The sequence below is a fragment of the Lygodium microphyllum genome, chromosome 1 (genome assembly GCF_053477565.2).
Source record: "Lygodium microphyllum isolate KBCC chromosome 1, Lygodium_microphyllum_v1.1.10, whole genome shotgun sequence".
NCBI lineage: Eukaryota > Viridiplantae > Streptophyta > Polypodiopsida > Schizaeales > Lygodiaceae > Lygodium > Lygodium microphyllum.
Window position 1 is genome coordinate 30,224,679 of NC_141135.1, and position 72,089 is coordinate 30,296,767.

Below are 72,089 nucleotides of genomic sequence, written 5' to 3' on the forward strand. Positions count from 1 at the left end.
TTGCTTTTGTAAAGAAAGATAGGAAAGCTTTCTAAAAATGAACCACATAAAGAAAATAGCAAATCATTTCATAAAAGCGTATATTAAAATTTGACACTTTAATCTTATTTAATCTAATAAATTAATCACATTAGTTTGATGAGTTTCTAATTGAGAAGATATGGGTGAAAAGTATTGATCCCAAAGTTTTTCGAAATATAAATTTTTGCTTATTGCTATAAAATAAGGGTTTAAGGTTACCTTATGATTGAACTATCTCACAAAATATTCAGAATTTATAAAACTTGGCTCTAATAAGAATGATAGATCTTTTAATCTCTAAGACTTATGTTTTTACATCATCCTCAAATTTTGAATGGATAGAAAGTCACAATGCTTGGAAAATAGCTCCATAGGAGGATTTAGAAATGAAGTATAGGAGATACTGGAGTTTGGGTAATCCGTATGATCATTCAATGTTCAATAATGTAGCTTTTGTTTGTAATAGTTTATCTTGTAGATCTTGATTATGCTACATTACTTGCCTTCCTATAAGACACCAAACAATTGAAAGTAAAGCATAGCCAAGCTCTGATACTACTATTGCAAAGCAAATTATGTGGTGAATCAAGCATCTCAAATGTAAAATATAAGAAACTTAATTAAATATAAAAGAATCTGAATATATTAACAAATTCACAAAGAACAACATAAAAATACACGATAGAGCCCAACCTCTTCAATGACAAAAACCATGGTTTACTATTCTCTATTATGAAATATTGATTTACATAGTTATTTATATTCAAACCATATATCTTATTGCAAAGAAAATACTACTATTAATCAACCTACAAAGTTTTGTATATTAAGAAGTTTCCTCTACTTTGCTATACTTGATGCAAAAAATTTATATGCCAAATAATGTCGTTTTGACATCACCATTATGTCCGAAACGTACCAAAGCCTCTTAAAGAAGCTTAAACTTACAAATCATGAATAAAATAATAATCTAAATAATACAAAATATTATGTGAATACATATCATTATACATTATGCTTACTATATAGATTTATCTAAAGATTGTTTACATAATAATATGCTTGCGATATCACAAAGTACATTAGTATCCTTCCATCTATCTACTAGGTATATTGCAATCAATGTCACATGTGTTGTGCACTCATGCAACAAGTCACATATCATGTAGTAAATACACAAAATCCACAATAAATAAAATAAAAATCATCTCACTTTCATAGTCAGGTTTGACAAAATACAATGGATATCACAATTCCATAGCATTTACTTGGGGTTAAAAGGCAACTATTCCCAATTGATAAAACAAAGAAAGCTGCAAGGGTGGGCAACCACATGCTAGTGCTGTCTCATGTGGCGAAACTACACTTTCCTATGAAAATAGGGCTCCATGGGGTTTACAGAAAATATTGCCCCTTGCGACAAATTTTGTGCTTGTGGGATATTAATGTAATTGTGGATGGTAGATAGTTATTAGATAAGAATATCATGGGAATTTACTTTTTTATGATGCTAAGATAAAATAAAAAGATATTAAACTAAATAATAGTCATGCAATATAGATGAGATATAAATAGATTAAATAAATAATAGTTACTTAATACACATATATAAACCTAAATTTATTTTGGTTACTGAAGTAAAATTTGACTTATGGGCATCTCAAGATTGAAATACCTTCAAAAATCATTAATAAGTAGAATATTGCATCAAATAAAACTTTATATTTTTCAATGATCTAAAAATGTATCCAACTAGGTAAGATCTTAAAAGAAGGAACAATTGACCAAACTAATACTTTAAAATAACAAGAGAGTATATTTTAAGATAAAATTATAAAATTCAGTTAAGAGGTTGATTTTGACAAATATTAATTTGAAAATTATGCATATTTTGTCAAAATCATCTCTCATACAAGCTATAATACTTTGTATAAGCTAGAATTTTACTTTTTGCAGTACAGCTAAATTATAAATAAATCAAAGATTATCCTAAGGAGAAACTAGGTGACTATAGAGGTTTGAGCTAGAAAATTTAGTTAAGTCTAGGTCAGTTTGGAGGTCCATTTTACAGGTGATTAACTTTTTAAGTATTTTAAGAAGGTAAAGGTGAAAAAGATTGACCCCAAAGTTTGCCACAGAACATAAATTTTTGCTTGATGTTATGAAATATTGGTTCAAGGTTACCTTAGAATTGAATTATCTCACGAAATATCGAGAATTTGTAGAACTAGGCTATAATAACAATTATAGATATTTTAATCTCTAAAACTTATGTTTTTACATTACCCTCAAATTTTGAATGGATAGAAAGTCATAATACCTAGAAAATAGCTCCAGAAAAGAATTTGTGAATGAAGTATAGTCAGGATGATGGCTTTGAGATATTGGAGTTTGGGTAATACATATGATCATTTGAAGTTTAATAATGTAGCTTCGTGACCATAGCTTTTGTTTGTGATAGTTTGCCTTGTAGGTCTTGATTGTGAAACAATAGTTGCCTTCGCATAAGGCACCAAACGATCAAGAATTGGAGCGTAGCCAAGCTCGGATACTACTATTGCTAAGCGAATTACCATGTGGCAAATCTAGCATCTCAAATGTTAGATACAAGAAACTTAATTATATATAAAACAATTTGAATACATTAACAAATTCACAAAGAAGAACCGAAAACACACGATAGGGCCCAATCTCCCCCATGACAAAAACCATGGTTTGATATCCTCTATTATGAAATATTCATTTACATAGCTATTTACATTCAAACCATATATCTAATTGCAAAGACAATACTACTATCAATCAAACTACAAAGTTTTGTACATTAAGAAGTTTCATTTACTTTACTATAGTTGTTGTAGAACTTTTTGTGTACCGAATAATGTCGTTTTGACATTATCGTTATGTCTGAAACATATTAAAGCCTTCAAAATGACCCTAAAAGCTCTCAATTCTAACTCCGAATGAGGAAAAACAATAAAACTAAGTTTTCAGCCTATTTTCATGTTTTGTACACAATTATGCTACTTTTTTAAATAAAGCTAGGAAAGCTTTCTAAAAATGACCCACATAAAGAAAATAGTAATGGCTTCCATAAAGAAAGTTTATTATAATAAAAGCATATCTTAAATATAGTACTCTAATATTATTTATATCAAAATGATTAAATCAAATAGTTTGAAAACACTAAAGACTAATGATTTAGTTCAAATTACTATTAAAGAAGCTTAAACTTACAAATCAAGAATAAACTAATAATTTAAATAATACACAATATCATATGAACACATATCATTATAAATTATGCTTACTATATAGATTTATCTAAAGATTATTTACATAATAATCTACTCATTGCATCACAAAGCACACCCAAAGCATATTAGCACCCTCTCATCTATCTACATGGCATAATGTGATCAATGGCACACATGTTTGCTCTTGCAACAAGTCACAGATCATGGAGCAAATAGACACAATCCATAATAAATAAAATAAAAATGATCTCACTTTCATAATAAGGTCAGACAAAATACAATGGATATCATGATTTCACAACATTTACTTGGGGTTAAAAAACAACTATCTCCAATTGATAAAACAAAGAAAGTTGCAAGAGTGGCTAACCACATGCTAGTGCTGCCTCATGCGATGGATCTACCCTTTCCTATGAAAATAAGGCTCCATGGATTTTATTTGGTCAATTGTTCCTTGTTTTAAGACCATACTTAGTTGGATACACTTTTTAGATATTTGGAAAATCTAAAGCTTTATTTGATGCATAATATTCTACTTATGATTTTTAAAGGAATTTCAATCTTGAGATGCCCATAAGTGGAGAAACTATGTGACTATACAAGGTTGAGTTGGAAAATTTAGCTAATTTTGGGTTAGTTTGGAGGTCTACTTCAGAGGTGATCAACTTTTTAAGTATTCAGATTCAATTTAAAATAATCATTAGAGAGTTGTAGATAACAAAAATTTGTATAAATAATCTCCTTTTGATGACTTGCTAATTTAGAAGGTAAGGGTGAAAAAAATGAGCCCAAAGTTTGCAAAAACATAACTTTTTGCGTATTGCTGTGAAATACGAGTTCAAGGTTACCTTATGATTGCATTATCTCACGAAATATTCAAAATTAGTATTGCTATGAAATACAAGTTCAAGGTTACCTTAGGATTGAATTATCTCATGAAATATTCAAAATTAGTAAAACTTACCGCTAATAAGAATTACAGATATTTTTAATCTATAAAACTTTTGCTTTTATATCACCCTCAAATTCTGAATAGATAGAAAGTTAGAGTGCTTGGAAAATGGCAACATTGAGATTTTGGAGTTTGGGCACTCCATATGATAATTTTGGAATTCAATAACGTAGCTTTGTGACCATAACTTTAATTTGTAATAGACTACCTTGTAGATTTTGAGTATGCTATAGTACTTGCCTTGGCAAAAAATACCAAATGATTGAAAGTTAGAGCACAACCAAGCTCTAATACCACTATTGCGAGGCAAACCACATGGCGAATCTAGCATCTTAAATGTTAGATATAAGCAATTTAATTAAGCATAGAAGAATTTGAATAAGTTAACCCTTCTTAGATCACCCAAACTTATGCATTATTGAACACCATCGCTTGGGCATTCTCAATGCTTATTCCCAATCCTCTATTTGTGGCAAAAGCCTTGCAATGCATCCATAAGTCTCTACAAGCCCTTAGGAGAATCTATGGTCATTACCACACACGTTATCTGCACTCAACAAGATGGGCAACATATCCTAGCCAAGCTCACATTGGATCTCGCTAACACATTTTTTGAGAGCTCATCAATGCAAACGCCAAATAAAGTAGGTGAAAGCGGGCAACCTTGAGATCATGCACATCATATTAAAAAACCTTCTTACAACTCAAACCATCATTGTCACTAACTCATCCCACAAAGCATAAGTCCTAGATAATGTCGAATGCTAATATCTTATAGTCACTACATGAGATTGGCTTGGGGTGTCATGTAAAATGCTTGCACAAATCCACATAGCTACATTGTGTCTATTTCATATGTTGACCTATATGCAAAAAAAAGGATAATGTTGGTTCCGAACGTCTTTTAAAGGGATCTAATTGCCACTAAAGGAGGGAGGGCACGTCTTTTTATTGGGCATTTTACTTTGCTATTCTATCACACAAGAGGCAATAAAGTAGTTAGTGCAATGTAACCTTTTAACCACTTCTTGAGAGGGAGGAAGGTAGTATGCTAATCATCCTGATATGGTAGAGGCAATAAAATAATAAGCGTAAGGAATACCTTTCATCACCTCTTGTACGTAAGCCATTGTAGCACAAAACACTTAGGGCAAGGTATCTTTTTAATCACCTATTGTATGCTAGTCATCCTAGCATGAGAGAGGCAACAAAATAGGCAAGTGCAAGGTATGCTTTTAAACACACACACACACACACACACATGAGTAGGGAGAAAAAAGAGGGAGAGAGAGAACTAGGAGAGAATAAAAAATAAATTAAAATAAAAGGCAAAGAGAGAGAGAGAGAGAGAGAGAGAGAGAGAGAGAGAGAGAGAGGAAAAAGAGGAGAGAAAAAGATGGATTGTTGAGTGAAGTTGCCATGCCGCTTCGAGGCAGCAAAGTTGTCGCAAAGCGGCCTAGCATTCTGTGCGCGCAAAGCACGTGCGGAACGCTAGTGTGTGTGTGTGTATATATATATATATATATATAGAGAGAGAGAGAGAGAGAGAGAGAGAGAGAGAGAGAGAGAAGGCACTTAAGATAGTCATCTTGAAGACACTTAATATACTCATCCTATCGCGATAATGGAGGTATTAAAAATAGTTAGTGCAAGGTATCCTTTTAACCACTACCTATGCAGAGACACTTGATATAGTCATCCTAACGCGATAATAGAGGCAATAAAAATAGTTAGTGCAAGGTATCCTTTTAAACTACCCACCTATAGAGCAAGAGGGACAAAGGGAGTTGCAGATTTGACATTTGCCCTGCTCCCCTCATAAACCGTCCACATATTCTATTGTATGGTATTTATGCACAAACTATAGCTGTTTTGTAGGCTTTAGAAGGATATAGAGTGGATGTAGAAGTGTGTGCTCGATGCTCACATACAAACGGATGGAGAATGCCTTTTTTTCCAGTAGATCAAAGATACGTCTTGCTTTCGTGGCTCGAGAGTCAGAGTGGAGCACGTTCTTCATACGGGCGAGCCACAGACACAGACAGAGAGAGAGAGAGAGAGAGTGTGTGTGTGTGTGACACAATTACAGAGGCTGAATCTAGCAACACAGAGAGAGAGAGAGAGAGAGAGAGAGAGAGAGAGAGAGCTTGAGCTCGACTGAAGAATATCCCCGGTTCTATTCCTGCTCCTTTTTGCCCCTCCTGTAGCACACTCTACTCCAGTATTTACCTCGCTGCCTTAGCTGCATCTCTAACACATTTCCACCATCCTCTTCCGAGATCCAGATTGAGAATTCGCATCAGAGGCCCTGAATTGCCTGCTCTATCCGACCTCCATCTGTACATAAGGTAGGAAGACAAGCAAAAAAGCAATCAGAGGGAGATGACAGACTTTGAAGAGACAAATGTGGCAGTGATCATGGTGGGAGGTCCTACCAAAGGTATAATTCGGAAGGTTATGGCCGATCGTAAAGCATTCAATATACACTCTTATTTGTTTCACACCGCCCCAGCTCCGTTTTTTTTTTCCCTTCAAGCATGCAATCTATCAATCCAGAGATCAGATTTCAGTCCGTCTCTCTGTAAGCCTGTTAAGGAGAGTTGCATTGCTTCAATTTGTAATTCTGGTTTTCAAATTACAAATTCTGCATCTTTTTTGTCCGCCAGGAACTCGATTTCGCCCTCTTTCGCTAAATCTTGCCAAGCCCCTCTTTCCCCTTGCTGGCCAGCCCATGGTTCATCACCCCATTCTTGCTTGCAAGAAGGTAAGATGATGTCAGGTCTTTCAGTACTGTTGCTTCCTGCAAGCTCACTTCTTATCAGCCTTCCTTGCATGTATGCACGTGTTTTAGATTCCCAATCTCGCACATATCTACCTCATTGGATTTTATGAAGAAAAGGAATTCACATTGTACGTCTCAGCTATATCAAACGAGCTCAAAGTCCCAGTGAGGTATGTGCAACTCAAGTTGAATGAACTTGCTAGTCCAAGACAGCCAGTGGTAGATCAGATCTCTAGTTTTTGACAAAGAATGCATGCACGATAGGAAATTTAACAGGTGCATTCTGTGATGCCTACAGAGAGACTCTACATGGGGGGCACAGTAGACAGAGCTGTGTGAGCTCTTCTATTACTTCACTGTGTTTATAGGCATATTGAGGTTGACAACCAAAAGCTAGGTGCAAATCAAACTTGACATAAATACTGCATTCATAGATGAAAAACTTTGGACCTTAGAAGGGAGAGCTTAATCCCCAAAATCTAGGTGCTCATTGATTCCTCCGAGATGCGTTTGATCGAAGCTTAAATGTCTTTTGGTAGGATACGCATTGTCCTTACAGCATACAGTTATAAAAGCGGACATGGCACAATAAGATCAAAAGACATTGCATATATCATAATGTCTCAACTTCTCATGCCTTGATGGTTTTTCATGTCAGCATGCATAATGGTTGTAGCTACCAGGATTATTAGCTTGACTTGGACCTGAGTACTAAGCATGATGAGGCTAATTATTTGTAACGAAAGCTATTATCTTAGAGCTTATAAAGTCCTGCAGCCTGCTTACAGAAAGTGTACAATACATTTAGAGTGTAAAAAGGATCTCAATGGATGATTTCGGTTCTTGGGGGGTTTGATTTTGATAGGCTGGTAACAAGAAAACAGTAAACCAACATCTGTGTGAATCTGTTGCTTTGTGCACCCTAAGCTTGGGTGGATCTAGGGCAAAGGCAAGCCTGGAAATCGACAGCATGTCGGGTGGCTCTGATTGCAAGGGTGGATGTCCCATACTATAAGCCCATGCCATCGCAGAGTCCTCATGTGAAAACTATTGCACAGCTTAGCCCATGGTCCTGTTTATAGAACCTAGTACCCAAGTCCTAAAGTGCCCTGAATCCATCCACACTACAAGACCCTTAAAGTAACCCTAAAGTGCCTTGGCTGTTTTCACACCTAATGACCTAGTGCGTGATGCTATGGTGCCCATCCATGATGTCCAAGGATGTAACAAATTGTGATGGCTGTCCTAAATCCGCAATACCCCTAGGTTTTCACAAGCCATGATGGCCACCCGACTTTTGGTGTTAGGAGTATATCCACCACTTTGCCTCCAATGGGTGGGGCTATCTGTATCAAGTGGGATACACACCGACTAGGGTTTAGACACCCAGTCACACTGACCGGGTTATATAAGGTGTAAGAGCCCCAGATTAGGGCAACCAGTTATTATCAAGATCATACTCTTCACCTTCATCTCCAGCTTCCATGGCTTCCTCATTCCTTCTCTCCTCTTTTCTCTCTTTCTCTCTCTTCTTCTAGTCTTCTTCCTTCTTCTTCTTGCTTTTTTTCTCTCTCCTCAGCTCTTCTTCTCTCTTCTCTCAGCTTCTTTCATTACAAGTGGTATCAGAGCTTCAGTTTTTGGTCCTTTTCCCCTTTTCCCTTTCTTCCTTCTTAAATCCCAAAAACCCTAGTTACTCAACTTAAAGGTACAGGCACAGCAATAAGGATTGTAGTTAACTTTAGCTTTTTGGAGCAAGCAGGAGCTATGGCTAGAGCTCATACATATGTGGATGTAAAATGGTTAAAATAGCAGATCGTCACTTCTTTTCATGCAAATTTTAAGGGTTCCAGGCCAAGTTTGGAGTTTTAGGAGTTGGAAGAGGGCAAAAATCCTAGTTACTTTTTGCCTCAATCCCCCCTTCTCTCTCCTTCTTGCAAGTTGCCATGGTTGCCAACTAACACAAACCTTCCCAGCTTGCTCTAGCCATCTCCAAACCATCAGCCAACCTTGGAATCCGATCCCCACCATCTTCAGCTCCAGTTTGAACCCCTGGGTAGCTAGGGAATCCCTGCCAAAGACAGCAGGCAGCAGCCCGCAATTTGTGGCGCAAATTGCGTTGCTGCCCATGGCTGCCTCTTGCCTCTTGCTTCCTGCTCCTACTCCTGGCCTTCCCCTTGGCACTCTTGGCCTCCTGGGGTAAGGGCTGAACTCCCTCAGCAACATTTGACCTCTCCCCTTCCTCCGACATTGATACTCCGCTTGAACCTCTTGCCGAACACCTTGTGGACAGCCATTACTGATTAGTCCAAGCTCTTGATCCAGCCCATAACCCTGGAGCTCAGCCATTAAGAGATATCTCAACCCCTCTTGACCTTTCCTACTCCGAAGGAAGACATGAAGTTCACCATGTGCCATGCATGGGAGCTTGTGGGCAGCCATGAAAGCTTCACTTGAAGCTTCCCATCTTTGAAGCTTAAGCTCAGGGACAAGCACGAGAGCCTTCCTCATCAGTAGGAGCATTCGAATGCTGAAGTATTCTTCCACAGATGTCCCAACCAGCTGGACTTGATCGATGATTTATGCTTGAACGATCCTTCCAAGTATTCAAGAGGTATGCCAATCTGATCTTAATCTCTCAATTTAGCCACTTGCTGAGCTTAATCCATTGTTGGAGAGATTCAAGATTGCACAGGTTTAATAGATAATCCTCTTCGTGTGCATACATAATACCTCTTGCTGAAATTTATTGTAATGGTTGACATTAACCCCCATTTGATCTTGTGATCTCGAATGAGCCCAAAATGAATAATAGCCATTGTAAATTGGGTAAGTAGCAGCCAGTGAGTCACTGGACTGCCAAGGTAACCCCTACCCCTAACCTTTGTCATTCCTTGCATCTCATGAAAAGACCCAATGTCTCCTTTCCAATGCATCTCATGTTGATTGCTTAATAAAAATCATGAGATGCTTTCCATTGATACTCTGGTTGAGGAAAAAGGCCAATGCCAGGTGAGGTGGTAAGACAAAAGAGAGGTAACCCTCCCTTACCACTTAAGACCCTGAAGGGGTGTACAACCCGGCCCGGGGGGAACTTTGCTCACCTCCTGGTGATCTGGAGCCCGATACTTGTATGTAGGAGCAGGTACTTCCATGAGCTCCACTCCCCCTGACCCAGTGATTTCCCTTGGACACCCCACAATGCTAATGGCACCCATGTATGACACTTGAAGTGCATGCAGTCGCTATTGATGTTGCTGATGCAAGACGATGGTACACTCTTAACCAACGTAACCTCACTGTACGTGAATACATAAATCAGTTCATGAACGTGACTATGTATATGGAGAGCATTAGCGATGATGCTAAATTGCACAAGTATATCTATGGGTTGGAACCGAGCCTATCAGCAGATGTCATGGCCCAAAAACCTACCACACTATTTGATGCAATTGAACTAGCTGAGAGATATGGAAGAAAGTATCGTAAGAATGAACATTTTTAGCAATGTGTTGGACAGCCCCGCATTCCTTTACGATCAGCCCCACAGGGAGCTGGTCTTCGAGGCACTTCTATGCTCAATAACAACCCCAAGATACCCATTTACCCGCCTTCCATGCTGAAAGAAAAATGAGCACTTTTGGGACAGCATTGGGCTCTAATGTTGAGAATAAGTATGCTGAAAATAAACAGTCCACTGCATCACCTTCCCATGGATTCAGTAGCCAATGGTTCATCTCTCCATATGTTGTGAAGGAACGAAAGGAAAATGGGCTATGCTTTAAGTGTGGAGATAAGTACACTGTTGATCATGCCTCCAAATGCCCGTACAAGACAGCTAAGGTCAAAGTTCATAGCATGTATGTCATGGAAGATTGGCGCACTGAGGAGGATGACCTACCCATTGACCAGTCTGAGCCTACAAAGGATGTTGATCACGAGCAGTTCTATGATCCCGAGGATGGGTTTCCCTTTGACCCGGGCGGTGCTCCATCACAGATACTTGATTTAACATCCCATCCACCTCCCACTTCCCTTTGCTCGATCTCCTTGGACGCTTGGACGGGTTCCCGCAGCCCAACACCCTTTGCATTCAAGGCAGTATCAATGGAAAGCATGTTTTTATCCTTGTGGATAGTGGAAGCACTCACAGTTTTGTCAATAAATCAGCCATTGATCGGTTGAAATGCACCCCTATGGCATTATACCACCCCTTGAAGGTCCAAGTAGCAAATGGAGAAGAAGAAATTAGCACACATGTATGTCTTGCAATTCCCTTATGCTTGGCTGAAAATTATGTGACACTGGTTGATCTGATTGCCCTAGATATGGGCCCCATTGACGTTGTCTTGGGCTGTGATTGGCTGAAACAATTGGGAAAGATTGCTATGGATTTCTCTTAGCTTTACATGGAGTTTATGATGCATGGATAGTCTATCCACCTAGAGGGAGTTCAAGATCATGCTGATTTTCAGCTCATTACAGCAAAGTAACTCAAATGGGAGTTTAAGAAATGCTCACAAATCTTTGTTTTTCAATTAAATAAGGACAATTCTGATCAGCCCTTTGCAGGTTCTAATGATTCAGCCTTGGAGGCCTTACTTGAGGAATACAATGACCTATTTCAGATGCTTACATCCCTGCCTCCCAAGAGACAAGCGGACCACCCACTTGACCTAGAGTCCCATTCCAAGCTAGTGAATAAATCCCCTTACAGACTCTCCAAGTGTAAGCATGAAGAGGTTGCAAAGCAAATCAAGGAGTTGTTAGAGATGGGTTTCATTGAACCGAGTTCTTTCCCCTATACATCCCCCGTCCTCTTAGTCAAAAAGAAAAATGGCTCCTTTTGCATGTGTATTGACTACAGAGACTTGAACAATATTACAGTGAAGAACCGCTACCCCATCCCACGGATTGATGATTTGCTGGATGAGTTGAAAGGGGCATGCTTTTTCACTAAGATTGACTTGCACTCTGGCTACCATCAGATTCGTATGCGGGTAGGAGATGAGGTCAAAATGGCCTTCAGGGTTGATTGTGAACTTTATCATTTTCTAGTGATGCCTTTTGGGTTGACTAATGCCCCTGCCACCTTTCAAAGCCTCATGAACAAAATCCTACAGCTCTTTCTGTTCATGTTTGTGCTTGTTTTCTTTGATGACATCCTCATTTACAGCAAGTCATCTACGGAGCACTTGACACACGTTTGGAGGGTGTTTGATATATTGAGAGTATCGACTCTTTGCTAAGGAGAGCAAATGCATATTCATGTAGACATCTGTGGAGTGCTTGGGACACATTGTGAGCAAAAATGGTAACAGGCTGACCCAAAGAAGGTGCAATGTGTTAGAGACTGGTCCGCTTCCTCCACCACCACTTCTTTGCGTGGCTTCCTTGGTCTCTCTTCATTCTACAAATGCTTCATTAAGCACTATGCCACTATTGCAACATCTTTGACCGATTGTTTGAAAAAGGAGTCATTCTTTTGGGATGCCACTGCGGATCATAGCTTCAAACAGTTAAAGGACGCACTTACTTCAGCCCCCATCCTTGTGTTTGCCTTGACTTCTCTAAGCTGTTTACCATTCATTGTGATGCCAGTGGTCGGAGTATTGGTGTAGTTTTGTTGCAAGAGCATGGTGTGATTGCATTTGAGAGCCACAAGCTTGATGAGAAGGAGATGCAAATGAATGTATATGACCAGGAGATGTTGGCCATCCTCCATGCCATCAAGAAATAGCACCATTATTTGTATGGCAGCTGCTTCCAAGTAAAAAGCGACCACCGAGTCCTCCAGTACTTCTTGACTCAGTCTACTTTGACTCATAAGCAAAGGCAATGGGTGGCAACCTTACAGAACTATGAATTTGATATTTCACACACTCGGGGTAAGGATAATATTGTGGCTGATTCACTCTCTCGAATGTGGGCATGCAGGGTGTCCTCTATCTCAGAATTGCAGAGTGATTGGGCTGAAGAGCTTCAAGAGGCTTACTTGTTAGATGATCACTTCAGCCACATATTTCAGAAATTACAGCATGGAGTCATGGCTGAAAACTCCCAATATCAGCTCAAGCATGGCCTTATTTGGTCCCATGGCAAGATTGTTATCCCCCACACTTCCCCCTTCATGCAGAAGATTATGGAAGAGATGCATTCTTGCCCCACTGCTGGTCACTTGGGTGTTTTCAAAACATATGACAGGATTGCCAAGAGCTTTCATTGGAAAGGCGTATGGAGGGATATCAAGGACTTTGTGACCAAATGTGTTCCATGCCAATAGAACAAGGATAGTACACTCAGGCCCGCTGGCCTCTTGCAGCCTCTCCCTATCCCTGAAGGGAAATGGACTCACATCACAATGGACTTTATCACTGGCCTTCCTGTGACTAAGAAAGGGTGGAATAGTATCTATGTGGTCGTTGATCGCCTTACCAAAGCTGCCCACTTTATCCCCACTAAGATCCAATACACTGCCTCTCAGGTGGCCACTCAGTTTATGGAAAATGTCTTCAAGTTGCATGGCTTGTCAGAGGTCATAGTACATGATCGGGATGCAAAGTTCATGAGTAACTTCTGGCAGACAGTTTTCACCTCCATGGGAACCAAGCTTGCTCTATCCACTACATACTACCCTCAGACTGATGGCCAGACTGAAAGAGTGAACAAATGGCTTGAGACATATTTGAGGCACTTTTGCCTTGATATACAACATGGTTGGGATACGTGGCTTCACTTGGCTGAGTTTGCATATAATAACTCCGCGCACTCTAGCATTGGAGTTTTCCCTTTTAAGGCCTTATATGGGTATAAGGTTCCCCTCCCCACAGTCTTATTTAATGATAAGATTAATCCTCAGAGTCAGGCTGAGTTGGATTGCATACAAGCTTTACTTCAGTAATGCAAAATGAACCTTCAAAAGGCCCAAACACACATGAAACTCTATGCTGATGAGAAACGAAGGCATTTGGAATTCCAAGAAGGAGAATTGGTCCTTTTGAAAGTGCCTAAGTCCCGCTACTCGACTTTCAAAGAGGGCAACAACAACAAGCTGGTCTACCGCTTCTATGGCCCATACTGGATCCTGAAGAGAGTTGGTGACTTGGCCTACCGCTTAGAACTCCCCCCTACCACCAAAATCCACAATGTGTTTCATGTCAGCCAGCTGAAACCTTTTGTAGGCTCCTCAGTGGACTATGTGGAAGAACTTCCCTCCATAGATGAAGAAGGTATCACTCAATATATCCCTGAAGCAATAATTGGGCAGCGAGATAAGCACTTACGGTCCCGATTCATTGAAGAATACCTCATCAAATGGCAAGGCCTACCTTTGGAAGAAGCCTCTTGGCGCCTAGAAACCATCATCAATGAGTTTCCCTACCTCCGTGAGGCCCAATGGCTAGAAGACTAGCTGGTCATGCCCTAATTGACCACCCTCTGCCTGCAGATTGCACATTGTTTTAGAACAGTTTTGTATTTATTCAAATCTCAGGCATGTGCATTCTACATAAGCTGAATTTACTCGTCATAAGCTCCGTTTAGACATGTGGTATGCCCTATTTGGAGCAGCCTATCAAAAGTTATGACCTGTTTACTTCAGCAGGCCAATCCTGGACTGCATGCTGTCCCTAGTCTCTACCCACCCAATTTTCATTGTCAAAGGGCTCAGAGTAGTACTCTGCAACCCTCCCTTAGCTCACCCATCACTTCCCTCTATTTCTCCTTGTTTTTGAGGGCAAAAACCTTCAGAGTGGGGATGGATTGTAACAAGTGGGATACACACTGACTAGGGTTTAGACACCTAGTTACACTGACCGGGGTATATAAAGTGTAAGAGCCCCAAATTATGGCAACCAGTTATTATCAAGATCATACTCTTCACCTTCATCTCCAGCTTCCATGGCTTCCTCCTTTATTCTCTCCTCTTTTCTCTCTTTCTCTCTCTCTCTTCTTCTAGTCTTCTTCCTTCTTCTTCTTGCTCTCTTTCTCTCTCCTCAGCTCTTCTTCTCTCTCCTCTCAGCTTCTATCATTACATTATCATCACCAAATGAGATGGAGATCCGAGTAGGGGATTTGGCTGTGTGCCCTTGGCCGTTGAGTTACACTTGTCATCAAAAGAGCCTACATTTTGGCAATGCTAGCAAAACCTATTACCAAGACCTTCATTCAATAATCAAAACAATCCCACACACTACTAGGATAAGTGCTTAGAGATTTCTAAGTGTGTGTGTGTGCGTGCCAATCATACAGAGAGTATGTGGAGAGAGGCAAGACGGGAAAGCAAGCACGACAAGCAAAGCTAACATGCAAGTATAGGGAAAGAGTGCCTTCAAAGATTGCCATGTGCAATGCCACGATTATGGTGGATCTAGAGTTGACCACTCCAAGGGTGACCAAAAAGAGATAAATGTGCATAGATGCATGTTTACATGAATAGAATGTCAATGCATGGGGTAATGCAAAGGAGGATGCAAATATTGATGCTCATGTAGAATGCGAGGCAACGGTGCCACTTGGACAGTGTCCTTGCAGGGAAATTGTTCACTTACCCAAGCGTCCTTTTATAATCATGTCATCTTGACAGTACGAATGAAGTTATAAATGCTGATAATATATAATATATAATAAATAAATGTCTAAAAGTGAAAAAGTGTAAACATAATCACTATCACTATCAAGAGAAGGAAACCGCGCCCTCTTAAAATTAGAAGGAGAATTAAGAGGGAAGCACCCAATCCCTGTTAATTTGAAATAGATGAGGGTGTACCCAAGCCGATCCGCGGTAGAAGATACTGAAGAACTGGCCGAATGGTGCCTAACTCAACTTGCTCTTGGATGAAGTGGTAGTGAACCGCCATGTATCGTGTTTGAGGGGATATGATAGGAATGCCCGCAAGGGCAATGGCACTCTGGTTATCGTAGTAGACAATTATAGGCAATTTGCAAGGGAATTGAAGCGCAGCTAGCAAGTTCCTTACATAGATGGCCTCTATAGTGCCATCGAAGAGAGCCTAATACTTGGCCTCAGTTGTGTGGAAGCTGCCACCATCACCTTCGTATGGCTAGCCCTAGAGATGGGTGCCGCGCCCAAGGTGTAGAGGTAAGCCCCATAAGAATGCCGGGTGTCAAGTTCTCTTGCCCAGTTAGAATTAGTGTATCCTTGCAAACATAAACCATAACTATAAGTTAGTCCAAAATTATAGGTACACCTTAAATATCTTAATATATGAAGACAAGCAACCCAATGGGACATTCTAGGTGCATTAAATATTGACTAAGAAAACTAATTGAGAATGCAAGATCTTGCCTAGTATGAATCAACCAAAGTAATTTCCCTACAACAGAACGATATGTATGAGTATCAAAAGGCGGACCTGAGGTATCCTTGTATAGATGGACATTGGGATCTAGAGACGTGGCTACTGGCCGTGTTTGATCAATGCAATATTGTTCCACCAGTTGTAGGGCATATTTCTACTGTGACAGAAAGACACTTCCCTTGGATCTAACAATCTCCATTTCTAAGAAATAAGACAACAATCCAAAGTCTGTCATCTCAAAGGTAGCGCAAAGCTATGCCTTAATTTTTGCGAGAGTTGTAGAATTTGAGCCAGTGAGGAGTATATCATCAATATATAGCAGGATATAATTGACCTTCGTGCCAGTGATGGGTATATATACATTAGGATTATAGGGGGGGAGAATGGTATCCATGAGTCTGTAAGAACTCGTCCATCCTGTGTGGTACCAAGACCTCGACACTTGCTTCAGTCCATAAAGAGCTTTCTGCAAGTGAAATACCTTGTCAGTTTGGTCAGCGGAAGAAAAGCCAGGAGGCCACTCCTTATAGACTTCCTCCTCCAAATAACCATTTAGAAAGGCACTTTTGACGTCCATATGATAGATCGGCCAATTGTAGTGAGCAGCAAGTACAACCAATGGATGAAATGATGTCAACCAAGTAGTAGGTGTGAAGGTTTCTTCATAGTCAATGCCATGCTTTTGCTTGAAACCTTGCACTACAACGTGAGCCTTGTATTTGTCTAATGTACAATTAGCCTTTCGCTTGGTCCTAAAGATCTACTTTGTCTTGATGACCTTCTTGTGATTAGGACAATCCACTAGGGTCCAAGTCTCATTCCGATCAATACTGTCTAGTTCCTTTTCCATGGCCTTACGCCATAGAGGGTCTTGGAGAGCCTCTTGCTAATTGTCCGGCTCAGAATGTGCAATATAATCAGCTGTAAATAGTGATGCATATGAATCATAAGGGACGAGCCAAGCAGACCTTCTAGGGTCCTCCAAAGGGAGATCTGGTGGAAGAGAGCAATGGGCTGCATGCCTATTTATAGAAAGTTTGGCACCCAAGTTAGGGTTTTGCAAGAGGGACACAGTAATAGTAACGCTCTAGAATCACGTTTCTTTTTAAAATAAGATGGTTTCTTCAATAATTAATTGTGTTTTGAGGCTGTCTAAGTCAGGCTAATGCATTTTTAGCTCAATAGGGACGACATGAACCAATTGACCATCTTAAAATAAAGGGATACACTGCATTATGCATGCCCAAGCATTTGAAGAATGAAAGAGAATCTGAAAAAACCCTTTAGGACCATCATAAATATCCTCTACCAAAGGGGCTTGCAGTTGCCGCAAAGCATTAGTTTGACTTGCATCACCAGTCAAAAGCATGGACTGCAACCATGCTTTGATACGGGGAATCAAAGGAACCCTTACTGTAAAGTAAAAGATAGCTGCCCTCTTATGGAGGCAGCAATCTGCTGTAATACAATATCTGTCCCCATGACTGCTACCAAAGGATCACCATCTGGCATAGAGCTTGCTTTTTTGTTATTTGCATGTGCATAATCATGCATGAGAGTATTTGTGCTAGCAAGCATATACTGAAGAGTCTGATTAGTTTATGAGGAAGGGGTACATGCGGCCTGTTGAGATGTGTCACCTTGGTACTTGTCCTGTGGCTCCTGCAAAGGAGGGCAACTGCCTTGTTGTGGGGGTTCCAAAACAATCATATTTGTAGGTTCATTCACTATCTTACGACGTTTACCCACTTCATCAGCTTCAACATCTTGAGGGATGTCCTCAGCCCAAGACTCCTCATCTGAATCCAAACCATCTTTACCTTCTACCCTCAGCCAAGTGTTGGTCCAGAAAATCCATATTGATGCCACAGGAGGTCTCCATCAGTCTTTGTCTCTCTCTTTCTCTTACAGAAGCTTGGTCACACGTTTGCAGGTCTGTAATTCACACAGGCTGGACTGAAGTACTGACTCTGCTCTGCCTGTCTGATTTTCCAGCTGCCTGCCTCTCTCTCCCCCTCAGATCTGTGCCCTGCAGACTGATCGTCACTGTGCTGCAGATGTATTTCTTTCTGCCTGCTGGTTTGGGCGTGCACAAGGCTGATAACCTGTGTGAACTGAACGCGAAGGAAGGTAGGGATAGCGTGCTGCAGGTGCACGCCTGCACAGGACTGCATGCCTGGCAGACCTGAAGGCGATGGAACACAGGACCGCACGCCTGTATGAACCCTTCTTAGTACACACAGGCTAGAAAAAGAACCCCTGCAGGCTGGTGCAGGACAGGTAAGGTGCAGGGCAGGTTGCAGGCTGGGGTGCAGGCCCCCAAACCAGTGCAGGGCTGCAAAGCAGGGCCCCAGGAACAGGGCGAGATGAAGAACAGGCAGCATGAAGGGCAGGCGTGCAGCACAGCCGCCCTCTCTCTCTTTCTCACACAGAAAATCTGAAGATATTCATCACAATTTTGCCGAATCGAGACCTAATTATTGCTGTAATTAGTCTTTCTCAGCTACCTTGAAATGTGCCCATTAACTGGAAACCAAATACCAGAGCAGTCATTGGAATTGAAGTAATTACAGCAGATCTGATAGAAATTGTACATCCTTATTGAAGTTGACCCATACGTAAGTGTTTTCGATTCAATTTGTGCCTGAATTGTGTCAGAATCAAGGGGCAAATCCTATTGCTGCTGGTCTGGGACTCTGGTGACAGCCCAAAATGTTGAAATTTGTAGAGAAATTAGCTTATACCTCCTTGTACTATAAATTCAAGCAATATAAGTTAAAGAAATATCACAAGGGGCGCTAGTTTTGGTGATTGGGTATCAACTATCCAAGATGAATGTGGTAATGTATTTATTTCAGATTTGTGAATTTTATGCTTGTTGTAATATGTGTTAAATCAAGTAATTTATCACCCTATTTATGAAGGAAGGTTGGTTTTAGGTATCCTCCCATGCGACCTTTGCCAATGTATCCGACTATCCAAGATGAGATTATTTATCATTGTGACACACACATCTAACTTAATCTCATGTGCACAGCTAAGTGTCCAAAGAGCATTAAGTTAAAAATTTTACGTTCTTGTTGTACATGTCCACCCATGGTTGTTTAGTGGTTCATTGATTTCGATAGCTTCTTGCTATTATCTTGCAGTTGGGCTAGTGATTTGGTGCGTCCATTCCCAACTAGATACCATCTTTTGTCTGACCCTTCAGAGGCCTCTCTATCCCCTTTATATCAATAGGCCACCCATTTCTTTGGGCTTTCTTTGGGAGAGGGGTTATACTCCTTGTCTAGATCTCTTCTTCATTGATGGACCACATCAACATTGCTTTCTTTGCCACTGTTGGATCTATTGTAGTCTTTTGGAGCTTCCCTTGGAGCTTGTGTGCAGTGTTCAATCTAAAAGATGGTTTGAAGTGGACTGTAAGGGTAAAATGTGTTGCTCCTCTTCTACATGCTCTTCCCCTTTGGGCTCCTACCTCTTTGCTTCTTTGGCCTTTGGCTATGCAAGATTAGAGAGGGGTGCTAGTAGTCATTTCATTTCTTGTCTCTTTACGTGTCCATCTCCTAGTTATGAGACAGTGTGTGAGTGAGATGAGGACATTCAAAGCTCTAGCACCGAACATGATGTCATCTTTTCATCCTTCTCATTTCCATCTCAAGCAGCATAGTCACATGCGATGGGAAACGGGGATGGGGGATGAGGACGTTGATGGCCATGGATTGCTATTCCCTGTGCCTATATGGTTATGTGGAATAGGCATGGGTTGTCAAAATGACCGACTGACCAGAGAGACAGTAGGGTTTGCGGGGGAAAACACATAGTATGCTCAGCAAACAGTGAGAGAGAAAAGAAACTCAACAAGAAGATGAAAGATGAATCATGCTGATGAAGTGAGTTTGATACAAGTGTGCCATAGCACGAAGGATGACCTAAAGTGCAGGAAGACTGCCAAAGAAGCCTCTGAGTCTGCAAATGCAGGATAAGGAGGTGTCGCATGGAACAGGGAGACTGCCTTCGAAGAGTGAGGAGCCTTTGAATCTACAAACATAGGGATAAAGAGTGGTACCTACAAGCAGGGAGACAACCGATGAAGCCTCCATTTGCAAACGCAAGCTTGAATTGACGCTAACTGTTGCTGGGAGTGACGCTAGGTGGTGTAGGATGAGCCAGATGCTGAAAACGTAGATGAAGACATTCTCTAGGAGTGAAAACACTAGGTATAGAGTGGCACTTGATGAGTGGAGAAGCAACCAAGAACTAAAACGCAAGGTGCAATTGCCTTTGATGATGATAGATGCTAACCACTATGATGGAGGAAGGCCGCCCGTTGCAGAAGAACTCCACCAAGTTGCCAAACGCAATGTGATGGTTGACGCCTGATGGGTGGATGAGGTTGCTAGTTGGAGAAGACTAATGCCAAGATAATGGAGCTGCCACCAAATGTGGAGGTGAAGTGTCAGTAGAAGATGGGGTAGGCTGCCACCAAAACGCAGCTCCAAAGATGGAGGTTGGTGCCTAATGGTATGAGGTGAAGGTGACAGGAGAGAGTGTCAAAAGACTAAGGAGAGAGAGTGGGAATGACATATTGAAGGATCAACCATATAGAATGAGTGACCAAGGCAGCCTATAAATAGGCAAGAGACTGCCTTCGGGCGCCAATTGTCTAGGGTGGTGCCCCATTGTGGGCGCCTAGCCCCTTTTTGGGGTTGTCTAGTGTGAAACCCTAAACGTAGAACACAAACTGTGTGAAGGGTTTCTCAACATGGGGATGGGAAATGGAAATCGGGATGGGGGATAGAAAAGTGGCTATATAAACTTGCACTGTCATCTACACCATTCAGGCCCCTTGTGTTGGGTTTTACTCATGCCTACGCTCACACGATTGTCAGTGAACCGCACATAGGACTCTGGGGCACTGTTTACTCTCCATAAGAGAGGTTTTTTCCCCCTAGTCACGTTATTTTTCATTTGTGTATTTGTGTTACACATTTTGGTCAATTACTGCACATTACACACATCTGTGTGTGAACGCACTTTAAGTCACTTACACAACCCTAAAGTCTTAAGGGTTGTACTTTGTACTTGGCATCTCACTTTTCAATCAATCAAGTGTCGAGCTGCAACTACACTCTCTCTACTATCATGCACACTCTCTCTATTGTTGTGCACTCTCTCTCAAGCTGAGATGCTGTCCATCATCTCCAACAAGTGGTATCAGAGATGGTTCGTGACCTTGTCAGCCACCTTGTCACAGCTGCCGCCACCCTGCAATCAGCCGTCGTCGCCCTGCAATCAGCCGCTGCCCTGTGCTTGGTGCCGCCAGCAGTTCTGCTTGCCAGTCCTATCTGTGACAGCTCTGCCAGCTGTTTTCCCAGCTCCACCCTGCCGTTCCTATGCAGTCTCTGCAGTTTGCAGTCGATTGCCACATCAGCATCCTTCTGGCTTTGTAGTCATTGCCTGTAAATCTGCTGAACAGTCCCAGAATGCCACGTTTTCAGTTGCCACAGTTATATTTTATTATTTTATTCAGAATTTCAGTGCCAAAGCAAAGGGGTTTTGCATGAAAAATGCCAATTTCTGCTTCAGCGAGTGTCTCAGTGCACAAATTGCAGAAATTTGCAGGCATTTGGGTCAGCAAATTTGGGCTTTTTATATCTTTGGTAGACAATGGCACATTACTGTGGTTTCAGTCTGAAATTGACTGAAATTACGCACATTGGACGGCCAAATTTTGGGGCTTTTGTATTTTTAGTGCTGTTGAGCACTCTTATTGCATTGACAGTGTGTTGCTTGCTGAAATCTAAAAAAACTTCAGCACATTGAGGCAGTAGTAGTCAACTGTGACACAATTTAGTTGATTATAGCTTGACATTTTCTGTTATTTCTGGAAATTTGAAGATTTCCAGGCTAGAACAGCTTTTGTTATCACTTTTGTGCATTTGAAAGAGTGACATTTATCATGGCAAATCAAGGACAGAGTGATATCTTCACTTATGTATCAAAAGAGGATAGATTGGATGGCAACAACTATTCTCTGTGGTCCTTCGTGATAAAGAATATGCTTGTTGCAAAAGGTATTTGGGATTCTATCAGTGGGGGAGAAGTACGTCTTGGTGATTTGGCTCCTGCAACTCTTTCACAAGGAAGTTGTGGTCAAAGGCAAGTTGCTGTTCAGCCACCACCCCAAAGAACAACTGCACATGCTTGGGACACTAGGCATTCCCAAGCATTATCACTTATTACATTGGTAGTTCAGCAATCAATAATCCCACATATCCGTATTGCTACTACTTCATGAGTAGCATGGGTTACACTTGAGCATATGTTTGTTGGAAAAAATGATACTCGTATTTCTTTTTTGAAGGAGGAGCTTGAAAATGTGAAGATGGAAAAAGGTGATGCTATGCAAGATTACCTTAATAATATTTGAGACTTGCATGAGTAGCTGATGAATGTAGATTAATATTATTCTGATTCTACTCAGATGATTTCTACGACTTTGAACTCTTTTGCCACCTTCTTGTTTGGCCTTTCATACGGCGTTGAATCTTACAATGTGGGTTTCTACACAGCCACTTAATTTTCTTCAGTTGATTAGCTTATTGCTATAAGAAGAACAAACAAGGAAGAATAGTGGGGTGGATGTTGTAGCTTTTGAACAAGCTTTTGTGGCAAGATAGAAGGGGAAGGGCAATCGGTCCAAGAATGCTTCGCAGAAATCTGGAAGTTCTAGAACTTCACAGAACAACAAGAAGCAAGGGGACACACAAGCCAAGAAGGGCAAGTGCCATTACTGTAAAAAGCCAGGTCATTATATCACAGAATGCAAGAAAGGCATTGCCAAGGAGAAAAAGGAGTCTGGGTTCTACTGTTGTTGCTATAGAGTTTGCGGCGTTTGTCATTGACTGTGACTACTGTTTTTATACTTGCAGTTATGATTCTTCTTGGGAAAATAGAGTATTTAGCTCCACAGAGGATGCTAGCACTTGGTTCTTTGACAGTGGTACTTCTAAGCACATTACACTCCACAGGGATTTGTTTACTTCTGTTGTTGCAGCTCTTCTAGGCAAATCAGGGTAATGTGCTAACAATGCATCTCATCCTATTAGAGGTGTTGGAGAGATTGCTTTGAAAGCCATTGATGGCTCTACTCTCCGTTTGCAAGATGCTTTATATGTGCTAGGGATAAAGAAGAATTTGTTGTCCATTTCTTCTTTAGCAAGATGTGGAATGCAAGTCACTTTTGATGATGATACATGCATGGCTAGGGATAAGGAGTTCTTAACTTTGGTACTCATTGGCACATTATGTCATGGACTTTATGAGTTAGATACCCACTCGGTTGATTAGTTAATTTATTTGGCATCTACTCTTACTTTTGCTATGTCATAGTTAGAGTTATGGCATGCTCATATGTGGCATTTGAACTATGGTAGTTTGATACTTATGCAACGTACTCATATGTTGGAAGGCTTATCTCTCTTGGAGAGACCTCTTGAGCACATTTGTGAGGGATGCATTTTGTAAAAAATGCATCAGTTTCTTTTCCTTGTGATGTTGTCTTTAGAGCTACAGCCAGGTGGCAAATTATGCATTCAGATGTGGATCCATGCAAACAAAGTCATTGGGTGGGTGTTATTACTTTGTCACCTTCATTGATGACTTTACATGTTTTTGTTGGATTTATTCATTGGTTAAAAAGTCAGAAGTGTATGATGCTTTTTTGGCTTTTACTGCACTTGTGGAAAATCAATCTGGTTGTTAGATTAAGACTCTCTATTTAGATCGAGGGGGGGAATATGTGTCTTCCTTACTAAATAATTTTTGAAGCAAAAAGGCGTTGCACATTAATATACTACTGCATATACTCCATAGTAGAGTGGGGTTGCAGAAAGGAAGAATTGGTCACTCATGGAGATCGCCAGATGTATGTTGAAAGCTAAAAAATTGCCATATGGATTTTGGATAAAGCAGTTATGTGTGCTTGTCAGGTTTTGAATAGGTGCCCTACTAAGGCATTGAAAAATATAATGCCTTTTGAGACTTGAAACAGCCCTAAACCTTCAGTTGGTCACTTTCATACTTTTGGGCGTCTTGCATATGCTCATATTCCCAAAGTTTTGAGAAAAAAGTTGGACAATAATGTTGTCAAGTGCATATTTGTGGGGTACAATAGTGAAAGCAAAGGATATAGATTGTACGATTCTGTTTCCAAGAAAGTTATTGTTAGTAGAGATATGATTTTTGATGAAAAATCAGAATTATCTCTAGCTGGTTATGACACATAATAGGTTGCAAAAGATGTGTTTGAAGGGCTACTGCCTATTTCTTTTGATGATACAGTTGGAGCTTCATTAAATGGACAAAATGTTTAGTAAGCTGCTCCATTAAATAATGCGGAAATTCAGCCTATGCTGATTTGAATATTTAGTAAGATGTTGAACATCTAGTTCATCAAGAGCATGTACGTAATCAGGAGGCTAGTCATATACCTAGATGGTACTTGTAGACTCTACAAGATAGTCATTTGGATGCTCCTCTTGCTGGTTGTGCTTGAAGACAAACATGTCTGCATGGTCATGCTAATGCTATGGAGTTTGTTATGGCAATAAACACACTTGATGATGATGAGTGTGATTCTTTTGAGGATGCACAATAGAGTGTGCAGTGGATGGCAGCAATGCAAGCTGAATATGATTCTATCATGAAAAATCAAACATGGGATTTAGTTACATTGCTTGTTGGAAAGAAAGCCATTGGTACTAAATGGGTCTATAAGCTGAAACAAAAAGCGGATGGATCCATTGATAAGTTATGCACAAAAGAAAGGCATTGATTATGAGGAGACATTTGCTCCTACGTCCCATATGACCAGTATCGGGTGTATGGTTTCATTGGCTGCTCATTTTGGTTGGATTTTGCACCAGTTTGACATTAAAACTGCATTTTTACATGGGGAACTTTAGGAAGAAGTGTATGTTCAGTAGCCCATGGGTTTTGTAGTTAAAGGATCCAAACGCTTGGTATGCAAGCTGAAAAAGGCTTTGTATGGTTTGAAACAAGCTCCACAAGCTTGGTATGCTAAAATTGATGCCTTTCTACTCAACCAAGGGTTCATTAACAGCTCATCAGAGTCTACTCTTTACGTATGCAAAGAGGGGGGGATCCTTGCTGGTCATTTGTCTTTATGTGGATGATCTCTTGCTCACAGTGCCACATGCTAGTCAAATTTCAGCATTCAAGAAAAATTTGCAGCAAACTTTTGATATGTCAGATTTGGGGCCTTTGCATTACTCTTTGGACATTCAATTTATTCATGATACTAGAGGCATTGGATTGTCATAGTCGAGATATATTGGTAAACTCCTTGAGAGATTTGGCTTCTAGAATTGCAAGCTAGTAAGCACACCGATGGAGATTGGCTAAGATGTCTTTGCATGATGACAGTGATATGTTTGACATTCATACTTATGCTTCAGTAGTTGGATACCTTATTTATTTATATAACACAAGGCAAGATATTTAATTTGTAGTTTCAGCATTGAGTATATGCACAGCCCATGCATGTCACAGTAGCAAGCTGTGAAGTGTATTTTTTGTTACTTGCAGGGCACTAGGACTCTTGGATTGCTTTTTACTAAGGGGGTGTCTCTGCTATTACATGCTTATAGTGATTCCAATTGGGCTGGAGATTTTGATTCTCGTCACTCTACAAGTGGAAATTGTTTCTTTCTTGGCTCTTCTTGCATTTCTTGGCTTAGCAAGAAACAATCCATTGTTGCCACATCATCTTGTGAAGCTGAATGCAAGGCATGTTTCACTACTACAGTTGAATGTGTATGGCTGAGACGTTTGTTGGCTGATCTTGATGTATCTGTCATGGAGCCTACTCCTTTGTTTACCGACAGTGAGAGTGCCATTGTAGTGAGATGAGGACAAACCTTTGTGGCTAAGTAGTTATGTAGATATCTTCCTTGAGAAATTGACTAAGCTACTACTCTAATGAAAAGTAGATCATAAGATTGAGTTTACACCTAGAGTAGATACGGTCAAAAAAAGATAGTACAAGATGTCTATTCCTAAATCAATTGAACTTAAGAAGTAGCTGAAGGAACTATTGGACTTGGGATTCATACATTCTAGCAACTCACCCTAGGGAACTCCTATTTTTTTCCAAAAAGAAGGGATGGAACCCTCAGTTTTTGCATCAATCACAAGGGATGGAATCAAGTGACTATCAATAACACTGTATATTTATTATTTATTCACTTTATTATTCATTGTGTTTATTGTCTTTGAGTTACTCTAACCCCAACCCTAACTGTGTTTTGAGTTTATCACTCTGTGCTTTGTCGTATAATTGGTTTTGTGCTTTTTGTGTTTAGAGCATTTCCTCACATGGTATCAGAGCTAGGTACTCTCTGAGAAACCTTGGCATTTTTTCACATGGTATTAGAGCTTTTTGCATTCAGAGCATTTCCTCACATGGTATTAGAGCTAGGTACTCTCTAAGAAACCTTGGCCTTTGATCGGAAAGCTCATTCTCGCGAAAGTAGGAACAACAGAAGGAACAGATGACATCGAACACATTTACAACACCACTTCAATCTCCACAGCCAAACATGGACATAAATGATCAAGACGGGGCCTCTCAGCTTACTACTGCCCGATCTGACATGGGGGGGAGAACCATCGGACTACCATGGAGTCCACAGACCATATCAAAGTTTTGTCATTGAGTATGATCTTATCCTTATGTATAGGGCTCAGGAAGAGGTTGAAGATAAGCCTAAGTTTTCTCCTTAGATTCGGTGCACAAAACTAATGATCTTGTAGGATCTTCAGAATCTCCACTACGGACCGGCCATCCGTAAGTGGAACCAGGCTTGGATTAACATATCACTTCCATAGTACTTCTTTTCTCCAGCAAGAGAGAAAAAATAGGGAGAAGATAAGAGAATATGTAATGAAGTGAAAAAGACATAAATATTTTAGAGAGATTAGGTGAAAAATACTCTAGCCATACTAGCATGAGTATATAAGATGTAAGATTATTTTTTCTATCATCATTGAGTAATAAACAATCCTCTTCATCTTCTAACTTCTTGTCTACAGCTTTAATGGCTTCCCTGTCTTTCTCTCTCTTCTTACTATCATTCTCTCTCCTCATGAGTGAGCCTCCTAGTTATTTTACTGTTCCTGTGTGCATATTCCATTGTTGATACTTTATTCCTATGTGCCTTTTCCATTGTTGATACTATATATTTATCCAAAAACTTCAGTATGTCATGGATATCCATATGTAAAATTTTTTAGCCTTATGCAAGCTTCCCTGCATAAAATTTTGTGAATATATTTTAACATTCAAAAATCTATATGGGAAAATGGTTCAATCATAGGGAAAGTTGGATAAACCTTGAATCCAACTAGCTAAGGCAAACGAGATCTTGAAAGGATTGAGAAAGGGCTTCTTATTTATCTAATCAATATCAATAATATGGAGCACACTAAGCAAGGGATATCAGCCTTGTCTATTGTCCTACCAACAACAATGTGGCAGACATCTTCACTAAAGCTCTTCCTCACGACAAATTTGAAGCATTTGACAATGCTTTAAATTTGATCTCCTTTGGTGGATGATCCTTGTATGCTGATCACTTATCACTCCAAGGGGGTTTGTACAAAAATAATAATTATGGTTTTAATTTAAATATATTATTGTGGGCCATTTGTTAAGGCCAATTAACTCATGAGAACTTGGTGTAGGTTCAAGGCCTTCATTTTGCATATGTATTTGTTTTCTTGTTGTACTAACGAACAAGATTCATATTCATCCACTTTTTACAATCAAACTTGATAGATGCTCCTCCCATGGAGCGCTTGTCTAGACGTGTGTGAACCCCCTCTTAGCTGTTAGAGCATAAACAAAGAAATTCAAAAGATAAATTGCATGAAAAACAGTGTAATATTTTAACATCAATAATACAATAATATCAATATGCCTAATAATTGCTAACAACATCAGCCCCATAGAGTGGATACACAATAGACATATGCCAAGTGTAAAGGGGTGGTTGGGATGATGGAGGATGTAGAGGGACAGTAGAGGTGGTTGTACAGGGGCCATAAAGTCTATCATAGAGGGGTACAATGAGGCTATCATGATGAAGGCTAGCACAACTACAACCTTGTAGGACCTATTCACACTAGCCTTAAGTCACAATCAGGCATCAAGCCCAAAATTATATTTAGGTCACATGCCTTTTAGATTGTGACATCTGTGTGTGAATGCACTTTAAGTCACTTACATAACCCTGAAGTCTAAGGGTTGTACTTTGTACTTGGCATCTCACTTTTCAATCAATCAAGTGTCAAGCTGTGACCACACTCTCTCTCTACTGTCATGCACACTCTCTCAAGCTGAGATGGTGTCCATCATCTCCAACACCTTCCCATCCTGGTGGTTGTCATCATCGTGCTCCAGCATTCTACTGCAGTCCATCACCCAGCCTGCTTTCGTCCTCATTGTCAGCATCCTCTTCACCATGTGCTTCTCCATCTTGGTGCGCTCACTGCCCTGCCATCATCCGGCACTCATGCAGGGGTCTTCATCATAGCAGCCTTGTATGCAGTCCCCTTTCATTCAGCATCATACAGCTTACTGCGTTCTTTTCTCTGCGTTCATTTTCTTTCGTCTGTAAGTGCTCTTTCTGCTTCTGCATGTGTGCTCAGAGTATTCTGTCAATAGCCTTCTTTTGTCTCCCGCTATCATTCTCCCAGTGCCCTCACTACAGCTACACACTGTAACACATGCAGGGGCTGTTCTTGTATCAGCCTTCTTTTGCATCAGTCTGAGTTCTTCATTGGCTGCATCTTGATCTTCTGTGTTGTTGTCTCCTGTTTGGTTTTTCCTCGTCTGCTCCATTTAGACAAGTACCCATGTATTAGTAGGTGGGATTATTTTATGCTACACACAAAAGATTAGACTATGATGGTGATATTCTTTTAAAGATTCTGCCAAAAATGTTACTAACTTCCATTTGATAGAACCAAGCCTTTCTTTGAAGTTCATCTTATCAAGTTTTCTTCTCTAGGGATAGTTTGTGGGTGCAAACCATATTTTTCTTTGGGATTCCTTGCAGGGTGTTTTAGGAGTTTAGGAAAAGGTTCAAGTCTGTGTGCTATCAGCAGGCAGGATTAAATTATGCAACACAAGAGATGCTGTTCTGATTGGGAGACCTGTAGAACTAAAGCAGGAACACTTTCTCAGCTAGTCTCACTCCAATATTTTATTGATTATTGGACAGTAGAGCCCTGCTTGGATATGCTTTCATTTGGTGGACGAAGGATTATTTTTAAGTCACTCATTGATTGTATGAATCATTTAATTCTTTGAGGACAGATGGCTGGTCAAACCTTGTCGTGGAGTCATATTTGAGGTTCAAGAGAATTTTGATGTCAATATTCTGTTTGATGATGCTTTCAGCAGCGATGAAACAAGTTTAGAGTTGTCTACAGATTAGTAATGAGCTAAATAAGTTTGCCTTAGTTAAGGTATGTACAGTAAGGATAAGAGCTGAAGTGTACTTGAGGTTCTGGAACAGGGATGCCATTAGTGTACTCTATGATAGTAGTAGGTTCAGAGTTGTCTACTTATGATGAGGAGATTGAAAACATTGCTTCTAACGATGTGCTATTCAGAGATGTTTCCTTTGTGTTGGAGCTCACAACAGAGACACTTTAAGGGACATGGCTTGTCTTTTCCTCTTAGAAGGATCTAGATGTGCAGAGAATGTGCTTTGAAATGCATAAAGCAACTTGGGAATTATTAGGTATTGGACAGCAGAACTCTGCTTGGACATTCTACCATTTGGTGGACAAAGTATCAATTTTAAGTCAGTCATTGATTGATGGATTGAGGAAAGAAGGCTTGTCAAAGCCTGCCATGGAAGCATATTTTGAGGTTTCAGAGAATAGCGATGTCATTATTTTGTCTGATGATGCTTTCAGTAGGGATGAAACAGGTCTAGAGTTGCCTAAAGTTGAGAACCTGTTATTCAGATTAGTGATGAGTTGAACCAGCTTGCTTTAGTTAAGGTATGTAGAGAAAGGATAGGAGATGGAACTACTTAAGGTTCTAGGGTGTTGGGTTTCACTCACGCCTACGCTCACAGAGAAGTGTCAGTGATCCTCAGTTGGACATTGGGGCACTTTTTACTCTCCATACGAGAGGTTTTTTACCCTAGATTTATTCCCTTTATTTCATATGCCTATATTACACAGTTTTGGGCACTTATTGTGTTTCACACACTTCGGGTGTGAACACCCTCTTACAACCCTAAGGTTTGAGGCTTGTACTTTGTACTTGCACCTTACAGTTCAGTTTATTGCATTGGGTGTCGTGCTCTCACACTCTACACTGTCTACTCCACTCTCAGCTGAGCTTCGATCCATTCCTGTTCTCACAGTTGGTATCAGAGCTGTGTTCAGCTTAGACTTCTCTCTCTGTTCTGGCCTGAACATGGTCAGCTGCTCGTTAGCAACACCAGCTGACACGTGCATCACAAGTCTTCACCTTAGCAGAAGTCGCCCTGCTCCAGCAGTCCCTGTCAGAGCCGCCTTGCTCCAGCAGTCCCTGTCTGTTGCCCGGCGCCTGCCTGCACTAGAAACACCGCCCCAGCTAGGGCCGCCTCCACAGGCACTCAATAAGCCAGCGCCCGCCCGTCAGCCACCACCAACGCAGCTTCACCCTATCCCTGTTGCTGCCCTGTCCTTGTGCCTTGCGTCTGCGCCACCAGTGTGCCAGTGCCTGCCTGTCCGGCTGCGCCCGCCTGCCAGGTGTGCTCCTGCCACCAGCGCCACTTGTCTCGTGCGCCACAAGCCTTCAGCACAGGCCGTCGCTACCACCATAGGTGAAACCGGTCTATGACTCACATAAAGTGGTAGTTCCTTCAATTAATACTTGGTCTTTTCACACACACACACACACACACACACACACACACACACACACAAATAGAGACCTCACTCCCTCGCTCAACACCAGATTGGCCCCAAAGACTGGCGCCCCTCTCGGTATTTCTTTATCAATTAAAAGATGGAAAGTTACAAAAAATGAAATGTTCCAAAATACATAACCTATGAATAGTTGGTTTTCATCTTTTCTGAGTAAATCCAAGCTGCATAAGGACAACACAACATCCTTTTTAGGAAAGCATTTTCTGTGACCATAACTCAATAATTCATGTGTAGAATTGCAATCTGCAGAACTCTGTATTCACTGTTTTTACTGTTCAACGTATCCAGAACAACATCCCTTTTAGGAAAACACTTTTTGTGACCATAACTCAATGATTCACGTGCAGAATTGCAGTTTGCAGAACTCTGTATTTATTATTTTTTACTGTCCAGCATATCCAGAACAACATTTCTTTTAGGAAAACACTTTCTGTGACCATAACTCAATGATTCACGTGCAGAATTGTAGTTTGCAGAATTCTGTATTTACTATTTTTACTGTCCAGCATGTCTAGAACAACATCCCTTTTACCTTGGCATCATTCCAGCAGTAAAACAATCCCACAAACAACACTAAATCAGAGCTGAAAAACCCTATTCCTGTGTGGTATGGTCATCACTTTCTTTAGTTCTTACATTGGAGAAGCTATCAGCTGCTCCTGAACCTGGACAGTGAGGCTCGTGCCTCAGTAGAAGTGCAAAGAAAACATAAACCTCTACATTCGATGGAATCAGCCATCATGCATAGCATTTCCTCTTAGAATAGAGAGAGAGTTGACTAGAGGGAGCAAGCTCTATCTCCATACATGAGTCAGAGACGAAGAAGTACTCTCCATAGCTGATGTACTTGCAGTAATCTGCCCTCAGCTTCTCAAAACTTCACTCTCAAATCTGCCCCTCATGCCTATTACGTTTTTTTAAAATGCTCTCTCTCTCTCTCTCTCTCTCTCTCTCTCTCTTGGGAATTTGTGCCACATGGCATATATGTAACAATTTTCCCGTTTAAATCTTCTGGTCTAAAATTCTCCATGATTGGTGCAAAATTTGACCTCGGCACAAACTAGAGAACTAATCCTTGTGCAAAAACGAAGATAATGACGTGAACAGATTATTGGGGTCCAAAAATAGTAACTCCCTAAATCTTAGGGATGGTGACCCTTGCATTCCTCAAGTTGTTGTGAGCAACTTTTATCATTGCAACTACATCAAAAAGTGTAATGTAGCTCAGTGATAGTGACTTTTATTCCATGGGCATTCTCACATGTGCGTCTTTTGTCTTGGCCAGGCTCATTGTCCTGCACCATCTCCAGTGGCTAAGCACACAGTTCCAAACCACTGGCATTCTATCCTTCAATGCCCATTTAATCTGGTCCCAAGGCTCAGACAAACCATTAGTCCAATTTGTCCCAATGGCTGCCTCTTCTTGCCATGCAAAGATCTTGACTTAATCCAAGAGAACTCTGGGGGTAAAAAGCAACTGCAACTAAAGAAAAGAAAAATAAAATATTTATATAAGTAAATAAGGAAAGCAACTGCAAAAAGTATCACCACTTGGTGACAACAGGCCTTCACATTGGCCTCCAGTTTGGTGCCTGTCAGCTCAGAATTGGAGGTACGAGTCTTTTTATTATTGTTAAATTCAGATTCACTTCTGGGGAAGGGGCTTTTGCTCAAGCAGGCACTATCAGCTTTAATACGTGTATGGGGCATGATTATTGCAAAGATTTCTTGGTAAATCAGTTAGGAATTTTGGGGCTTTTGGGTATGGAGCAGACTGATTTTGAGCATTTTGGGCTTTTGCTTCTACAGTGCTGCTAAGCATTTATTGCACCTTGGACTGTGTGCATTACAGACAGTATTGACAGAGTGTGCTTCAATTCTCTAATTATAGCAAATTACTTGCTGTAGTTTCTGAAAATTCTAAGATTTCCAAGTTAGTCCAGCTTGGGACATTTCTCTTTTTCTCTCTGATCAGCATTCTTTATCATGGCAAATCAGGGAGGTGATATATTTACTTATGTATCCAAAGAGGATCGGTTGGATGGTAATAACTATTCACTCTGGTCCTTCATGATGAAAAATGTGCTGATAGCGAAGAATCTTTGGGATTATATCAACGGTAAAGAAGTTAGGCTCGGAGTTGTGGCTCCAGCTACTCCTCCTCTAGGAGGACGTGGACAACGGGCAACTCAGCCTGTTCAGCTTGCTCTAGCTTAGCCACTTCCCCAGAGATCAACAACACAAAAGGCATGGGATACACGGGATGCATAGGCTTTGTTGCTGATTGCATTGGCAGTTCAACGGTCTATTATCCCTCACATTTGGTTTGCAGCTTCTTCACAAGAAGCTTGGCTGACCTTGGAGTAGATGTTTGCTGGAAAGAATGAGACCCGAATCTCTTTCTTGAAGCTCTTTCTTGAAGAAAGAGCTTGAGACAGTGAAGATGGATGAGGATGATTCTATGCAAGATCACCTAAATAAAATTCAGGACTTGCGTGAGCAACTTATGAATGTTGATGAGTATTACTCAAATGCATAGTTAAAATCTACTACCTTGAATTCATCAGCGTACTTGACATCCGCTCTTAGTCCTGCTATGATACAGGCAAAGTTATGGCATGCTCGCATGGGGCATGTGAACTTTGGTAGCTTGATGCTCTTACAACGTACACAGATGCTAGATGGATTACCTCTTCTGGAGAGACCTCCTGAGCACTTGTGCGAAGGATGTATTTTGGGGAAAATGCATCGGTTTTTGTTGCCCCGTGATGTTGCTTTTAGAGGCATAGCCAGTTAGTGCATTCAGATATATGTGGGCCTATGCAAACAAAGTCATTGGGAGGAACTATTTTGTGGCTTTTATTGATGATTTTACTCGATTCTGCTAGGTCTACTCTTTGGTGAAAAAGTCAAAAGTGTATGATGCATTCTTGTCTTTTGTTGCACTTGTTGAGAACCAATCTAGTTATAAAATTAAGACTCTCCGTTCGGACCGAGGGGGGAATATGTCTTCTATGCTGAATTTTTTTTTTGAAGCAGAAGGGCATTATTCATCAGTTCACTACTGCTTATACTCCACATCAGAATGGGGTTGCAGAGAGAAAGAATCGGTCACTCATGGAGATGGCCAGATGTATGCTGAAAGCAAAGAGCTTGCCATACAGTTTTTGGATGGAAGCCATTATGTGTACTTGCCATGTTTTGAACAGATGCTCCACCAAAGCATTAAAGAAAATTACACCTTTTGAGGCTTGGAACTGCGGGAAACCTTCTATTGGACACTTTCGTACCTTTGGGTGTCTTACATATGCACACATTCCCCAGGTACTCAGAAAAAAGTTGGATAACAAGGGTGTCAAATGCATTTTTGTGGGATATAGTACTGAGAGCAAAGGCTACAGACTCTATGATCTTGTCTCTAAAAAGGTGTTTGTCAGTAGGGATGTACTCTTTGATGAAAAGTCAAAATTATCCCTTGTTGGTTTAGACACATATCAGGTAGCCCATGATGTATTTGAAGGGCTGCTGCCCATTACATTTGGTGATTCAGCTGGAGTTTCAGCAAGTGAACTTAATGTTCAGCTAGCTGGTCCATTGGAAAATGCAAAAAATCAGCCGTTGGCTGATCTGAATAATCAGCAATGTGCTGAAATTGAAATTCAGCAAGAGCTTATGCACAGTTAGGAGGCAAGACAAATGCCTAGATGGTATTTACAGACTATGAAAGATAGTCATCTGGATGCACCCATGGCTGGTTATACTAGAAGGCAAGCTCGTATGCATGATATTGCACATACTATGGAGTTTGTTATGGTAGCAGTCTGAATGTTTTGAGGATGCACAACAAAGTATGCATTGGATGGCAGCAATGCAAGCTGAATCAGATTCTATCACTAAGAATCAAACATGGGATTTAGTGTCTTTGCCCTTTGGGAAGAAAGCCATTGGAACAAAATGGGTTTACAAGCTGAAACGAAATGCAGATGGATCCATTGACAAATATAAGGCAAGGCTTGTAGCTAAAGGCTATGCACAGAAGGAAGGCATTGACCATGAGGAGACATTTGCTCCTACCTCCCGAATGATGACCATCAGGTCTATGGTTGCTTTGGTTGCCCATTATGGATGGACTGTGCATCAATTGGATATTAAAACTACATTTTTACATGGGGAACTTCATGAGGAAGTATATGTACAGCAGCCCATTGGTTTTGCAGTTGAGGGATCCGAACACTTGGTTTGCAAGCTGAAAAAGGTTTATATGATTTAAAACAAGCTCCTAGAGCTTGGTATGCAAAGATAGATGCCTTTTGGCTCAGCCAAGGGTTTATAAACAGCTTTACGTATGTAAAGAAGGGGGATCCATGCTGACCATTTGTCTATACGTTGATAATCTTTTGCTTACAGGGACACATGCTGATCAGATTTCAGCATTCAAACAAAATTTGCAGCAAACTTTTGAGATGTCAGACTTGGGGTCTTTGCATTATTACTTGGGCATTCAGTTCATACATGATGCTAGAGGTATTGGTTTATCATAGTCAAGATACATTGATAAACTTCTTGAGAAGTTTGGCTTACAGGATTGCAAGCCAGTCTGTATACCAATGGAACCTGGACTAAAGCCGTCATTACATGATGATAGTGATTTGTTTGATATGCACACATATGCTCCAACAATTGGATGTCTTATTTACCTATGCAACACTAGGCTGGACATACAGTTTGCAGTTTCAGCCCTGAGCAAATATATGCATCAGCCACGCATGTCACATTGGCAAGTTGTTTAGTATGTCTTTCGTTACTTGCAGGGTACTAGATCTCTTGGATTGCTTTATGCCAAGGGGGGACCTCTGCAGTTACATGCTTATAGTGATTTTGATTGGGTTGGTGATTATGATTCACATCACTCCACTAGTGGCAATTGTTTCTTTCTTGGTTCACCTTGCATATCTTGGCTTAGCAAGAAATAATTCACTATTGCCACATCGTCATGTGAAGTTGAATACAAGGCAACTTTCACTACCACAGTTGAATGCGTATGGATTAGACGCTTGCTAGCTGATCTGAATGTATCTATTACGGAGCCTACTCCTTTGTTCATTGATAGTCAAGAGTGTCATTGCAGTGGCACAGAACTCAATGTTTCATGCACGCACGAAACACATTGAGATACATTATTACTTTTCAGAGAGAAGCTACATGCAGTGGCACAGAACCCAGTGTTTCATGCACGCACGAAACACATTGAGATACATTATCACTTTTCAGAGAGAAGCTACATGCAGGTGATATCAGCCTTGTCTATTGTCCTACCACGAGTAATGTAGTAGACATTTTCACCAAAGCTCTTTCTCGTGACAAATTTGAAGCATTTCATAATACTTTAAATTTGATCTCCTTTGGTGATGGATGATCCTTGTACTTTTGATCACTCTTCACTCCAGGGGGTTTGTTGGGTTTTCACTTACGCTTATGCTCACATAGGAGTGTAAGTGATCAGTAGGACACTGGGACACTTTTTACTCTCGGTATGACAAGCTTTTTTCCCCAGACTTATTGTCTTATTTCGTATGTGCTTATGTCACACACTTACGGGCACTTATTGTATTCGGGTGTGAATACCCCCTACAACCCTAAGGTTTAAGGGTTGTATCCTGTACTTTCAGATTACTTTCTTTCAGTCTTTTGTTTTGGGTATCGTGCTTCACTCTCACACTGTCTACTGCACTCTGAGCTGAGCTTCGATCCTCCCTCCATCTCACAAGAGCAGACACGAAAGAACAGTGGTGTGGATGTTATAGCCTCTGAGCAAGCTTTTATGGCACGACAAAAGGGTAAGGGTAGCCAAGCAAAGAATGCTCTGTAGAGCTCCGCGACTTCAAGTACTTCATAGGGCAATAAGAAACAAGGGGACACGCAAACCAAGAAGGGTAAGTGCCACTATTGCAAAAAGCCAGGCCACTACATCACTGAATGTAGAAAGCTCATAGCCAAGGAAAAGAAGAAGAAATCATGGATGTCTATTTCTGATGCACCTTCCACTGTTACTGAGTTAGCGTTCTTTGTTGTAGATAGGAACTATTGTTTTTATACATGCAGTTATGACTCTTCTTGGGCTGATAGAGCATTTAGCTCTATTGAGGATACATGCACATGGTTTTTTGACAGTGGTGCATCTAGGCACATTACATCTCACACATAGATTTGTTTGCTTTTGTTGTTGTAGCCCCGGTTGGCAAGTCTGTACAGTGCGCCAACAATGCATCATACCCTGTTAGAGGTATTGGGGAGCTTGTGCTCACAACCATTGATGGATCTATTCTCCGCCTACAGGATGCCTTGTTTGTGTCAGGTATAAAAAAGAATTTGTTATCTATTTCTTCTTTGGCACGGTGTGGTTTGCAGGTCACCTTTGATGATGACAGATGCATGGTGAGAGATAAGGAACACATGACTTTGGTTTTGACTGGCACTCTATGTAATGGGTTATTTGAGTTGGATGCTCTTTCAGTTGATCAGTTGGCCTATTTAGCGTCCACTCTTACTCTTGCTATGTTATAGATGGAGTTATGGCATACTCGCATGGGGCATGTAAACTATGGTAGCTTAATGCTTTTGCATCGTACACAAATGCTTGATGGATTACCTCTCTTGGAGAGACCTTTTGAGCACTTATGCGAATGATTATTTTGGGGAAAATGCAATGATTTTCGTTTCCTCATGATGTTGCTTTTAGAGCCACTGTTAGGTTACAGATTGTGCACTTCGATGTATGTGGCTCTATGCAGACAAAGTCATTGGGTGGCTGTTACTATTTTGTTGCTTTTATTGATGACTTTACTTGCTTCTGCTGGGTCTACTCTTTAATGAAAAAGTCAGAAGTGTATGATGCATTTTTGGCTTTCCTAGCATTTGTTGAAAACCAATCTGACTATAGGGTGAAGACTCTCCATTCAGACCGAGGTGGGGAATACATGTCCGCTATGTTGAATTCTTTCTTGAAGCAGAAGGGCATTGTTCATCAATACACTACTGCTTATACTCTAGAGCAGAATGGGGTTGCAGAGAGGAAGAATCGGTCACTAATGGAGATGGCCAGATGTATTCTAAAAGCAAAGAGCTTGCCACACAATTTTTGGATGGAAGCAATTATGTGTGTTTGCCATGTTTTGAATAGATGCCCCACCAAAGCATTAAAGAATGTCATGCCTTTTAAGGCTTAGAATAGCCGAAAACCTTATGTTGGGCACTTTCGTACTTTTGGGTGTCTTGCATATGTACACATTCCCAAGGTACTTAGAAGAAAGTTGGATAACAAGACTGTCAAATGCATTTTTGTGGGATACAGTAGTGAGAACAAAGGATATAGATTATATAATCCTCTCTCTAAAAAGGTATTTGTCTGTAGGGATGTGGTTTTCGATGAAAAATCAGAATTATCCCTTGCTAGTTTTGACACATATCAGGCTGCTAGTGATGTATTGGAAGGGCTGTTGCCCATTTCATTTGGTGATACAACTGGAGTTTCAGTAAGTGAACATAATGTTCAATGAGTTGCTCTATTGGATAATGCAGTAAATCAGTCCACGGCTGATCTGAATATTCAGCAAGGTGCTGAATCTGAAATTCAGCAAGAGCTTATACATAGTCAAGAGGCTAAACAAATGCCTAGATGGTATTTACAGACTATGAAAGATAGTCATTTGGATACTCCCATGGCTGGTCGTACTAGAAGGCAAGCTTGTATGCATGATGTGCACATACTATGGAGTTTGTTATGGCAGGATATACAATTGATGATGAGGAGCCTAAATGTTTTGAGGATGCATAACATAGTGTGCATTGGATGGCAGTAATGCAAGCTAAGTTTGATTCCATCATAAAGAATCAAACATGGGATTTAGTGTCTTTGCTTATTGGGAAGAAAGCCATTGGAACAAAATGGGTCTAAAAGCTAAAGAGGAATGCATATGGATCCATTGACAAATATAAAGCCATGCTTGTAGCCCAGGGCTATGCACAGAAGAAAGGCATTGACTATGAGGAGACATTTGCTCCTATCTTTGGTATGACTACCATTAGGTTTATGGTTGCTTTGGCTACCCATTATGGATGGACTGTGCATCAACTAGATATAAAGATTGCATTTTTACATGGGGAACTTCATGAAGAAATGTATGTACAACAGCCCATTGGTTTTGTAGTTGAGGGATCCGAACACTTGGTCTGTAAGCTGAAAAAGGCTTTATATGGCTTGAAACAAGCTCCTTGAGCTTGGTATGCAAAGATTGATGCCTTTTTACTCAGCCGAGGGTTCATAAACAGCTCATCAGAGTTTACCCTTTACCTATGTAAAGAGGGGGGATCCATGCTGATCATTTGTCTATATGTTGATGACCTTTTGCTTACAGGGACACATGCTGATCAAATTTCAAGATTCAAACAAAATTTACAGCAAACTTTTGAGATGTTAGATTTGGGGTCTTTGCACTATTACTTGGGCATTCAGTTCATTCATGATGCTAAGGGCATCGGTTTATCACAGTTGAGATTCATTGGTAAATTTCTTGAGAGGTTTGGCTTACAGGATTGCAAGTCAGTCTGTACACCAATAGAACTTGTACTGAAGTTGTCATTGTATGATGACAGTGACTTGTTTGATATCCACACATATGCTCCAGCAGTTGGATGCCTTATCTACCTATGCAACACTAGGCCAGACATACAGTTTGCAGTTTCAGCCCTGAGCAGATATATGCATCAGCCACGCATGTCACATTGATAAGCTGTCAAGCATGTTTTCTGTTAATTGGAGGGTACTAGGACTCTTGGATTGCTTTATGCCAAGGGGGGACCACTGCACTTACATGCTTACAATGATTTTGATTGGGCTGGTGATTATGATTCTTGTCACTCCACTAGTGGCATTTGTTTCTTTCTTGACTCATCTTGCATTTCTTGGCTTAGCAAGAAACAATCCACTGTTGCCACATTGTCGTGTGAAGTTGAATACAAGGTAGCTTTCACTACCACTGTTGCCACATCGTCGTGTGAAGCTGAATACAAGGCAACTTTCACTACCACAGTTGAATGCGTATGGCTTAGACGCTTGCTAGCTGATTTGGTTGTATCTATCACGGAGTCTAGTCCTTTGTTCATTGATAGTAAGAGTGCCATTGCAGTGGCATGGAACCCAGTATTTCATGCACGCACGAAACACATTGAGATCCATTATCACTTTGTCAGAGAGTGGCTACATGCCGGAGATAGCAACCTTGTCTATTGTCCTACCACCAATAATGTGGCAAACATCTTTGCCAAAGCTCTTCCTCGTGACAAATTTGAAGCATTTCACAATGCTTTAAATTTGATCTCCTCTGGTGGATACCCTTGTATTTTGATCACTCTTCACTCTAGGGGGGTTTGTTGGGTTTCACTCACACTTACGCTCACAGAGCACTGCTAGTGATCCTCAGTAGGACACTGGGGCACTTTTTACTCTCCGTATGAGAGGTTTTTTCTCCCAGATTTATTCACTTTATTTTATGTGCCTATGTTACACAGTTTTGGGCACTTGTCGTGTTTCACACACTTCGGGTGTGAACACCCTCTTACAACCCTAAGGTTTAAGGGTTGTACTTAGTACTTGCACCTTACACTTCAGTTTATTGCATTGGGTGCCGTGCTCTCACATCTACATTGTCTACTCCACTCTCAACTGAGCTTCAATCCATTCCTGTTCTCACATAGGGAACATAGGGATGCATTAGAATTTAGTGTGCTTGATGAATCGCAATGCTTCAGCAGCAAGGATAAAAATAGGTTTAGAGTTTCCTACATATGACAAGGACTTTTGATCGAAGAGGATCTCTACTCTTTTAATTCGCTTTGGTTCTCAGACATTTTGGATTGCAGAGCAGTAGCATGGGGCCTCTATTTTGGATGCGATAGTTTTGGTATAGATATGTATACCTATCTATGGGTTTTGGATCTCATATATACATGGAGAGTAGCATATTTTTATGGCATATGTTGTAGATGAACAAACATATTGAAGCCCTTTAAGATAGATGCCAATGTATGGAGACATGCTCTGATGCTTCTCAATGTTATCAGCTCTGATTTTTTCTGTCGGGAGAGTTCCATATGTACATGCCAACTTGGGTTTGTGATAATAATTGATTTGTAGTATAGGTACCTGCGGGAAGACAAACCACACGGTTCTGCAGGTGGCTTGTACAACTTTCGGGACTTGCTTATGGAAGATGATCCAGTAAGTGTTTCAATTATTTACATTTGATGATATGCATACTCGAGAAATCCAGATTCCATCTGATTAAACTTCTACTGTACTCAGAACAATATCTTTGTAATGAACTGTGACGTATGCTGCAGTTTCCCATTATCTGATATGCTTGGTAAGATTTTGGCTCTCACGTGCTTGATGTATTATGCTGTTGCCAGCTTATGAAGCTTGACACTGCTCTCAGTCAGATAAATTTGAAAGTTTTCTGACTCTGTTCTTGTGCACTTGGTTTTGCAGCTGCTCATTCAAATTATAAAGGCATTGGTACATTGCTTGTCAAGAAAGCAAGTCCTTCCTGACTTTCCAAACACTTGCACTATTGTGATGTTTTGACTTTTGGTTTTATATGATAAAATTTAACTGAAGTGAGTAAGCAATGTATGTGTTTATTTGGATGTTGAACAGGTTTCAGCTGAGTCAGCCAGTGAATTTGGCGAGCTTGTGGCAGATCAAGAGACAGGGGAGTTGCTCCATTATGCAGAGAAGCCTGAAACATTTGTAAGTTGGCAAAAGCAGCTGCCTGATTGCCTGCATATGAAAGAAAATATCTCAAAATACTGAAAATGCTGGGAATATCAGATGGGCAGTTTCTCAAAACACAGGTCTTGCCCATTGACAATAGAATAAGTTTTGAACTTGTGCCAGAACGCATAATTTTTAGCCATCATGTTGTCTTGATTTGAAGATGGCCTTCATGTTGCCTGGGCTTACAGAGTAGACACCAGCTTGGGTAGCTCCATAAGTGGTATTTTTCGTTATCTTCACTTATATGTGATTGTATAGTGTATACTAGTACAAGGGGTGCCCGGTCGCCTTTGGCCATTGGCTTTTACCCCAACCACCTCCCACTTAAAGGCCAATGTGCTTTCAAAGGAGATAAATAGTGATTATACTATCCAATGCCCATTAGCATTCTATAGTGTGCAAAGTGATAAACTCTTCGTGACAAGATGGTGTTGTCAATGAATCTTGAAAAGCTCAATCCACTTGTCCTCAAGCTTCTCGCTGATGAAGTGATACTTCACCTCAATGTGCTTTGTCTTTGAATGAAAGACATGATTTCGTGCTAATTGGATGGTACTCAGACTATCACAATGTAAAACAGGCACCTCTCTAACGATGTGTAGATCTTCCACTAAATGAGTAAGCCATATGGCTTTCTTGCATGCCTAAATGGCTGCAACATATTCGGCCTTAGTGGTAGATAAGGCTCTACATGGTTGCAATCAAGAGACCCATGAGAATGCACCTCTTGTGAATGTGAAGACAAAACCTATCATAGACTTTCTAGAGTCCACATTGTGTGCAAAATCAGCATTTGTATAGCCAAGAGCCTGCATCCTTCTAGGGATGGGAAGGGCGTGCACTTGTTGAATCTCTGTTAAGATGTTCTTTGAAAATGGCCCAAGCCTTTGGAGAACTTGAGAGGCATATGAATGCAGGGTGGATGATGGCTTCAAAGGGCTTTTGCCATGCTTTTGGTCAGCTTTCATGTTGTCACATGGTTGGTATCTCATGGATCTCACTTTGATTATGCTATACGGATACGAGGTGTGGATCGGAGGCCAAGATGGTCTGTTTTATTGTCATCTTTTGTCCTCTTATTTAGGAATATATTTTATGTTGCATTTAACAAGCTCCCATGACATAGCTATTGTGGTTGATAAATTGTAGAATATATTTTGAATTTAATTGCCATCTAAGGGTCTAGATTCTAGAGCCTATATTGATCTTTGTAAAGCCAAATATATGAATTCTTTGTCGATCTCACTTTAAACGTCGCTTACTTGTTGTTTGTAGGTTAGTGAACTAATCAACTGTGGTGTGTATATCTTCACCTCTGACATATTCTTGGCTATTCAAGATGTGGCATATCAGCGCAAAGACCACGGTATGCTGAGCAGCAACATATTTCAGCTTGCCAGTTTTATCCTTTGTTCATAGTTTCTGGCTTGTAATTCTCTATTTAACAAGTCAACTATGGTGCTTGGCTTTTTTTGCCTTTGGTTCTTTCTCCGGACAGCAACACTTCGACGCGTCTCTAGCTTTGAAGCACTTCAACTAACAACCAAGTGAGTGTTTTGTTGAAAACTTGTCAAGCTGAAAGGCATAAACTTGCTTGTGCATATAGATTATTTATAAAAGGCTAGTGTGGTGTGTACATCATTCAATATGGACCTAAGTTTGAAAATATGTCTGTATGTGACTTTGTATGTGTGTAAAATCAAAATCATTCATGTTTGATAATTCAGTTATTTCAGCTTTTGAGTTACTTTCACTACTCGCTGAAGCAATCTTTAAAAAATAGCTGTCAGCTTGGTGATATTGATGCTTATAATTTGATGCATTTTACCACTCTTTCTAATTTTTGGAATCAACTTTGCTATGATGTCTATTCCCGTTGCACATTATAGTTTAATGAATAGTGGTTTCCAAAAAGAAAAAAATTGTGTTAAAAACAATTTAGAATCTATGTTGGGAATGATCAGGCTGTTCAGGGGAAAATCTACAATTTCAAAGATATTGTTGGCTGACACAATTGAGCCAAAATAAAATTAAGTGCATAATCATCACCTGTTTAGATAAAGAAAAGTTGGATTTATATCCCCCATTTCCAACGGAAATGTACCATTAAATTGTTGATAGTCTATTTTGCTAGAATGGATGAGGTAATGAGTATGGTTTTTCATCAATATATTGTGTGTCAAGGGATTGGCCTCCAATAATGCGGTAACCTCTACTTGCTGAGGTGACTGCCAATGCTATAGAATCACCCATTGGCTGAGATACACTATCTTTCCTGAAATCCTTTTCCAATTTTTCATCATTTGAGGGTATTAAATGCATCATTAAATTGTTGATAGTCCATTTTGCTAGAATGGATGAGGTAATGAGAATGATTTTTTGTGAATATATTGTGTGTCAATGGATTGGGCTCCAATAATGTGGTAACCTCTACTAGCTGAGGTGACCATTTTTAAATTGTTGATAGTCCATTTGCTAGAATGGATGAGGTAATGAGTATGATTTTTTGTGATTATATTGTGTGTCAATGGATTGGGCTCCAATAATGCGGTAACCTCTACTAGCTGAGGTGACTGCCAATGCTATAGAATCACCCATTGACTGAGATACACACTCTTTCCCGAAATCCGTTTCCAAATTGTCATCATGTGAGGGTAACAAAATGATTTTAGATTCTGACCATCTTGTGCTGATGGAGGATTGGGCTCCAATATTGTGGTAACCTCTACTAGTTGAGGTACCACCAAGGGCAAATAATCAGCCTTTGGCTGAGATACACTGGTCAATCATCCTGCATTGTGAGAGCAGCAAAATGATCTGAAAATGTGACCATATCTCTATTGCGCGTTTCATGTGTCTTTCTGTAACTGATTCCTTAGCCTTTTCCATACACCTTTCAGGCCTAACTACAGATGACAAAGTCCTTTTAATGCAAGGCTTTGTTCTCCTTTTTGAAAGTTTCTTTCTTTTTCAGCCTGCAATCCCCTTTGCATTGTTGAACGAGGGGACCAATCTATTTGCATTTGTAACAGACATTGGGAAATGATACAAAGACAGTGGGGAATGATACAAAAAGGACTAGTATTGTTGTCCAACCTTTTCACTCTTTCATTAGTTCATCCTTCTGCATCTATAAATAGACAAGCTACCCACCATCCAACCCCATCCTTCTGTGCAGGTTTCTCACTCCTATGTGCAGGTTTTAGCCATCCGTCATCACTTAGTGGCTGTCCAGCCTTCGCAACTGCTGCCATGTCATCATCAGCCTATCCATTGCTGCCTAGTGGCTGCTCTTGCTGCTGGCGACTGCATCAAACGCCCCAGATAGCTTGCGTTTGCAGCTCCAACTGGTCGCCTTGCTGATTTGCTCCTGCATGGACATCAGATTGCTGCTGTTTTTGACAGTGCAGGCTCGTATTGCATTCGACACACCTCCTCCAGCTATCGCTTGACTGTTTGCAGCTCATCTGCACAATTTTTAGCTTCTGGTCTATGGTATACTGCTGTGTTTACCAATTTGCAGCCTCCAAACTGTTGTGTTTTGGTGACCAGCTTGCTGCCATACACTTTCCCACTCCCCCATAGCTCCGACTAGTGGTGATAGCACTAGGGATCGGTCTCTAGTGGACGTCACCCTCCAACATTCTTCAGCTTTGCCCTTGAGCGTTCTGTACACTCTTACATTCATTTATTGCATCAATTCATTCACTTCAGAGTTCTCTTCTCTCTTTGTTGTGTGTGTTTTTGTGTTTGAGTTTTTACTTTTGCATTTATGATTTGCGTTAATTACATTATTGTTTGAGTTATTGTGTTTTAGTGATGTTTGTATATTCTATGTTTTCTATGCGCAAACCCTAGCATATCTTCATATGATATTAGAGTTGGTGCTCTTTTGAAGAGTATACATGGACGACACATAATCATTTCATCAGACTCCTTGGAATCTCATAGTGTCTTTTCAAGCTTCTCCATCCCTGGAGACCTTGAGGAGGCATTATGGACTTGATGAGGAAGATGACGCTTCACCTTCATCTTCACTTTCTTCTCTTGTTCCTAGCTTCATGAAAAATGAGGAGTATCAAGAATTCATGTGTATCAAGTATGGTACCAAACTACCTCTCTCCTACTAGCTTTCCTATGGCATCCAGACCGGTTGCTGAGGCTAGCCACCTCTTTGATCAAGGAGGACATACGGCGTTTGGGACGACTAGTGAGCCATCTTCTTCATATTTGCTAGGCCCAATGTTAGCTTCATATAACCCCTTGGAGTCATATGAATTAAAACCCTCCCTTGTTTCGCCTTTTGATAGGTAGGATCCGGATGATTTTCAATATGTCAATTTTAATTGAGAAGGCTCTAGATGTAGATATACATCTACAGTATACTTGGAATTGTAATTGTATCTTCTGTTCCTTTTGAGTAGGAAGTTGGTATTTCTCTTTCACACTCTCCTCCCATCCCATCCACATCTCTTGAATCTCTTTCTTTTGCATTCAGTAATTTAGGATTGCACTCCATTTTTGCATCCAACACATTCGGGGTTAGGTCTTCTATCTCTGCTCTTAGTTCCTTCTCTTTCTCTACATCCCATGTCACCTATCCTTTGGTGAATGCCACTTTGTACCCTAGTATATCGTTAGAGGAAATAATGAACTGTTTTCCTAGAATCCAATCTGCACACGAGACACGATATATGTTATACTCACAATGAAAGGAAGTGGACATCAGACTCATCTCCCAGCCATAGAGCCGAACGGGCTCACCCTTGAGCCTAGGAGCTAGCAACACTCTAGGTCACAACCACATCCCAAGGGTTGGTGTCCCATATCACTACCCCACACCATCCCAATGTATAGATGCATCGGTCAATGGGCCAAGAGTGGTGATCACGTTATGAATGAACACAATAGGGCCTTGAATCCTATAAGTAGGACTCATTTGTTCTAACCTCGAAGTGCCCTTAATACATTCACACCCGGTCACTTCATGAATGATTGTGACGAATGCTACTAGTATCCATCCGGATGTCTAGGGGTGGAACACTTTCCTTCTTATGAGTTGTTGCCGTCCTTGGCAATATCCTTAGGCATGAAGTGATAAAAATGACCCTTCAATGAACTTACCGACTCCTAAGTAGCCTCTACCTTCAGGTGGTTTTTCCACTTGACTAAATACTTAGGATAAACGGTTTGATGGGATCATTTAGTCCTAAGGTCAAGAACCAATTCGGTTTTAAGTGGAATATAACAAGCCATATCCTCAAATTGTGGGACTTCCTCAATTAGAACAATCAATTCACCTTGTCCCAATCATTCTTTCAAATGACTCATATGGAACATAGGGTGAACTCGGATTTCGGAAGTTGAATCTAGCTCATAGGATACACTACTTTTCTTCTTGGTAATCTAGAAAGGACCACAATATCTTGATGATAGTTTATAGAACTTGCTAGTAGTCATTGATATGGAATCCTTTGGGACTTTAGGCTAAAACCACATGCCTTCTTGGAGCTCCGGAGGAGTACCTTGTTGATTAGCATAAAACATGGCATGATCTTGGGCTGTTTTAATGCTTTCCCTAGAAATTGCTAATATCTCTTGCATATTGTGCAGGATTTTCACCCCCCTTAGCTATGTGATAATGGGTGGTTTTGGCTCATAACCGTACATAAGTATAAACGAGCTATAAATAGTAGCCAAATGCTTAGCATTGTTATAAGCAAACTGAATCTGAGGATGATAATGCTTCCAATCAGATTGCCTACGGGGGAGAGATACACATAGCATATTCTCCATGGTTTGATTCGTCCGTTTTGTCTATCCATCGGTTTTAGGATGTTTCAAGTACGACATGAACAATCAAGTTTCTAGTTTTTGGAAAACTATTTGTCGGAAATGGCCAGTGAACTTAGGATCCTAGTCATTGACTATTTTATCGGGCAACCATAAAGTTGACAAAGATGTTTGCAAAGAGGCTGGCCAACTTGTGGCTTTTCATGGTGGTCTTTGTAGGAACGAATTGAGCCATTTTCATCAATTAGTTGACCCCAACCCGGATTTCATCATGACCTTGACTCGTACAGGACAATCCTACTATAAAATCCATAGAAATGCTACTCCACTTTCTATCGGGAATTTGTAAAGAATGCAACATCCTCACTTGCCTATGACATGCACATAAGACTCAACCATAGTTTTTATATGTAGCCAATAAGCTGACAGTATGGGCACTCTTGCACATAAGACTTAACCATAGTTTTAATAGTTTTAATGTGCGCACAATGAAAGTAGCGAGTAAGCAAGGCCAAAGTCGGTGTATGCTAGGTTTATGTCTTTGGACATTTTATGTGCACTAATAGCATTGGTCATAGTGGTTATAAAGTAACTTAGTGCGAATGTACTGAGAGCACTTCGAGTTTAGGACAACTGAGTTCTATTTATAGGACTCAAGGCCCTATTGTGCACATTCATTGTGTGATCACTACTCTTAGACTCTTGGCTCGTTGGTCGATGCATCTGTGTATCGGGATGGTATGGGGCTAGTGGTATGGGATGCCAAGCCTTAGGAGGCTGACCTAGAGTGTTGCTAACTTCCAGTCTTGGGGGTGAGCCCATTTGGCTCTATGGCTAGGAGACAAGTTTGATGTACAGTCCCTTTCATTGTGAGTATGGTTTGTGTCATGTCTTGTGTGTTAGTTGGACCCTAGGGGGATGTTTCATTGATATCTTGGACATTTGGATGGATGCTAGTAGCATTGGTTACAGTGATTATGAATCAACTTAGTGCAGATGCACTAAGGGCATTTTGGGGTTAGGGCAGGCAAGTCCTATATATAGGACTCAAGACCCTATCGTGCACATTCATTATGTGATCATTACTCTTGGACTCTCGGCCCGTTGGTTGACACATCCGTACATTGGGATGGTATGGGCTAGTTGTATGGGATGTAAGAAATGCCACCCTTTAACAATGTGCCTTACCCACATCTGCAAGTAAGCACATCTGTATACCTTGGGATGATAGTAACGGATATCCTCCTCACTTCCCCTAGACACTCATATCCTCATCTCTCGGTCTCTCAGACACAAGGATTTTCATCCTCTTCTTATGATGCATTGTCGCACATTCCATGGGTCACTCCCATGTAGGGATTCTATCTTCTACCTCGCATGTCCCTATCCTTTCTCCATGTGCTACTCATGTGGTCACCATGCCCATGCCTAGTCAGTCCATTCTCACTTTGGGATCCACTGTGCACACTTCACACATGCATGGTGGGCACTTTGGGATTGCACGATGGTGATACTTTGGGATTAATTCCCAAGTGTACTCCACTCCCCTACTCTATCTACCTTACCCACCTATAGCACTACTACTCTTGTTGCTATGGCTAAGAATGCCTTCACAGATAAGACTCATTTTAATGGGTTGAATTTCACCACTTGGTTGAACTTCATGCAACAAGTGCTTGAATCTTAGGGTCTTTGAAACCTAGTCATTGGTCTAAAGTCTACGCCAAATAACATCCATCAATGGAGAGCTTGCAATGCCCAACCAATGTTGAGTCAATGCAAGGGTTACTTCTTGAGTTCCACTCTCAATTACAGTATTTTCCCCTTGCATTTGAATGGAGTCATCTCGTTGATTGCTATGTGGTGTGGTGTGGTGTGGTGTGAGATCACATTTGATGTATCAATCTTGACTTTGAGCTTCAAGAGTTTTCTATTAAGGGGATGATTTGAAATTCAAGTTGATCGAATATAGGCAATTACTCGCTGAGTTTGCCACTATTGACTCACCAAAGTCAGATGATGATTAGGTTATATTCTTTTTACATAAGCTTCTTGAAAAGTATTTCCATTTCATCCAACACATTATCTTGTTGCCTTGATTGCCAATCTTCTATGAGTTCGAATGTCAGTTCTTGCATTATGTGAGGTTGCACAATCAAGTCCACAAGAAGTCCTCACCACATTCTTATTTAGAGAGGGGTCTAGTCACCTCTTCTTTGCGAGGGAAAATTGGAGGTGGAAACAACTCAAAACACGGCCGATACCCCTTCCTCAGATGGAAACAAAGAAACTAAATTTGTCCAATGGCAACTCCCTTTAAAAAAAAGGCTTTTCACACATTGCAAAAGATTGGGACATGTGGACGAGGAGTGTCATACCAATGCCTAGGGTCTCCCACCTAAGAAACCATAGCAGACCCTTGTGATTGCCTCCACTCCTACTGGACAGTCTACTTAGGCTATGCCTCCCGCTTTTGCTCCTTCGCTTCTTCTGGCACAGGTGCTGCTAGACACGTGGCACAAACCCAAAATCCAGCAGCAGTTTGAAGGTGTTTGATGATGTCTGAGCAGTAGTGTAGTCAGCTGTCCAGGCTGAAAATGTAGATGTTGTCTCTAGGATTGGGGCAGAGGTGTCTGAAGGAGATGTTGGAGCACGTTGTATTTGAATAGATCCTGAAATGTAGTAGCAACAGTCTGAAGGTGTTTGATGATGTCTGAGCAGTAATGTAGGCAGCTGTCCAGGCTACTGCTGTGTTTGATAACATCAGCAGCTGGATGAACTCTAGAGGACAGGCCACCAGCAGGGTGGCCTATGTAGACCAGAAATGCAGGTACAGCAGCAATAAAAGTCCTCCAGTAGTGAAAATGCATGCTTGATGTGGAAGGCAATAGCTGCAACAGGTATCAAGGATACTGTTTGGCGTGGGACTCTAGTAAACCAAGGGCAATATGGTGTTGGAAGCTGCAGACTAAGCATCAAACAGGTGAGCAGCAACAGAGGAGTCAAAACAGTGAACACAGCTGTTTGGAGTGTGTTGAAATAGGTTGCCTTGCTGAAGAACAATAGTAGGAAGAACGATAGGAGAAAACTATGGATGGCAACAGAGGAGTCAAAACACAGCTGTTTGGAGTGTGTTGAAATAGGTTTTCTTGCTGGAGAACAATAGTAGTAAGCTGGGTGAGATGGTAAAGAAGATGCCAACAATGCAGAGGATTGGGGGTGCATTTATCCTACCGACAAAAATAAGCCATTTATTTTTATGATTTTGCATTAATTGCTTTTTAGAGCTGTTTTAAAAAGAGTAAATTAGAGGTTAATGCACCATAATTATGATAGTGTAAACACTCATATTAGTGGCTTAACAAACTGTGAATCTCTCATACAGTCCAGGAAAAGAAGATTTTTGGCAAAAGAAGAAAGAGGATCCTTCTAGCAGGTAGAGAGTGAATAAGAGACATTGAGTTGGAAAATGAGTCATGATGGTTTACTTGTGGTGAGATCGAGTGTACTAGGTTGATTAGACACGAATGGAATAAAAATTGGCTTGAAATCTCTAAAAAACTATATATACAACCTTTAGGGTGAGTTGTAAGATATCTTTACCTGGCCAAGCACCTTATAGGTGTTGTTGATTCTCAGCCTTAAGAGCCTCTTGAAACAAGAGCATGAGTACGAGATATGGAAGGCCAAGAAGAAAAGAAATCAAAGTTTCTGTTTCTCTTTTTCAGCTATCTTGCAGAAGCTCTACCGAAAATTTAGTGGAGTCTTCCCAAACGAGTTTGAGGCTATACATGGCTAACATGTTGTCACTCAAACACTATTGTGGCACGAGCAGCAATCAATGAGGATGTGGCAAACACCAACATGGAGGCTGCTAATACCACCTCTGAACAAAATGATCAACATGCAAAATAACCAAATTATCAAGGCCCAAGTCAAGAATGGTTGTTTAATTAAAGCAAGACTGAGTATTGTTTTGAGAAAAGAATGTTTTCATGTAGAAAGGGAAAGTACACTGTTAATTTCATTTTGTAGTATGCTAAGTTTGTGATGGATTTGTTTTTGCTTTATATTGGTGACTTCACCATATTGGTAAAGATGGTGTGGATTGTTATTAAGCATTGGTTGTGATGTACTTGGGGTGTCCCTCTAGCCTTGGAGTAGAACAGCCATTGACTGGACCGTGTAGCCACTAGTGAGTGAACCACATTGATCAAAAGCTGCTTAGCATTGTGAGAATGAGATAGGTGGTGAATAAAGCCCACCAACCCTAGCATGTGACATCCCTCATGTGCTGTGTTGCTGGAAGATAGGTGATGAATAAAGCCCAACCCTAGTGTGTGACGTCCCTCCTAGGCTGTGTTTGCAGGTTTCCAGCAGTCACCATCTCTCTAGGGGCAACAGACTGCTGCATTTGCAGTCTACATTTGTTGCTTTCATCTTCCTAGCACTTCTCTAGCTCATACTCTTTGCCCCGGTCCTTCAAAGACACGGGTGCTCGAGGTGGTGTTTATTGCATTGAGCATTTATCTATTCATTCTTCATTCATCTTCTGTGCTCATTGACTTCGAGTTATCCTAATCCTATTGAGTTCTATTGTGAGTTTGTGCTTTGTTGTATGATTGTGTTTGTTTTCTATGTTCAAGTATTTCTTTAAATAATGAACCCTCTATAACAGATTAATTAAGGGATCTGTTTGTATATGTCAAAAGCAATGCTATAGCATAAATTGCTTGCCATAGTTGCATTCATACTACGTACGAACTAGTTTGTTCTGTATGGTTTGTACCATACTGTATGATACATATCCATACCAATTTGTACCAAAAACAGGCTATTTTTGGCCTATCAAGACTAGACCACACAATATCTTCCAATTCCCAAGCCTTATGTTTATTATCATAATTTCAAGTTTCTCTCCCTCTCTCTCTCCCAACTTCCAAGATGAATATGCAATTCCAAGTGCATCCCCCCCCCCTCCTCTCTCTCCCTCTCTCCCTCTCCCTCTCTCTCTCTCTCTCCAAACTGCCAAGCCTCACACACACACACACACACACACAAAAGAATGAAGAGCCTCTTTGTCCATCCACCCTACACTTTGCTTTGTTGTATGATGTATTACATATACACTCCCATCTATCTTCTAGTAGCGTGTTGCGCATGTTGTGCATGAGGTTTTGCCTTGTTACCCTCATGTATTTATCCTATTAACTCAAGTGACATTGCTATTTTAGCTCTAAACATGTGTTCTATTATCTGTAATCCAAAATAACCTAGTTTTTTTTTTCATACTAATATCATACCATACCTTAAAAAATCCTAAGCTATCAATTAGTACCGTATTTTATCATATCGTACCTTTCATACCTGACAACCCTGTTGCTTGGGAGAATGGAGGTCTTGATGACCCCATCCTATGGACGGTTGGACCCACTTAGTCAGGTTGGCTTTCGACATTGTAATTTATCATCAGGATCTAGAGCCAAGCAATTGGTATCGCTTCCATAGAAGGATAGAACTTGAGCTATTACTATTTTAGCAGAACTGAGCATTACAGTATTGGTTCTTGAGGCCATGGAAGTATCTGTCACACTATCTGAACCGAGTGCAATGTTAGCTACTCCAATCTTTTATTGGTTGCGAAGTGGCTATCTAGATGGGCATTAGACTGATGTTAAGGTGACCTCTTGATGTTTCCCCAATGATGTAGAACCAGACTCCCAAGTTTAGCTATTTCGAGCATTTTTGGAAGGGGACTGGATGGTGTTTATCATGGAAGTAGGATTTTCAATTGAGTGCTCAAGGATCCCTCTAAGGTCTCAATGAGGAGGTAGCCCTCCTTCCTTTAAAAAGAAAAAACCCCAACCCCTCTTTGTGAAATCAACTTCAGTTATTCATTAGTGTCAAAGGGGATAGCCTGGAAGCAAGACTCATTCAAAAACATTATTAGAAAATACAATGTGACAATAGGCATTGAATGATTGGGATCCAAGAATGCATGATTCCTTGCTTTCATATGATCCAAAGTTTCAAATACCTAATCATCTGAAGAACTTGGAGTACTTTGATAATCTGGAAGAAATCTGCCAAACATTCAAAACTAAATTAGCAGACATGGCTGCCAACATAATTGACCAAAGCTGATCTCAAGTAATAAATTCAGCCAATAAAGTCTACTTTTTGGCTAGAACATGATATCACATTAATATGTTGAGGCCATGATACATCTTTAACGGACAATTCAGCTTTACCAAGTAATTGAATTGCCTTGCCATTGGAAGGTGATTTCTAGAAGAGTTCCATTCATAGATGAATACGCCAATATTCTTTTTCCTTCAAATCGAAAGAGATATCTGTATGTTGGAACCTTGAGTTGTTTTGATAAACTTCTTATGTAAACCCTAACCTAGATGTATCAGGGTATAGCCCCAATGTCTATTAGTGGTGGGGTTCAGAGAACACTAAGTGCACAGGATTATATGTGGACAATGTAGTTGAATCTTTTGGGGATTGATAAACTTGAGGAGTTGGGATTTCTAGCACAAAGGGAACTTATGCATAAAAAGGCCATAGCTGAAGACATTCCAATTCATTTGATTGTGAACATGGCAATGCTCCACCATAATGACGTGGTAGTACTGATGTAGCAAGGTGTGGCTTTGCTGATGTGGCCAATAGTTTATGTGACCAGGAATGTGTTACTTTTTAATGTTTACTCTTTAAGAAATTCATAGCTGTTGATAGAGCAGGCATGCTACAGAGATTCTTTTGTTTGGTCTGTTTTGGGAAAGCAGAATGCAACTTGAATCTCTGCACTAGTTGGGGGAGTGCTGCTGGACACTCTTTTGCGCACCCTGCTCAGAGATCTGCTAGCTTGTTGTGCTTGTTCTTGTTCTGGACTGGCTTTGGGCAATAGACTAAGATCTCTCTGCTACAGGGGGGAAGAGGTACTGGGTAGTTTTTTGGCTAACCTACTCGTGGATTGACTGGCTTGTGGTGTTCGTTCTTGAGAGGAAGCAAAGAGTCTATTTTAGTCATCTATGCAAGGGGCACCAAGGTTTGAGGCCAATCATCAGGACATGGGATTCTGACACCTTTTTCCTATTCCAGACCCACATGGTCTGGCATTATAGACCTCCCTGGCTATTCACTTGAGCTTTGTAATAGACTTCCCCTTGTTATGTAATTTTTGATATAGAAGTCCCTTACAGGGTTGGTTTGTACTTGGTTTTTTTTGCCTTGGGCCATTTTGTTTTGAGGTGTGTTAATAGAATTTTTACTTTTCTCTGGGAAAAAAAAAGGTTTGAGGCCAATCTGGCATTGATGCTTGAGTGGAATTGTTCTGTTGCATGGGAGTTATCTAGTTGTTCTGGCTTTTCTTTATTTGAACTGCTGGAGTAAAAGTGAAATTGTTAGCTTCTACTGCCCTTTGTTTCCTGAATTCCAGTTCTAGCAGGTGAATTGAATACATGCCATGATGGTGGACTGCAGAGTTTTGAGCCTCACGTGTGAAGACCATCTGGATAGCTTCCAATATGCAACATTGCTTGAATTTCTGCAATGCTGAACCTATCTCCTATTTTAAGCGATTTTTCAGTCTATGGGATACCATGAGTGTGACAATCTCATTTTGCTGTAGAATTGTGCTTGGTCAATTCAATTTATGCCAATCACATGATTTGAATGGAAGAAGCTTTGGCTTTATATGCATTTGTACATGAGTTATCGACAATACATTCGCACATGATTTACCCTTCTTTAGCAGTTACAGATGTCACTGAAACTGATCTTGAAGGTTTTTGTTTGTGTCCAGGTCAATGCAAAGTGATTTTGTTAGGTTGGACCAAGACATTCTTACTCCCTTGGCAGGGAAGAAAAAACTTTATACATTTGAAACACGAGACTTCTGGGAACAAATCAAAACCCCCGGGTGACTCTCAAACCTAAGCTTTCAGATTTGAGTGTAAGCTGTACACTAAAAAGTTACCTGGTGTTAGGCTGACATTAACTTGCTTAATCTGATATTCTGTTCCAATTTTGCTAAAGCTATGTTGATGATCTACGGAATATTTTAATTCCTGGGTTAACTTTTTCTCAATCTAACATTGTCATCTTGCTTGTTTTTCTTTTTCTTTGTTGTGGGGGGAGGTGTGGCTGGTATGGGGCAGCGAAAGAGTTTCTGACAAGTTCTGCTGATGTTATAACTTATAATATTTCTTTCAGGATGTCTCTGAGGTGTTCATCATTATATCTTTCACAATATCGGCAAACTGCTCCTGAGCTGTTAGCAAAAGGGGATGGCACTAAAACTGCAACCATTGTTGGAGATGTTTATGTTCATCCTTCTGCAAAGATTCACCCTACTGCAAAGGTTTTCAAAATTCTGGATTTTGATGAGTCTCTCAGACTTGGTCGCAAGTTAAAAGCATAACAATATATTTGCATGGGATGTTCTGTAGTGTCTCTTGTGTCATAATATGAAAGCTCAATGTCAATTCCATTTTGATGAAGGGAAGATTTCTGCAAAGAACCGTCTAATAGATGGTAGGAGAGTGTGATGCCATCCACATCCAATCTTTAAGATAAGCTGCTTCCAACCCCAGGGCTTTGGTTTGTACATTAGCCTGGCCCTTGAGTGATGTTGTCGTGAGTGCTGCTGCTCTGCCCTTGGACCTTGTTCAACTGGGAATGAAACTTTATGTTACTTGACCTCCAGGTAGGACTTGCAAAGGTCCTCATTGAATGGACTGAAGTAAACTTGAGAGCATGGACTTCTAGGAAAGACTTGCAAAGGTCCTCCACCTCCAGTAGACTTGAGGTAAACTTCAGAGCATGGACTTCCAGGAACTCTGAGATATGGGGAGTCAATAAGGATCCCCTTATTATACGCCCTTAAATGCATTCACAGGAGATAAGGGTAGAACAAAAGTGCCATGCATTTTCTAAGCGTGTTTGTTAGGGTTGCTGTTGGGGTAAATGCATGTGTTCTTTTCAAAGGATGCAACTGTTGGTGCATCTTGTAAGTAGCACAACCCATAGTCATGTGCATGGTTCATTGTGGACAGCATCTATTGGGGGATATTCTTATTTTGTCACTTTTATGGATTACTTGTGCTTATCGTTTGAAATCCAAGTCAGGTGTTTTTGTCCCTTTTCAGCATTTTCTTACATTGTCTGAAAATGAGAGCAGCCACAAGCTTATAACACTCTGCATTGGTAGGGGGGAATGAGTATATGTCTTGTGTATTTGCTGATATTTGAGCAGCATGTGGTTTCACACATCAATGTATAGTGCCATATTATCCACAGCAGAATGGACTTGCCAAGAGGAAGAACTGGACCTTGACAGATATGGTTAGGTGTATGCTTAAGGGGAAGTCTTTGCCCAATAATTTTTGGTTGGATCCAGTATAATATGCAAACTGCGTGTTAAATAGAGCATCCACCAGGGGCATTGAAGACCATAATACCCTATGAGGCATGAACAGTTGTAAGCAAGTGCTTTCTCACATGCAGATCTTTGGTTCTTTGGTGTATGCATGTCTCCTCTCAGTTGAGACGTAAGTTAGAGGACAAGGTGGTGAAATGTATATTCATGGCTTTAGTTCACAAAGTAAAGGCTACAGATTGTACTGGCCTAGAACATGAAAAATCATTGCCAATAGAGATGTTACTGTTGCTGAGCACACAGCTTTTTGGCTGTACTGTCCAAAATAGCCATATGTTGATGCCTCTGATGCCTTTGACTCATTTCTGCGCCTTTTTCAGTCAGCTGCAGATTCAGATCAGCAATCAGGGAGTGCAAATCCATCAGCTGGAAACATTTTTCAGCCTCAGATTGATGCCCATGCTCAAGCCCGATATGCCTTGAACTAATGACACTGCTATTGAGCAAGCAATTACTGAAGAAAGGAATATCATTAGATAGGAGAAAGGATCCCCATGCAGCTGTTAGATACACTTAGGGACAGTAATCGAGCTGGACCGTTGGGTGCAATGTCAAATGCACAACAATTTTTGGGATGTTGCATTCATTGCCACAGTTTGCAATGAACCATTAATCCATGTGATTTGCCTGCAGGGAAGCATGCAGTTGGGACTACCTGGGGGTATAAATCTGAAGTGTAAGGCTTATGGTAGTGTTGATTGTCACAAAGTGCATCTTGTTGGCAGAGGTTATGCTGAAAAGCAAGGCATTGACTTTGAGGAAGCATTTGTTCCCACATCTTGCATTACTACCATTTGGTGTGTCATAGCTATTGTTGTTGATATACATTGGGATATTGATCAGCTTGACATCAAGATTTCATTTCTTTCGGTGACCTGATTGAGCAGGTCTATGTCACTCCACCTCTAGGTTCTGAAAATAGGGTGTGCTGGCCATGTAAGGCCCTTTATGGCTGAAAGCAGGCACCCTATGCATGGTATGCAAAGAGGTTTCTCGATGTTGGGTTTTAAAACAGTCCTACAAAATTCGTGCTTTATGTCTGGAACTGTTGGGCAGATTTTCTTCTTTTGATTCTCTGCAACTGTGGTCAGTCTCAAATCCTTTTTCTGCCCTCACAATGCAGCATGAACCTGGAAATGGAGTAGAGGGTCAATATTTTGAAATAAGTTGCTTTCACAAAAGCTAGCATTTTCTTATTAGTCACTGGTATTTTGAAGCATACAACTTTTAACCACCCTTTTATCAAGTGTGAGATAGAGCTGTCTTATCTTGTAGGTCACTGCTGTTCTCTTTTGAAATTTTATGTCTTGAATAGTTAGCCATAAAATTTTATGTTCTCTGCATATGTGAGCAAGGGTATGCACATTATGCACCATCATGCCCTACATGTGCTTTAATCTCAGTGTTTTGATGGACAGATAGGACCTAATGTTTCCATTTCTGCAAATGCTCGTATTGGTCCTGGAGTACGATTAACTGGATGCATAATTCTTGACGATGTTGAAATAAAGGTAATGTTGGTGGCTATTCGTTGTTGCACCACATTGATTATCCTGCAATCCTTTCACTCATCACACTTCTTTCAGGAAAATGCAGTAGTTCTTCACTCCATAATTGGCTGGAAGTCTTCAATTGGCCGATGGGCAAGGGTGCAGGTCATCATCTCACTTAACTTGATTCAATTCGGAGCAGTTTCTTCGTGTTGACTAATGCCAATGCTTTAACTAACATGCAGGGTAGCGGTAACTATAGTGCCAAACTTGACATAACAATTCTTGGTAAGACTCATTATGTGAGCCTTTTTCTTTCAAATTCTTGTGTTGGTTTTATGCAAGTATTCCTTACGATGCAGTGTGGCCTTTTGCCTTGTGTCTCTTAATATGTAAGAACAATGTCCCAGCATGCAGTGACACTTGTCATTGATCCTGTAAATTGGCTTTTGCTAAGTGAAATTTAAGAGAGAGCTGAGGTGATTGTGTTGCTTGATGCAGTAAGAATAAGCAGAAGCAAATCTTTTGCTGTGATTGTGTAACATAAGCAGAGAGCTAAAGTACTTGTAAGACCATTCTAAGCCTAGAAGGATTTCATGCATTCTATGAGCCTAAAGGGAGTGCACACATTCTTTCCTATTACAAAGATTGAAGCTCATGCAATTTATGCCGTGAACTTGCATGGTTGTAAGTCTGATCCAAGTTTGAGATTAAGGTTCTGTTTAGGGCAATTTAGATGCCTTGGCTCCCAAGACCCTTGTATTTAGCTAGGTATACTTGCTGCTTTCATCCCATGTTTGTTTGACAGGTGAAGATGTTTTGGTGGAGGATGAAGTGGTGGTTACAAAATGTATAGTGCTTCCCCATAAAACACTCAATCTGAGTGTACAGGAAGAAATTATACTGTGATCATAGGCTTGGTATTTTGTTGAATGGCACATACCCAGAGAAATTTACCATATCAATACTAGATCAATGCAAAAGCCTAAGCCTCTCCAAGCAAGTCCCTGATTGTATGATTATTTATATTCATCATTCTTTGTACCTTTACAAGGGCGGACACAGATTTTGGGAGTGGTGCTCAATGTCAGTGTTAATTTTCCGAGTACATCTCTTTTTTTTTTTTTTTTCGTAATTCTGAGTACATCTCTCTCTCTCTCTCTCTCTCTCTCTCTCTCTCTCTCTCTCTCTAACAACACATGGAGCCAAAAGGCTACAAAAAACATAGGGCAACAATAACAGAAGGGGATTACAAAGTGTGCACAATTGGAGTAGAGTGGATGATATCTGTTCACTAAGCAACCCCCCCCCCCCCCCCCCACACACACACACACACACACTCTCTCTCTCTCTCTCTCTCTCAAACTCTCAAACACACACAAATACATACACACATAAAAATTGTTGAATTGAAGAATAATTAGGTGAACAAATTGGTTGTCTTGCCAACATTCAAAAGCCATATTTGTAGCCAAAAAAAAGAAGAAGTTATGATTAATAGGAGCAAATTGGAATTTTGTCAAAGCCCCATTTGGAACATTGAAAATAACATGCATTGTCACTCACAAAAAGTGATAGAAGGCATGTGAATATCCTCAAGCTATGGGGTGTTCATATGATGGATAACAATGGCTATTTGTATCATACAAGCCACTCGTGACGATAACAAGCCTTTAATGTGACCATAGTGACCATGAATTATAAAATCTAGTCCAAAAAAGGCATTTCTAATGTGGATGCAATACATTTGATCTTTTACGCTCAACTAGTAGTCCTTTGCAAAGTTATTGAAGTGCAAAGCATAGAATTGAAATCCTATGTTAGTCTTAGTCATATGGCAGTCATCCCCTTGAGATTCAAGTAGGTAAAGCAACACGAGTAGCCAAGGAGGTTAGGATTCGTAGGTTGTGCCATGGGGAGGTAAGAGTCAAAGGAGTACTATATTTAAAGATGCTCAAGATTAAGTATATAGGCAACTAGGAAGAGAGATTGAGGGTTTTGGTCCACTTAGTTGAGTGATAGACTACCTTGGTTATAGATGACTTAGCCTTAAGCCTATGAAAATACTATTTATTGCCATAATACATGTTTTTAAATAGGCCTATACATAGTACTATTATTATTATTATTACTATGTAATATTCATTATTGTTTAGGTATTATAATTATTTTTGTCTTACTAGTCATTTTGGCAATTCAATCATCAATCTTTAGCCGTATGTTTTTAATGTTTTTACGTTTATTTTCTTTTTCTTTACTCTAGTAGTTACTATGACTACTTTTGGTAATACAATAGTGGAGAGCTATAGACATTGAGGGGGGCTTCTACACATGCAAAGACCTAACTATAGGGTTCCAACTTCTTTAGGCCCATGAACATACCATACCTCCCCCTCCCATGTCATCCACTTCACAATAAGGCCTCATAGTATGAGTATCGGATATCATGGAAGCTAGGAGACCTAGATCACCATGATTCTATTTGATATAGGTTTTTCTTAGATCCCATCGTAATCGTCGGATGGAGATAGTGATAGATTATTCATTACTTAAGATGAATGTACACTTATAGTATGTTATGCAACTAGACATGGGATGCATTAGCACTTAACTTCTTTTTCATAATGCTTGAGACACGTTTTGTATATTGATTTGTCTCATAGGTTGATTTAGTCTAAGAAGATGTTAATATATCTTTCTTTTTATGTATGTGTGTTTGTGTGTGTGTACACATGTTGTAGACAAGTAGTCAAGATTGCTAGGTAAGTAGGAAAATGGGTGGCGTATTGAGAAGGTAAGTTTGTGAACGACATTTCATTTAAATGTTGACTTTCCTAGCATAGGTGTATTTGTGTTTCTTCATGAATTATTTATCACCTTAAAAGCACATTAAGAGTGGAATAGGATGATGAATCTTGGTGCTTTTATTATATGTGCCTTTGAGGCTTGTCTCCTTGATTGTTTGCTCACACACACACACACACACACACACACACAAAATCGTACATAGGAATAGTTCTATTTCTCAAATATCATCCAATCCATGTGCAAGTTTGAAAACAAGCTAAAGAGACTCTGTTAGTAGAAGAAAATTAAAATTATGAAGTACCACTTAATTACATGTAGGATTTAGTTTCATAAATGGTGTGGGAATAACCTTAATGTGAAGCTATGGAGTTGGAGTATGTGGATAACAACACATAATTTTATAGGTATTACTTATCACTTTGAGGAATTGCTAATGTGGTTGATAGATCCATGAACTTTGGATGATAATCTCAAATATATATATTTGTAGTATATTGATGTCCAAAATCCCAAAGCATCGCAATAAACAAATAAGTGTGAATGTTGTCAAAGTGTGTCAACTTGAGGTATTCTTCTTGCATGAGTAGGGTTTTCTATAGTTAGCTATAATGTAATGGATGTGAATGCCATGGAAACAAATTCTATGTATACTAGGAAATTGCCTAATTTTTTCTCATCATCATCATCCTTGCCAATAGCTTTAGTAATTGCCTAAATTCAATGATCTTTGATTTGACTTTCATCATAAAGTAGATTAGTTGTTTCTTGTTGATAAAGTTCTAAAAAGCTCAAGGAGTAAGAGACAAAAGTGTTAGGCTTCAAATGGTAAAATCCAAAAGGTCCATTTTTGGAATGGTGTCAAATGTATACAATATGAGGATGTTTGCAATGTATTGCATTTATGAATTTGATATGAGATCCTAATATCTTAAAGATTTGAATTCCAAATTTTATCTTTGTTGCATTTTAATAATGAATTTGGCACTCCTTGGGAAATATGGACAAGAGCATCATAAAAATTAATTAGGAATCCTTAATGTTGGCTTAGTCCCTCTTCAATAGTCATCATTGCATGTCTTTTTGTCCCTTGGCCCCCCTACAATCTTAGGCTTCACCCACTTTTTATGGTGGACCCTACCTAGAAAGAAGGGGGGGTCTCTCTTTCTTTTCACCCTAGTAACTAGTCTTTTTCATCCTCCAAGATGGAACCACCACTCTTCTAAAAGTACCACATTAGCAACTCAGATTTATTTTTGTCTTAAAAAATAGTTGTCTTGAATTTTTCATTAAAATGTATTTTTTTTCTCAAAAAGTACTCACCCATATTGCAAGTTAAAATACTTATTTTATATATATATTTTTGCATTAAATGTACTCTAAATCAATTTATTCTCTACGATATGACCTTTACTCTTCTAAAAGTGCAACACCAATAACTCAGATTTATTTTTGTTCCAAAAATAACTTTTTAAAAATTCACAAAAATATATTTTTTTCTCAAAACATATCCAATCATATTGCAAATCAGTTTCTATGATTTGATACCTACATATGTGGTACTTGTGATCGTGCTTGCAAAGGTAGTTACATACCCACTTTATGCTTCACTACTCCTAAGTGCCACATTAGTAGGGCAAACTAATTATGATTCCAAAAAGTGATTTTTTCTCTCCCCTCTCAAAACATAGTATTTTTCATCTTTGGTACTATCTAACCATATTATATACGTATCTAAGCATTTTTCATGTTCTCTTTTGCCATCTTACCCTTCTAAACCAATATTATATTGAAAACTTAATCTATTTCATTTTCTCTCTTGCATTGCATTTCTAATGGAACCACTTATTGGGACATAAGCAATTGTGAGAGGAAGGTGGATCTTCATGTTCATGTAGGTGAAAAGTATGCTATTGCAAAGTCTCCTTAGAGTAAGCATAGCCTAGATACACCAATAATTTTCCAATATCACATAGAGGTAACTAAAAATATTGAGCTTTGGATAGATGGTTTCTTGTATCCTAATGACCCTAGCACAAGGCTAAATCCACCATTCAATTCCACTTCTTAGTTGCTTACTTTTGCTAGGGATGGTAAAAATGGTCTACTAGATTATTGCAAATGCTTAAGTGGAAACATTTATATGTATCAATATTATCATTAAATATTATATAATACTCATGAATCATTGTTACAATCCTAGGAGCCTTTAAATGTGTTACAAAAAGCCATGCAATACTAAGAAACCAAAGTACAGAAGCTTGAAGAAAAACTAAGGCAATGTAAAGACAAGGAATAAAAGATGACAGAGGACACACCAAGAAATTTAGTCTTTGAGGAGGACAATACTTTATTGAAATTGCTTTCGAAGCAAATGGAGAAGGATCAAAACATTGCAAAAGCAAAGTTGTAAAGGTGCAAGAAAAATCGCATGGGTATAAGGAAAGGAAACGTCAAGTACTACTAATACTATCACTATCCTTGAATGGTGGAGTGTGAAAAAGATATATATGAGCATTCAGGTCCGTCATTTTCTATTGAAAGACAATCTAAATTTACTACATTCCATAAAAATGTCTCTTGTTTTAAAGGAACTTTTTCAATGATGCTGGAGGCCAAGGTGCAGGTCAACAAATGGAGCTTCTAAATGTGTTCTTAAAATACAAGCATCTAGTTAGAATTTTGAGAAGCCCTTGACATCGAGCCCTCTAACTTGCTACTTTAAATGAGCCACTTATAGATGTTCTTAATAGTTTATCAGTAGAAAAAGTTCAAATTCCATGTGATATAACCAGGGTTAGTCGATAAGGCTATGAGGCCATGTACGATATGATATCAAATGCATTGGCTCATAGCAAAATAAAGCACATGATTTTGCCTTGTTCATTACAGATTAGAGCTATAAGGCAAGCAAAAAACATATCCATTGCTGATTCAATAGAAAAATATTTTTAAATCACTAACCAAATGGAAGTAGAGGGAACTAAAAATAGAAAGATTTCTTTTGTGACTATGATAAGTTCAATAACATTTTTGTTGACTCGGTTAAGTTGTAATGTGCCACGTCTAGCTTTTATAAGGTGCAATGCTGAGAAGGTATTGACTTGTCATAATATAACATTATAGCTTTAATATAGTATACTCTACTACTTACATGTTCTTTTATATTTGCATCATTGATGTTCCAAATTTGATATCAAAGCTCCATACATTGGTAGCATATATTATATGCTCATGGATCATATTTTTCGAAGAAGTATGAGTCTTTGGAAATGTGGAGCAAACAAGGTATGGAGAAGTCTCATTATTGGGCTTGTGGTGCATCTTTCAAGAACACTTGCCATGGATGTGGTCATGTCAAGAAAAACTACCTTGTAGAAATGTTCGATTGGTTTTATTGATGTATATTCTATCTCTCCATCACATTGGACAATGCTAAGGCTACTACATTGGCTGAATCTCTTAGGCAAGAAATCCAAGCCCGTAATAAGAAAATGCAACGAAACACATTTGCAATGAATACATATGCAACATGGTGCATAATAAGACAAAGGGAAGGGTCAAAATGGGCAGGTATGTAAAGTTGTGTGTGAATCCCCCCTTAAATCCTAATACTTATTGTACAGGATTGGCATAAGTATTTGCTTATGGATTTAAATGTCCAGGAAACGGAATACCTCTCCACAATAGAGACTTTGACTATGATATACAAGGATGCACTCCGATATGAGTAATCCATTTCTTCAAAGGAAGAGTTAGAGGCAACACAAAAAAAATTAAATGTTTCTCACTTGAGTAGATCAAACAAGGACCTGGACTCCTAAGTCCTTGCAAATCGATCAATCATCCATTCATATATGGAGTGAGGAGTTGCTCATTTCAAATGAAAATCAGAAGGTTTATTTCACAAACTATTTTCATTTGGATACCATGTTGATTTCCATAAAGGTATGTTTGCTAAGCTTGTCATGTACAAAGATGGTTTCATTGGCAATGGAGGTGGCAAATGGAAGAGAGGTTTAGGCAAGAACTCTACCTTGGGCCATTACATCAAAGACCTCACCTTTCCAAAGCTCATTGCATTCCACCACAAGTTCTTAAGGGACAATACATAGTTCCCTCTTTTTGCATTGAATACCCTATTAAGATATCTTGGAGGGTATCCTATTAGGTGGAACGTAGACAAGATAATGTTTTTGGAGAAATAGAAAGCTATGATAATTTTTTATTAAGGCCCTAGTTTCCAAAAACTACATGCCAAATACCACTTAGTGTATGCATAATTCAAGTTGATGAGTGGGATCAAGGATTCCATTATGCGTGCAGAATATGGAAAAGGGTGCTTTCTTAGAAGTAGATCAATTCCAAAAATTGATAAACAATCTTTAAATGAACTAGAGCAACAATTACAAGAAAAAGTTGGGCCATCTTCAAAGAGGCCAAGAGTAGAGGAATGAGCTTCATTATTGTATACTCAAGAATAGTGATTTTTTGGAAAAAGTGAGTTGTATATTTGTTATGTAAAATGTTTCCTCCAAAAATAAGTGCTCCACTGTATCAAAATTTCTATAAACACCTCAAGTATTTACGAGAAATTGTTGGTTATCGATATCCAAGTTTTTCCTTGCCTTTGTCTAGTTTGTCGCCACATAGTATGTTTGATTGATGCACCAAAATTCTCCCACGATTCTTTTCTTTTTTGTCTCTCCAAATGTTACATCACTTTGTTGATCTCAGATGTTCTTAGTGCTTCTTTTCTATTAGCTCTATGGAACAGCTTTCTGTATGTCCATTGATGTAATTCTTCTAAACTATTGGCTTTCTCTAGACCTGCACCATGTCTTGTATAGTTGAAATACCCGGTGCTTGATAATGGGTTTTCTCCATACCTTGAGTTGACCACACCAGTAAACTACTGCCATATTTCTTGGCAAATCAAGGGATGTGGTTATATATAATGTGCTATCAAATCATAAGAAATGATGCCAGATTAGTGCTTCATGTACCTATGATTAAGCAATTATACTTAATTAGATATTATGAAATAACGTACCATGTAGTGGGTAATATGTTGATCTATCCATTCACTAACCATTGACGTTTTAAATTCATCCAATACAAGGTTTCAAATTCCTCAAATATAACTTGGAATACACACATATTATAAGCATGTAACACAACAACAGTATTAGCATAAGTAAACTTTCGATTTAAAATATATATCTTACCTCAAAGGTTCCTAGAGAGAATATATTGTTCTCAAACTTGATTGTGTTTTGCAATTGTTGGATCGAGTGCCCTATTCATCATAGTGATGGTGATCCATTCTAGTTGTTTATCCTTCAAAATTTGGCACTCATTGAGCTTGAGTACAAAATTTAGGAGACCATCACATTCATTAGGAGTCACCTCAAATAATTGAACAAAGTATGACTATAGAGCCTCCAAGTTGCAAAATATATTGTTGTATTTGTTGTAAACCATCGCCTCCCTTGGTGTCAAATGATACATATCTTTGATCTAAAATGGAGCTCACAAGAGTTGTAGAACTTGATCATTCACTTGTTTTCATATTCTTTTGAGTGATGTTGGGTTTGGTAATATAGTTCCTTGCATCTTAGATTCCTTCATCTTCCAATAAAGAGATTTGTACATAGTTGTGTATCATCCCGTGCTAGATATACCTGCCTCATCCAACAAAGCTTTCATATCATTGAGCTAAGTTGACTCCCTCTAAGGAAATGTCAATCTCTTGTTTTGAAAGATTTCGATACTTTGGATCCTTCAAGATTGCTTTGGTAGCTTCCTTATTTAAAAGCATGTTAAAGTGTTCAATTGATGCTCCATGCTTGAAGTAATTTCTTCATTGGATTGTAGGATATCCATGTATTCATAATAAAAAATGTTTAATTATCATAAATTATTTTACAAATACTTTATGAGATGGTGAAAAAAGTAACAAAGAGCTTACTTCACTGCATCTATTCTTTTCTTAATACCACCGCTTTATAGCTTCATTTCTTGAATATTTCAAAGTTTCTTGCATCATTTGCAAACCCCCAATATTGTTTCTTTAAGCCACAATTGATCTCTTTGTTTCTCTAGCTCTAAAATAGTCTCATTGTTCTACACTAATTTGTGCTTACATTGCTCTAATGTTTGCCTCAAAGAAGCATTCTCATTCTCAAGAAATATCTTTCTAGCTTGTGTACATTGCTAATGGCATCCAAATATTGAGTGTATCCTAAGAGGCCATTATAACCATTTCCAACGAACCTTACTAAGGATGTAATATCCCTGAACGCAAGAACAAAGTTATGCAAAGGATCTTTTGGAGACAGTTTCCCATCAGTTTATAGATCTATATTCCTCTTTTCTTGCAACCTACAAAGTTCTTTGGATGTAGAAGACATGAGAGAGGATTTTTTTTCTTAATTAATGGCTCATACTTGCGATCAAGCTCGACATGGAGGTGATATGCCTCTCTCTTGTATCTCATTGCTGATGATTCAAACACCACCATCTCCCTTTGTGATGTTGATCCCACCCCAACTATCTCCATTCATGGCATTGATTCTGCCCCAGCTATCCCTACTGATTCCACCCCAGCCATCTCCATTTGTGATGTTGATTCGGCTTCATCCATCCTTTGTTGCTATGTTTGTGAAGTTGCTTTCAAAAAAATGATGGAGAATACATGGAAATATTCCGAATGTAATGTGTCGAGGGCACAACTCAAGGCCCAAACTTGAGTCTAAATAGCATTGGCACTAAGACTATCTGTGCTAGGTTCAGTAATGTACCTACAATGGTCTCTCTTTTTCCTATTTTGCTCATTTCTTGTGAGCCTCTTAATACTCCCCCTCATCTACTCATAAGCCTCTTGATACGCTCCCTCATTTGTGAATGGAAGGTTTATCATTACAAGAATGTGTATCTAACCTTGCATATCCTTAGAGCAAGAAATGTACTTAAAGTGGACTTGACATAGGAGAGCAACTCGACTCGCCTCTCAACATGTTGGAGACAACATCTAAATTAATATTTGGCATCTTCCATCTTTCCATTCCAAAGCAGACAGTGTCCTTATTACCTAAGAAAACTAGATTATTACCCTAGTCCTCAATCAATCTACAGAGAATTTCACACCTGTAATCTTAAGTAGCAAATTGTTTAATATGCCTACATGGGAAGATTTTGAACTTGTTGACTACAATCAAGTTGAAGTGCATGTTCTCTATGGGTGGGTTTCCCCAAGCTTCAAGGATCAATTGATTCACAATGTTGGCTCCTATTCTAATATCAATTATCTCTTTTTACATAGAGTCTCCTAGGGCTAAGTCACCTAGAGCTTTGACTAGAAGGATCTAATGATGCTCATATCTCTTCCAAAATATGTCAATGCCTAGTTCCCTAATGTTGGAATTGGAATTAGGCTAGGTTACTCCACTTCTCTCAAGCTCTTAAGGGGCTTATTTAGCTATTTATGTGTCCATGCCCTCAATCTAGACTTTAAAAGTTTTCTAAATGGTAGAAATTCCCTTTAATAATTTCTCTAATTGTATTGCTAATGTTAGTAGAGGTTCAAAAGTTACAATGATATTTGGGTTCACTTCACTAAATTGGAAGTTCTTGGTCCTCATAACTTGACTATGCCATGATGAAGGTATGCCTTGATTCCCCTCTTGACTAAAGGATCTAAGCTACTTCTCTTGAAGGTGTGAGGGCCTATGAGATTTGACAAGAATGCCAAGCTAGACAAGCCAATCACAATCATATCTCTTACTATCTCCTTTTCTTGTAGTTCATCTTGCACTCCTTCACCTAGTGCTAGACTTTATCAATCACCTCTAGTTGATGTTTCACATTAGGGTATTCTCCTATTTTGGTTGTAATGACATTTTATTCTATACACTCAAAATAGTTGTTTTTGCTGGTAGCATAGTGAATAAATAGGCAAATCAAATATCATGTCTCCTTCTTTTCTACTTTGAGATTTTGTGATAGCATTTATAGGATCTAGGATAATACTATCATCATTACCTCCTATTGATGAGACTCAAGGTATTGATGGCTTGGCTACCTTGCTTGTTCTTACTTTTTGCTTAAGGTAATTTGGGTACATATGAGTGATGCCACACTTAGCACACCATTGATCTACATGATTATCCTTAAGAGCTTCTAGCTTATATAGAAATTTTGTTAACATATGCCCCAATCTCCACAATTCTAGTATGCTATGGTTTTACAAAGTTGTATTATTCCTCTCCTAACATCATAACAAGCATTGGGTGGTAGTCAATAAGAACTTTGTTTCCTCTTCTTGATATGTGATGTAGGGAATTGTATACTCCACTTTCTCTATAGGTTTCTCAATGTAGCGCATGGGAGTATTACTAGGAGGGTGAGTCACAATCGGCCCTAGAAATCTAAGCATACATGAAGGGTTGATTTTTTCTCTTAGAGCTACTAACTTTTGAAGGAAGTGGACCTGGAGTAAAAGCACGCAAGTGGAAGCAAGAGCTATGGTGGAGAGAGAGAGAGAGAGAGAGAGAGAGAGAGAGAGAGAGAGAGAGAGAGAGAGAGAGAGAGAGAGAGAGAGAGAGAGAGAGAAGAGAAGAGAAGATGTGGGAACTCCAATAGTCACAATGTGTGATTCAAATGTCACTGAAAGAATAAAGAATGAAGTGACAGTGATGGGTGGCCGCCACACCTGTAGTGTATAGGTGTGCGAGTAATATCAGTGTAGCTAATACACGTATGGCTAGGCACAATTGCATGTAGCCCCAACAACCTCCCAGTTAAAGGAAAATGTGCCCCTAATGAGGAGAGATTGAGAAAAAAAAAGTAACAAAGTACAAATGTACATAAGTACAATAGGATGAGAAAAGACATCGCATGCCATCAACTTCCTAAGGAAGGCAAAACGCTCTAGTGAGAGACTTTTGGTGAGTAGATCTATAGGATTTTGGTTAGTTGAAATCTTAACAAAAATCAACAAACTTGTCCTCTTAATGACCTCTCTGAGTAAGTGGTAAGGCACCACAATGTGTTTTGTCTTTGCATGGAAGAGTGGGATTCTCAGCCAACTAAATCATACTCATAGAATCCAAATGCAATATAGGGACCACATCAACAATACCTAGGTTGGCCTAACCAGAGATCCTCCTTGTAGGCCTTAGTGGTTGCAACATACTCGGCCTCAATATTAGAGAGGGATAACTTCCACTGCAAATGCTATGTTAGGACGAGTGGCCATCATTTTGACCATAGGGATCATGGTACAAATTCATAAGGGATGTTGGCCATCTTGGCCTTTTTCTCATTATACTATGGACAATCATCATAACTAATCTTCACATGAGAAGGAAAAGAACAACCAATAGGCTTGATGTCCTGCATATGAAACCGCTCAAGGACTTTCTGGATATATTCCTTGTGTGATAGATAAAGGAGGCCCTTAGAGCGATTGTGTATGATTCTCATCCCAAGAATATGCGAGACATGTCCCATGTCTTTCATCTCAAAACTCTTCTTGAGCTAAGTTTTCAAGGTATATAGCTTATCATGAGCTCTCCCAGCAATAAGGATATCATCCACACAGTATCAAAATCATAAGCTTGCTATTACAAACCTTCTTTGTGTATAAACACGGATCCATAGCACTATGGCTATATCCCTGTGAATGTATAAAAGCATCAAACTTGTGGTACTATTCTCTGGGTGTCTACTTAAGGCCATAAAGGCTGTTTAGTAACTTGTACACTAGGTATTCCCTGCCTTTTTTCTCAAAGCCCTTGGGCTATTGCATGTAAAGCTCATCATGCAAGTCCCCATGTTGAAAAGTTATCTTTACATCCATCTAAGTAACCAACACTAGTACCAAGCATAGGGTCATCATTTTGACCATAGGAGAAAAGACTTCATCAAAGTCAACAGCATGTTCTTGCTTGAAACCCTTAGCTACTAATCTGGCCTTATAAGTGGGCTTGGGGCATCCAAGGATACTTTTCAACTTGTATACCCACTTACATGGCAATGCCTTCTTGCCACTAGGCAAAGGAACCAAATCCCACATATAGTTTGTCTCTAAGGAGCCAAACTCCGACTGCATAGCCCTATCCCTGAGTGACTATCATCTACGTACATGGCCTCATCATAAGAGAGAGGATCACTTGCATTTGTAACCACAATATAATCCATGGAGGGTGTGAAGCACTCAAGTTGATATCGAGCTCTAGTAGAGCGTCTCAAAATAAGCTAATTCTACACAATTGGGCCACTAGAGCATTAGCTGCTGCTACAAGCTATCCAACTAGCTGGACGGGAGCAGGAGGCTTCTCTTGAAAGATCACCTTGCGTACCTCAA

General features: G+C 39.8%; 1 protein-coding gene across 3 annotated transcripts; it reads left to right on the top strand.

Moving 5' to 3' along the window:
* Nucleotides 1–6,117: 6,117 nt before the first annotated feature.
* On the top strand, nt 6,118–60,023 carry LOC148040958 (uncharacterized). Of its 3 annotated transcripts, none has more exons than XM_087675099.1 (15): nt 6,121–6,670; nt 6,897–6,994; nt 7,082–7,182; nt 41,548–41,626; nt 41,711–41,771; nt 41,897–41,943; nt 42,065–42,157; nt 43,460–43,550; nt 43,683–43,731; nt 55,791–55,907; nt 56,201–56,348; nt 58,844–58,936; nt 59,012–59,080; nt 59,161–59,203; nt 59,724–60,023. In XM_087675099.1, the coding sequence occupies exons 1-15, from the start codon at nt 6,613–6,615 to the stop codon at nt 59,822–59,824; spliced, it is 1,248 nt and encodes a 415-aa protein (XP_087531225.1). In that variant the 5' UTR covers nt 6,121–6,612; the 3' UTR covers nt 59,825–60,023. The 3 variants fall into 3 exon arrangements, with proteins under 3 accessions (XP_087531230.1, XP_087531225.1, XP_087531235.1); XM_087675109.1 differs by lacking the exon at nt 6,121–6,670 and adding an exon at nt 6,695–6,811; XM_087675104.1 differs by lacking the exon at nt 55,791–55,907 and having other exon boundaries at nt 6,118–6,670.
* Nucleotides 60,024–72,089: the final 12,066 nt, after the last annotated feature.

Coding starts and splice junctions, on each gene's coding strand:
- LOC148040958 (XM_087675099.1), top strand. CDS start 6,613: ATGACAGACTTTGAAGAGACAAATGTGGCAGTGATCATGGTGGGAGGT. Junction 43,551..43,682: donor ATATCAGCGCAAAGACCACG/GTATGCTGAGCA, acceptor TTCTCCGGACAG/CAACACTTCGACGCGTCTCT. Junction 59,081..59,160: donor GCCGATGGGCAAGGGTGCAG/GTCATCATCTCA, acceptor ACTAACATGCAG/GGTAGCGGTAACTATAGTGC.